Source organism: Schistocerca piceifrons, chromosome 6, assembly GCF_021461385.2.
Source record: "Schistocerca piceifrons isolate TAMUIC-IGC-003096 chromosome 6, iqSchPice1.1, whole genome shotgun sequence".
NCBI lineage: Eukaryota > Metazoa > Arthropoda > Insecta > Orthoptera > Acrididae > Schistocerca > Schistocerca piceifrons.
In genome coordinates this window covers 433,577,593-433,649,681 of record NC_060143.1, presented here as the reverse complement: position 1 = coordinate 433,649,681, position 72,089 = coordinate 433,577,593, and positions in this window count along the sequence as shown.

The window sequence follows — 72,089 nt, the reverse complement described above, 5'->3', positions numbered from 1 at the left end:
ACAACTAGACTATCATATATATAAAAACACGTAAGAGAAAATACCAGAAAATGAGAATAAACTCTCGAAACACTTCATGGTTATCAAGACAGGACAAGCAGATATTCATTTCTTTATGTGAAGAAGGTATTTTATACACCCACAAACTATTCCATAGCCACTGTATAGAGCGTAAAGTCAAGTAACGAGTTCTTTGAGGTGTAAAAACAGGCGCCTGCCTCACGTAAGGACGGATACATTTATTTTACAGCCGATGAGGGAAATAAGGATCACTAAAAATTAATTATTTACTATCTTGTTTTAGTTTGTATTTGCATGTGAACATTAGCACTAGAGAGTGGACGCTGCAGTAACCAAATAGGTGCAGGTAGGCGCAGGTGCTAGGTGTCTGTGGCGTAGTGTCTCAAAAAGTAAAAATGTTCCTACGTGCATTACGTATTCCCACCTCTGACCATATGAGGCTACGGCCAGCTTTGTCGAACATGACTGCATTGGTGATCCACGTGCTTCGGTGGGGAGAGGCATAATGTTGCATGATCGTACCAGATCTATAAACGGGTTGCACTCACTAGTCACCCTTATTACGACGCTGTACTCCTTCTCCGTCTTTTCAAAGACGCATTCGATCCTGGCCTCTTTTTCACTGTAGACAACGCGCGGCCGCATCGAACAGAACACATGGAGAAGCTCTGGAGCGAGAGAATATTTCGCAAATGGACTGTCCTGCCCGGTTCCTACGTGCATTACGTGTTTCAACCTCCGCCCGGTTCCCCCAAATTAAATCGTATCGAGTACATGTGGGAAGCGTTAGGGAGCACATCCACAACCACCAAAACCATTCAACAGTTATCGTTGTCCTCAATTTTTACTTTTTCTTATCTTCAAGGCGCATGATTGTGTAGATCATGTTTCTCTCATGGAAAAACTCAAATTTTGTGGAATTGATGGCTTTATCCGCAGCTGGTTTGAATAATACTTAACAAACAGAAGTTGTATTGAAGAATTTGAACAATATCAGAAGGATAGAAAATTTTAATGATTGGGGAGAAATCACAAAGGGAGTCCCACATGGTTCAATTGTCAGTCCACTTCTATTTCTTATATGTGTAAACCACCTTCCACTTAACATCTAATAAGCAGAATTTCTATTTTTTATACACGATGCTAGTGTTCTAATAATTCCATGAGAGAGAAAGCAACACAAGAGATAGTAAACAATATTTTCCAAAGAATTATTAAGTGGCTCTCAGACAGTGGACTCACCCTAAATTTTGAAAAAGCACGCTATATTCAGTGCTGTACAACAAATAGATTCATCCCAACAACTGAATCAGTAAACAATTAAGTCAGTAAATAGGGTAGAATGTTCCAAATTTTTGAGCGTACACAGTGATGAGAATTTGAACTGGAAAAAGCATATTACAGAGCTTTTCAAGCAATTAAGTTCAGCCACTTTTGCTAATCTTGCTAGCAAATGAATGAACCTCAACATATTTTGCATATTTCCACTTAACAAGATCTTGTGGAATAATTTTCTAGGGTAACTCATCGCTAAGAAAGAAAGTATTTATTGCACAAAAGTGAGCAGTAAGGCTGATAAGTGACATTCAACCACAGACGTCATGTAGGTAACTGTTCAAAGAGCTAGGCATTTTAACTGCGCCTACAAAATTTCATATACTGTATTCGCTACTAAAATACATAATAATCTATCACAGTATGAGGTGAACGGTGTTGTTCATACCTATAACACTAGAGGGGAAAATGACCTTTATTATCCATTATTAAAGATGCCAATGGTTCAGAAAGGAGTTCAAAATATTTGGCAACAAAAATCTTTTATCATTTGCCTTACAATATAAAATATCTGACCGTTGGCAAAGAAAATTTGTAAAAAACTTTTTTGTGTGTAGTTGCACGAGTAGGAATAAAAGAAATGGTTCAAATGGTTCTGATCAGTATGGGACTTAACATCTGATGTCATCAGTCCCCTAGATTTAGAACTACTTAAACCTAACTAACCTATGGACATCACCCACATCCATGCCCGATGCAGGACTCGAACCTGCGACAGTAGCAGCAGCGCGGTTCCGGACTGAAGCGCCTAGAACCGCTCGGCCACAGCGGCCAGCTGGGAATAAAAGAGAATGTTTTCTTTAATGTTAAGACTAATCATGTATACACATTCCGTATACTGACTCGTTCCACATCATTCCAATGAAACAATCGTTCAAATGATCTATGGAACCTATAACTAATGGACTAACTAACCCTACCTCAACAACTCATTACCAACCTCACGGCTAGCATGGAAGTATGTTGCAGAGCACGCATTGCTGTCGTGGTGTTCACACACTAAATTAAGAGCCATGTTCCGCCTTTTGTTATGTTCAGAGAACCATCATTAGTCGCGGTGACTTCAGGGTAATTATGATCTTCGAATGAAAGCATCATTTCCGTTCGTCTCATTGCGTATTTATTCAAGTTACCTTCTGTACTACAACGTAGCATTTCTTTGTGTCTGTGGGACAAGTTTCATCGAGCTATCTTACTTGGGAGTGAAAAATCTACATCGACACAGACACTCCGCAAGCCACCATACGTGCGTGTCGGAGGGTACTTTGTACCACTACTAGTCATTTCCTATCCTGTTCCACTCGGAAATAGAGCGAGGGAAAAACGACTATCTATATGCCTCCATATGAGCCCTAATATCTCTTACCTTATCTTCGTGGCCCTTAGGCGCAGTGTATATTGGCGACAGTAGAATCATTTGATTTTCATACTCATACATTTTTCCACATTTTGGACTAGCTGCCATTCATCACGCCAACTGTTAAATTTTGTCTAAGTCGTCTTGTATCTTGCTACAGTCACTCAATTTCGACACCTTACCGTACAACACATCATCACCAGCAAAAAACAGCAGATTTCTGCCCATCCCGGCCGACAAATCATGTATGTTTACAGAGAACAACAGTGGTCCTACCACACTTCAAAGCGGCATTCCTGACGGTACCCCTGTCTCTGACGAATACTCGCCGTCGAGGATAACGTACGGGTGCAATTGTTTAAGAAGTCTTCGAGCCACTCACATATCTGTGAATTTATTCCACATGCTAGTACCTTCGTACCGCGTCAAGTGCTTTTCGGAAATATAGGAATATGGAATCTGCCTGTTGGCTTTTATCCATAGTTCTCAGTATATCATGTGAGAAAAGGGCAAGCTGACTTTCGTAAGAACAGTGCTTTCTAAATCTATGCTGATTCGTGGACACAAGCTTCTCAATCTCAAGAAGATTAATTGTATTCGAACTCTGAATATGTTCAAGGATTGTGCAGGAAACAGGATTTAGGGATATCGGTCTGTAATGTTAAGGGTCCATTGTTTTAGCCTTCTTATATACTGGAGTCACCTGCACCTTCTTCCAGTCGCTTGAGACTTCTTGCTGGGCGCGAGATTCACGGTAAACACAAGCTATGTAACGGACCAATATCGTAGAGCACTCCTTGTAAAATCTGACTGAAATTCCATCCGGACCTGGTGATTTATTTACTTTAAATCCTTCAGTTGTTTCTCTACGCCAGGTATTCTGATTACTACACTCCTGGAAATTGAAATAAGAACACCGTGAATTCATTGTCCCAGGAAGGGGAAACTTTATTGACACATTCCTGGGGTCAGATACATCACATGATCACACTGACAGAACCACAGGCACATAGACACAGGCAACAGAGCATGCACAATGTCGGCACTAGTACAGTGTATATCCACCTTTCGCAGCAATGCAGGCTGCTATTCTCTCATGGAGACGATCGTAGAGATGCTGGATGTAGTCCTGTGGAACGGCTTGCCATGCCATTTCCACCTGGCGCCTCAGTTGGACCAGCGTTCGTGCTGGACGTGCAGACCGCGTGAGACGACGCTTCATCCAGTCCCAAACATGCTCAATGGGGGACAGATCCGGAGATCTTGCTGGCCAGGGTAGTTGACTTACACCTTCTAGAGCACGTTGGGTGGCACGGGATACATGCGGACGTGCATTGTCCTGTTGGAACAGCAAGTTCCCTTGCCGGTCTAGGAATGGTAGAACGATGGGTTCGATGACGGTTTGGATGTACCGTGCACTATTCAGTGTCCCCTCGACGATCACCAGTGGTGTACGGCCAGTGTAGGAGATCGCTCCCCACACCATGATGCCGGGTGTTGGCCCTGTGTGCCTCGGTCGTATGCAGTCCTGATTGTGGCGCTCACCTGCACGGCGCCAAACACGCATACGACCATCATTGGCACCAAGGCAGAAGCGACTCTCATCGCTGAAGACGACACGTCTCCATTCGTCCCTCCATTCACGCCTGTCGCAACACCACTGGAGGCGGGCTGCACGATGTTGGGGCGTGAGCGGAAGACGGCCTAACGGTGTGCGGGACCGTACCCCAGCTTCATGGAGACGGTTGCGAATGGTCCTCACCGACACCCCAGGAGCAACAGTGTCCCTAATTTGCTGGGAAGTGGCGGTGCGGTCCCCTACGGCACTGCGTAGGATCCTACGGTCTTGGCGTGCATCCGTGCGTCGCTGCGGTCCGGTCCCAGGTCGACGGGCACGTGCACCTTCCGCCGACCACTGGCGACAACATCGATGTACTGTGGAGACCTCACGCCACACGTGTTGAGCAATTCGGCGGTACGTCCACCCGGCCTCCCGCATGCCCACTATACGCCCTCTCTCAAAGTCCGTCAACTCCACATACGGTTCACGTCCACGCTGTCGCGGCATGCTACCAGTGTTAAAGACTGCGATGGAGCTCCGTACGCCACGGCAAACTGGCTGACACTGACGGCGGCGGTGCACAAATGGTGCGCAGCTAGCGCCATTCGACGGCCAACACCGCGGTTCCTGGTGTGTCCGCTGTGGCGTGCGTGTGATCATTGCTTGTACAGCCCTCTCGCAGTGTCCGGAGCAAGTATGGTGGGTCTGACACACCGGTGTCAATGTGTTCTTTTTTCCATTTCCAGGAGTGTATGTTGTCCATACGGGAATCTGTCCGATGGTCAAATGATTCTCCTGTGTGAACGATTCCCTGAACGTAAAATTTAAAACAAAGGCTTTTGTTTTGCTATCTTCAACTGCCTCAGCAGACTGGTCAACAAGGGACTGAATGGAAGCCTTAGACCCGCTTAGCGATATAACATAGGACCAGAATTTCCTCGGATTCTCTGCCAGATCTTTTGCTAAAGTGTGACGGTGGTAGTTGTTGTATGCTTCGTCCATAAATCTTTTCACAGACTCTGCTAACCTTCGCTTGTCCTCATTTGTGCGTTCCCTTTTGAACCGAGAGTGAAACAACCTCTGCTTCTTCAGCATCCTCCGATTTTCGTTATTAAACGACGGTGAGTCTTTTCCATCCTTTGTTCTCTTACTAGGCACCTAACTCTCCAGACAACGATTTACGCTCTGCTTAAACTTTGCCCATAATTCCTCTATATCCATCTTACTGGAACTAAGTGATGCTATTTCACTGTCTACGTGAGATACTAATAACTGCTTATCTGCTCTATCTAACAGAAACATTTTCCTACCATTCTTGTCTGATTTACTAGCTTTCACGCGGAAGTCTCTTTAGTTTTGCACACCAGTGTGTTATAGATTTTGCTTTAGCTCTTTCTTGCCGCATTTCTGTTATGAAACACATCGTTGGAAGTTTCAAAGAAGATTTGCACTGAACGAATACTGTAAATTAGGTAAACAGTGAACTTATCAGACTTTATCGACCAATAAAGTTATCAGAAGATCAAAACAAATTGCAAAACGATTTAGAAAAGATATCTGAATGGTGCGAAAATTGGAAGTTGACCCTAAATAACGAAAGGTGTAATGTCATCCACACGAGTGTTAACAGGAAGGCGTTAAACTTCGGTTACACGATAAATCAATCAAATCTAAAGACCGTAAATTCAAATAAATACCTACGAATTACAATTACGAACAACTTAAATTGGAAGGAAAACAAGGAAAATTTGTGGAAAAAAATTTGTGGTAAGGTCTTATGGGACCAAACTGCTGAGGACATCGGTCCCTAAGCTTACACACTACTTAACCTAACTTAAACTAACTTACGCTAAGGACGACACACACATCCATGCTCGAGGGAGGACTCGAACCTCCGACGGAAGAAGCCGCGCGAACCGTGACAAGACGCCCGAGACCGCTCGGCTACCCAGCGCGGCAAAATTTTGTGGGGGAGGCTAACCAATGACTGCGTTTTATTGGTAGGACACTTAGAAAATGTAACAGATCTACTAAAGAGACTGCCTACACTACGCTTGTCCGTCCTTTTTCGAATACTGCTGCGCGGTGTGGGTTCCTTACCAGATAGGAGTGACAGAGTACATCGAAAAAGTTCAAACAAGGGCAGTGCGTTTTGTATTATCGCGAAATATGGGAGAGAGTGTCACTGAAATGATACAGGATTTGGGCTGGACATCATTAAAACAGATGCGTTTTTCGTTGCGACAGAATCTTCCCACGAAATTCCAATCACCAACTTTCCCCTCCGAATACGAAAATATTTTTTTCACACCAACCTACATAGGGAGAAACGATCACCACGATAAAATAAGGGAAATCAGTGATCGCACGGAAAGATACAAGTGTTCGTTCCTTTCGAGCTGTACGAGATTGGAATAAAGAGAGTTGTGAAGGTGATTCGAGGAACTCTCTGCCAGGCACTTAAATATGATTTGCAGAGTATCTATGTAGATGTAGATGTCCTACAGAATACCTCTACTTGTAACAGAGGTATCCTTTTAGTAAGGGGCCACTCGCGCTCCTGGAGACAACCGATGAACTGTATTTAGCAGAAACTGCTCCATTTTCGATAACAACACATATCGGTGGCGAGAGCAGTGTAGTGGTCACATGCCCTCCTGTTCTGCTGTCCAATCAGGCTACTGGAACAATGTGGACGAGTGACTGGTGATCGGTGAATTCATCACTTAAACACACCACCACTGGCCACCGTTTTCCTCAGCTATTCTCCCCTCACGCCTACCGGGCTGTGTACGACAAAGTTCTGGTCAGAGTACATCACAGACCGGATCTCCCACTGTAATGTCACGCGTTTCTCTCTCAGCCAGCCCGTCACGCGTTGGTCGTGGGCCGTCCAGCTGCTATTACTATAATAAATAAAAAGCCCTTGTGGGACCTGAAAAAAGAATTTTTTATATCAGAAGGTATAAGGACAGCTTTCTGGTACAGCTTGCCACTTTTCATTCCCTCTGGTCTGTATACAGAGAGGTGCAAAGTATTGTCTGAAAAAAGCTGTACAAATGTTCAGTCAGATAAGGTTTCAAAATGGTGTAAAACTGGCTTTGAGCACTATGGGACTTAGCATCTGAGGTCATCAGTGCCCTAGAACCTAGAACTACTTAAATATAACTAACCGAAGAACATCACACACATCCATGCCCGAGGCAGGACTCGAACCTGCGACCGTAGCGGTCGAGCAGTTCCAGACTGAGGCGCCTAGAACCGCTCGGCCACACCGGCCGGCAAAATGGTGTAAAGATTGACAGCTTACTTTAAACGTTCAAAAATCTAAAATTGTGCATTCACATAACGGAAAAAAACTGTATCAAGAAGACATCGCTGTGCCCGTGTTATTCCGAATTACGATGCAAAACTGATCTGGATATGCGTGCAGGCACTTAGCACGAGCGGTTGCCTTTCCTTTTTCTTTGGGTTGACCTCATTTTGCTCGTTATTGTTCGTTGTATTTGTTCGAGGCGGACGTCACATGACGCTTGTTTAAGTTCATCCTCGATCCATTAACTTCACCGAACAGGTGAAGCTACTGTGCAAGAGTACCATTTGACTATCCTAGCACGACTCACGGCCACACACAGACTTCCATATGTCGTCAGCCATGTGTCTGCGTCCAGTGATCCTACATCCACTAATATATTCCCGTGTAAGTGGGACAGTTTACTTCAAAGTCGCTTGCCCAGTGTCGGCGGATAAATACGATATTGCAGTGCCTGTAAAAGAATATACATAATGGTTGCACGAGTAAAGGCTGTAGATACATAGATGACAATATATGGAATTTTTGGTGTGGCTGCGACTTAGGCACGGAGAGCCAAATATTAAGACGATGGCTCGCGATAAGGGGGAACCCCGGGTTCGAGTACCGGGCCGGCACACATATTCATTTCTACAGCTGATGGTTGTCCATGTTCGCAATATTTTTTGAGTCATTAGCCTTTTTACTGGTTTGACGATGCTCACCACGAATTCCTCTCCTGTGTCAACCTCGTCATCTCAGAGCAGCACTTGCAAACTACGTCCTCAATCATTTGCTGAATGTATTCCAATCTCTGTCTTGCTTTACAGTTTTTTCCCTCTACAGCTCCCTCTAGTACCATGGAAGTCATTACCTGATGTCTTAAAAATGTCTTGTCATCCTGTCCCTTCTTCTGGTCAGTGTTTTCCACATATTCCTTTTCTTTCCGATTCTGCGCAGTATTGGAATGCTTAGATTCTCTTCTGTTCCGTTTTCCCACAGTCCATGTTTCACCACCACAAATGCTGTGCTCTTTAAGTACATTCTCAGAAATTTCTTCCTCAATTAAGGCCTATTTTTGATACTAGAAGGCTCCTCTTGACCAGGAATTGCCTTTTTGCCAGTGCTAGTCTCCTTCTGATACAATAAATTTAATGTACTATATCAACAAATCAGAGAAGGAATCGGTCAACTCACGCCAGGGTTCCCGGGTTCGATTCCCGGCTGGGTCAGGGATTTTCTCTGCCTCGTGATGACTGGATGTTGTGTGATGTCCTTAGGTTAGCTAGGTTTAAGTAGTTCTAAGTTCTAGGGGACTGATGACCATAGATGTTAAGTCCCATAGTGCTCAGAGCCAGCCAATCGGTCAACTCATACTGGTAACGCGTAGAGATATGGAATGGAACGATCACATATGCTCAGTCGTAGGTGAAGCAGGTGGCAGCCTTCGGTTTATTGACAGAATACTAGAGAAACGCAATCAGTTTTCAAAGAACATTCCTTACAAATGACTCCTGCGATCCATTCAAGGATGTTACTCAAGTGTGTGGGACCCGTGTCAAATGGACTAATAAGGGATATTGAATTTACAGCCTATGTAGAAGGGCAACTCGAATCGTCACAGACTGGTTCGGTCGATTCGAGTGTGTCGCACAGATGCTGTGAAAGATAGATGAGATAGACGTGAACCATCCCGAGAAAGCGTATTTCCAAAGTTTGAAGAACCGGCTCCAAATGATGAGTTTCGTAATATACTACGATCCCTTCCATATCGCTCCCGCAGGAATCTTGAGGAAATGGTTAGGTTACTTACAGCACGCATAGGGGCATTTAAACAGTCGTTCTTTCATGCTCCATACTTGAATGGAACAGGAAGAAGCCGTAACAACTGGTGCAATGGAATGTATCCTGCACCATGTACTTCAAAATGGTTCACACATGTAGATGTACAGTTTGTGTTACACACAATCCTATTGTTGATAAACGCCGTTAAATAGCATAACGAAACATTCTGACTGCGAAAATGGTTCAAATGGCTCTGAGCACTATGGGACTTAACATCTGTGGTCATCAGTCCCCTAGAACTTAGAACTAATTAAACCTACCTAACCTAAGGACATCACGCACATCCATGCCCGAGGCAGGATTCGAACCTGCGACCGTAGCGGTCACGTGGTTCCAGACTGAAGCGCCTAGAACCGCACGGCCACACCGGCCTGCCGAAAATTGTAACTTGCGTTAAGTGACAGAGCTTACTTGTTAAGTACTGGAAAAGTTTTCGTTAAACCCGCCACACCTTATTTGTTTCGCATAACAGACGATGTTTTTCTCTTTTTTCAAGTTTAGTTTAAAACAACGTTTAAATAACGGCATTTGTAAATGTCATGCGTTTAATATTTTGCATTTCGATCTCTCTGTGACTGAAAGCTATGACAGAACGCTTTGTTAATTATCTTTCAGTTTTTATGATTGTGCATAATGAAACTTTCTGGGAGATTAAAACTGTGTACGGGACGTTTGCCTTGCAGCGAACGCACTTGCCCGCGTAAGGCAAAAGTCCCGAGTTTGAGTCGCGTTCCGGCACACAGTTTTAATCTGCCAGGAAGTTTCATATAAGCGTACACTCCACTGCAGAGTGAAAATTTCATTTTGGAAATGTGAGTGATGTTTACTTGCCCGCCCGGTTTGCCGTGCAGTGTAACGCACTGCTTTCCGGGCGGAAAGGCGTGTCGGTCCCCGGCACGAATCCGCCCGACGGACAAGTGTCGATGTCCGGTGTGCCGGCCAGTCTGTGGATGATTTATAAGGCGGTTTTCCATTTGCCTCGGCGAATGCGGGCTGGTTTCCCTTAATCCGCCTCAGTTACACTATGTCGGCGATTGCTGCGCAAACTCTTTCTCCAAGTATGCGTACACCATAATTACTCTACCACGCAAACATTGGGGTTACACTCGTCTGGTGTGAGATGTTCCCGGGGATCCACTGAGGGACGCACCGCACAATAACCTTGGGTTCGGTGTGGAGTGGCGGTGGGGTGAATGGGGTGCTCTAGCCTGTTGTGGGGTTGTGAACCACTGAGGGCTAGGGCGGGGATGAAGCCTCTCCGTCGTTTCTAGGTCCCCAGTTCCATACATTACAATACAATACAATACAAACTTTACTTAGAGAGATTCGACTGTATCGAATGAAAAACAGCCCACAGTTGCACTTAATTATGTTTATTTTAAACCTTGACCATGGTTTCAGCTATAATAATATAGCCATCTTCAGAAGTCCTAAAAATGATCAAAATAACATCTAGACCAGTGATACAATCTACACATAAACTACAAAATTACGTAAGTGATAACATATTACTTACATACACATTAATAAATGAAAAATGTCTTAGCCCAGCGGCTGCGTCAAGACCAATAAAATATCTTCAACATACATAAGCCTGTTCCGAACATAAGAAAAATTACATATGGCACCGTATATCCTCCGCCACTGCCTATGTTACACTGGGCGCACGGTCGTCAAGTGTGCTGCACCCCGCGCACCATAGGTGGCGCTCACCATGGTGAGCTACGTCACGTCGTTTATCAGGCAACTAGTCAATATGTACGACAATAAATTAATAACTAGCCTATATCTGCAAATGAAGGACCACATACTTATTAATACGAATGTCCAACAGATGAAACACTGTTGCATACGATCATTTCATATAACAAAGTTTGCCGTATCACTATTTCATGCAGGATTCAGAAACGAGACTATCATATGCAAATATAACTCCAGCTTACATTATACGTTCTAATAGCTTATAGGGATTATTGTACCAGACGACCGTAGTCGTTGTACATAGGCACACTACGAATGATTGACATTAGTTCTACGACTGGCGGTAACATGGTACAAGATAACAAAGGGCACATTAATATATCTGTCTCAACATAAACCACTGTTAACATAAAAGCAGCTCATGACTCTTTATGACAGATCCCTACTGTACCACTGTCGGAAAACATTAGTTATCTCAAAAGAAAATCATACAAGCATATGGCACAATCGAGTAATTACTAGTGCCTGTCTGCTACGCCCAATACGGGCTGAAAACCTTCAAGGAAGCTTGAACTTTTCAAGTAACACTGATCATTCAGCAAATTCCTACTGTCAAACTTTTTATGCTTGTATATCTGCACCTCTCCAATAAATCTAATTTCATACCCTTCGCTTCTTTACACAATAGTTCGGTGTCGTTAACAGATTGGGGCGTATGTCCTTCTTTGGTGATGTGTTCAGCAAACGTTGACTGATTCTTATTCATACCCATCCTCGACCGCATATATTCTTTATATCTTATGGCTATAGACCTACCTGTTTGCGCTATGTAATACACCGGGCAATCATTACATTTCGCCGGCAAGTGTAGCCGAGCGGTTCAAGGCGCTACAGTCTGGAACCGCGTGACCGTTACGGTCGCAGGTACGAATCCTGCCTCGGGCATGGATGTTTCTGATGTCAGGTTAGTTAGGTTTAAGTAGTTCTAAGTTCTAGGGGACTGATGACCTCAGGAGTTAAGTCCCATAGTGCTCCGAGCCATTTGAACCAATCATTACATTTCATTTTATAAACTCCTGATCGCAATAGCTTATTATAATTGCTATTGCTGAAACAAACAAAATACCATTTTAAGCTATTGTTGGTGGAAAATTCTACATTACGGTCGTGTTCATGGATACACGTGCGCGCAGCATAACAGAGGTAGTGGCGGAGAACATAGGTGCCATATGTAATTTTACTTATGTTCGAAACAGACTTATGTCTGTTGAAGATATTTTATTGGCCTTAATGCAGCCACCGGGCTGAGACATTTTTCATTTATTGTGTGTATGTAAGTACTATGTTATCACGTAATTTTGAAATTTATGGCCGGCCGCGGTGGTCTAGCGGTTCTGGCGCTGCAGTCCGGGACCGCGGGACTGCTACGATCGCAGGTTCGAATCCTGCCTCGGGCATGGGTGTGTGTGATGTCCTTAGGTTAGTTAGGTTTAAGTAGTTCTAAGTTCTAGGGGACTTATGACCTAAGATGTTGAGTCCCATAGTGCTCAGAGCCATTTGAACCATTTTTTGAAATTTATATGTAGATTGCATCACTGGTCTAGATGTTATTTTGATCATTATTTAGTACTTCTGAAGAAAGCTATATTATTATAGCTGAAACCATGGTCAAGGTTTAAAATAAACATAATTAAGTGCAACTGTGGGCTGTTTTTCATTCGAGACAGTTTCCCAACGGTTGCTGTTGCCGCTGCCATGATGAAAATAAAGAGATTCGATTGCCTGACTTTTCCACGTCATCTTGCAAAATAAATAATAATAATAAAGAGTTATTTCTTTCTAGCGCAGATTACCGACAAAAACAAAAATAGATAGTGTACAGGTTATGCAATAATATTTCAACATTTTTTCCTAGCATTGCTTTCTAGCTGAATTCAGAGTTTCTCCAAGCAGCCTGCTTGGCCTCTTCTGCCAATTCAAAAGGCGTCCGTCCTTCTTCAGTGGCACCTGAAAGCGTTTGCAATATTTCTCTTGGTATAACCATTATCTCTGAAAACGTGTCTCAGGGCTGAAATTCAGACCTTAGGTGGTCGTCTGAGCAATAACTTTTTTTCTATGTACGAAAGTGTTCAGGACCGCTTTCTTGTGCCCTGCCATATTATACGGCAACTAGTAGCGAGTTAGAACGTGTGCTGCAGAGACCTGTGTTCCAACACGCCCGCAAGATACGAGACATGCTGGGCCCTGTTAAAGACGACATAGCTCTTTGTGTTCCCGGTGTGTATAGTGTCCCTAGCAAATGCAGCAGCACTTACGTATGTCAGATAATTCTCACAATGGCAGACCATTGTGCCGAGCACAAGTGGCATATTAAACAAAGAGACACAAAATACAATTTCAAAACACGAGAATCTTGGCTGGTGTGTCAACATACTAAGCTTCCGTTACAAAATAGGCGACTGAGATTAGAATGAACAACAACAATTTTAACAGCAACCAGTGGTATACACTCCCACTGGTTAGGAGGGCGTGGGTGTGGACGTTGGATGTCGAAAGGAAGCAGCTGCGGATGCTTGACGATTCTAGGGAGGCGGGGGCGGCAGCTTGAAGCGTGTCACCGACGCCTTGCGCGCCAGCTGACGTCACTCGGTCCTGCGTGGGGCCAGCGAGATGTACGGGTCCTACAACGAATATTTGACGTCACACTAGTCGCCTTCTTTGCGAACGCTCGGTTCCGTAGAGAGCCCACGGAAAATCAATCTTTAATTGAAAAGGTACCCACTAAAGGTCTTAATTTTGTGGTGTACTATCGAGAACCTGCATGCATTTAAATACGTAGTGGAGAATTATTAAACTCATCTGAAATAATTACTCGCTCCCCGTCGGAGATGGGTGCTGGCACTTGTAAGACCTACAGTGTCACGGGCTGTGACGTACGCACCACTTCCTCTCTTGCGCCTCGGACCAGGCGGGCCGGAACTGCAATCAGCTGCCCAACCCACCTTCCACGCAGGCCCTCTCTGATTGGTCCGGAGGCCGCAATCGTGCCAGCGCCGGCAGTCAGTGGGTTTACTCCGGAAGACGATGGAAGAGACAGCCACCGAAAGCTCGAGAATTTTAATCGAATTGAGGCACCTTGAGAAGATTTTATTCTGACATGCCGCCACGAAATATTCCGAGGATAATTAACTTCCTTGTCATGTTAGTTTTCGAGTCATGGTATTTGTGAATTAGGGCGTTTCTACTCGCAGATTTTATGACCTTTTAAATACACATTGGTTGTCGAAGCATAACAATGATTCTAGGCGCTTTAGTCTGGAACCGCGCGACCGCTACGGTCGCAGGTTCGAATCCTGCCTCGGGCACGGATGTTTGTAATGTCCTTAGGCTAGCTAGGTTTAAGTAGTTCTACGTTCAATGGGACTGATGACCTCAGCCGTTGAGTCCCATAGTGTTCAGAGCTATTTGAACCATAACAATGGTTCTCTCCGGTACTTAATCTCCAAGATAACGTACCGTAATTGGATGGTCCTGTAGGAATTATTAACATCAGTGTTGTCCTCAGATTGATCTGAACGCCGCAATGCATTGCTAAGCATGGTACATTACAGATGGTATGGCCTCGGCTTGATCCAGCTTTTGAACTTACCTACCGATTCATTTATAATGAGAACTACAGTTTAACGTGGGCCCAAAATGACTTCTTCAACTTGGCATGTTTCAGGTTAAAAAAAGCACTTCAAGAGGTGAAAGTTGCAACAAGAAAAAAGAATTACGGGACTACTGAACGCCGATCCATAATCTGAAAGTTACCCATTTAGCCAGAAAAACACACTAGCTTACCTCAGATAGTAAACAGTTTGGTCAATGGTTAGCAACATCTATAAAATATTTCATTCAGGTAGAAAGACATGGCAGTCGAAGATACTGAGCACGAAGACTCGTCTCATAGCCCCGCCATTCGGGAGGACGGGAAGTCTCATACCTGCCTGGCATTCCAGATTGAGATTTTCCGTCGATTCTCTACTCAAATTCCGAGATAGTCTCCTTGAAAATAATGTGGTTGATTTCTTTATAATCCTTCCTCAGATTCTAAATAGTGTTCCACGTCTGACGACGTCGGCGTCATCGGGACGTTAAACCCTTGTCTTCCTTTCTTTCGTGTCGTAGTGAGTAGCGCAGTTGTTAATATCCTATTTTCCTATAAATTACGAACAACGGCGCCAGAGACATGAAAAAGAAAGTATCTTATTGGATTGTTGGTCGTGTGACGAGGGCCTCCCGTCGGGTAGACCACTCGCCGGCTGTAATTCCTTCGATTTGACGCCACTTCGGCGACTTGCGCGTCGATGGGGATGAAATGACGATGATTCGAACAAAACAACACCCACTCCCTGAGTGGAGAAAATCTCCGACCCAGCCCGGAACCGAACCCCGGCCCTTAGGATTGACATGCTTACGCGCTGACTACTCAGCTACCGGGGACGGCCGGAATTGCTGCTGGGAGGCCTGGAGGATATGTTCGGCCCTATAACCGGGAATGATTTACTTCCCCTTCTCCTCGCAGTGCGTCAGAGCTGTATGTTCAGTGTCCCTGCAAGAGATGTGTGTACAGTGTGGTGTCACGTTTCTGTTGTGTGATGACGATAGAAAGGAGAAGATGAAATTCGCTGCCGGCACATAGCCTGCCCCTCTCGAATAACAACAAGGGAATGAAGCAGTTACTTATATGTTATCATATGCATCGCATAATTCAGATATAGGTTAGTATTGAGAGCTTTAATGAACACTTGTATCGACTACTACAGGAATGGAAATTTCACAGTGTAGTTGGGTCAAGCTGAACAGTAACTCACAGGGGGAGGCCAGGACATTGGAATCACGGATTTACTTCAAACTTTGCACACCTTTAGTAGGCCATTAAAACAACGTAATGTGCAAGTACTAAGCTGCACTACTCTGGCAATTCCGAGAAAGCCGCAAGAGAAGTTTCACACGTCTATTATGTAACAGATAGATCTCTGCAGAGGTGCCAGTTTGTAAGAAGTCATCCTGGTCAACAGCCGCCACGGTACCTCAGCGCGTTCGGTCAGTGGGTTAGCTGCCCTCGGGGAAGAAAACATGAGCGAATGGATCAAGAATGAACTTGAATAAGCTTCATGTGACGTCCGCCCCCAACAAATAGAACGAACAAAACGAGACTAAAAAAAAGAGCGATTAACATTAGCGCATGGCGAGCGGGTCGTAGTCGAGGTGACAGTTCTAATCGCTCTATCGCTTCTTTTTTAATCTATACATATTTGTTTTTCATTGTTGTTCACATTATTTAATTTGTATCACATTTGAGAACTAATATAATAAAAGGACTACGTGCATTTTCATGATGCTGCTGTGAATTTGATATTTTATTTGACTGTTTACTATTTGTGACAGAATTCTCAAGGAGAAGGGACGGGGTTGCAAAGCCCAAGTCAAACTTCGATAAATAATGATATGAATAACGTTATTGACCTCAGAAGTTAAGTCCCATAGTGCTCAGAGCCACTAATTACGTTTGAGCGGTAGTCGGAGCGTCATCACACACACGTTTGACTTACGAAGCTCAAACAGTAATCACTTGACCACCATTAACTGGTTCAAATGGCTCTGAGCACTATGGGACTTAACAACTGAGGTCATCAGTCCCCTAGAACTTAAAACTACTTAAACTTAACTAACCTAAGCACATCAGAGACATCCATGTCCGAGGCAGGATTCGAACCTGCGACTGCAGCCGTCGCGCGGATCCAGACTGAAGCGCCTAGAACCGCTCGGCCACTCCGGCCGGCTTCCACCATGAACTATGACGTCCGGTACTTAGGCATAGGTACATAAGCCACGTAACACACGCGTGAAACTTCTGTTGCGATTTTCTCAGAATTGCCAGAGTAGTGCACCCTCCCGCTTGCACACTGTTGTCTTAATGACCTGCTGAAGGTGTACAGAGCTGGAAGTAAATCTGTGATCCCAACCTCGTGGCCTCCCCTCGTCAGATAGCGAGCATAGCGTTAGGAGAGATGCGGCAGGATGCATGCGGCGGATTCACCGCCGGTAGACAGCCCGCTCTTGTAATCGACCGGCCGTAGAACAGGTCCCTCCCGGGCTGGCACAGTGTCCGGCGCGCTGGCCGCAGCGTCACGTGCGTGTGCGTGTGCGTGTGCGTGAGCGTGTGTGCGGCAGGTGGCGTTGGCGGGCGGCACGTACGGCCGATACCATCAGCGGGCGAGCGCTTGAGCGGGCGCGGCCAGTCGCTGGCCGCCGCTCGCCGCTCGCCGGTAATGAGGCCCGCGGCTAAACACCGGCCTTGCCCCGGGCCGCCGCCGCAAAAAAAGCACCGGGGCCTTACCAGACCGGGTCGGTACCAGCCATTAATACCACGGAATCTCCGCTCCGCTCCCAGGCACGGGTCGTCCGCAGCTCCTGCCCGCTACCTCACCTGTCACCGCCTAATCACTGCAGCTCTCCCCACTTCACCCTTTCCACCGATTCCTGCGTCTAGCACTAAACTGTACATTTTTTTACCGTTCAACAAACTTATTGCAACATGAAACAACATGGTTCAAAAGACTTTTTAATGTCTCAAAATATATGCTGTATGTATCAAGTAACGAATGAAAAGCCCAGGATTCGAACCCGGGTCTCCTGCTCACTGGACACAAGCTCCAACCACTACATGACACTGGCACAGTGGCTTCGCACAACTGCACGCACTACTCCAGTATGCCTCACTCCTCAGTCCATATTCCCATTCACGCCTCAGAGGAACAGCACTGCAGAGGCTTTCCAACTACACTACTGGCCATTAAAATTGCTACTCCACGAAGATGACGTGCTACAAACGGGAAATTTTACCGCAAGAAGAAGATGCTGTGATATGCAAATGATTAGCTTTCCAGAGCATTCACACAAGGTAGGCGCCCGTGGCAACACCTACAACGTGCTGACATGAGGAAAGTTTTCAACCGATTTCTCATACACAAACAGCAGTTGACCGGCGTTGCCTGGTGAAACGTTGTTGTGATGCCTCGTGTAAGGAGGAGAAATTCGTACCATCACGTTTCCGACTTTGATAAAGGTCGGATTTAGATCTATCGCAATTGCGGTCACTATTTTTCATGTATTATTCAGTACACGATGCATTTCGGACCCTGTGAGTCCATCTTTACGTGTAATTCGTCTTAACAGATGCTTTATTTTTCTCTTGAATGAGATGAAATGCATATTGCCGTCACGGGAAGATTTGATGTTAAGTCACGAATTTCGTAAGTCAGACGCGGAAAATATGTACGAAATAGTGGAAAAGGTTAATAGTGCAACAACGTTTTAGTAACAGCATAAGGCCGGCCGAAGTGGCCGTGCGGTTCTAGGCGCTGCAGTCTGGAGCCGAGCGACCGCTATGGTCGCAGGTTCTACTCCTGCCTCGAGCATGGATGTGTGTGCAGTCCTTAGGTTAGTTAGGTTTAATTAGTTCTAAGTTCAAGGCGACTGATGACCTCAGAAGTTAAGTCGCATAGTGCTCAGAGCCATTTGAATCATTTTGAACAGCATAAGTTTTTCCCTCTATCATTTTCATGCATGTCGCTTCATTCAGGAGGCACATTCGCAAATATATGTTTGTAAACATTTCACAGATGTTTATGTACATGGTGTGGTCAAAGATGAATTTTTCATAGTGATAAAGATATAATTATTAAGCAATTGACATATGCAGGAAACAACTGACATATGCATGACATAACTTTAGAACAGATCTTTAAAATTACTGAAATAGCTGTGGCTTGTGAAATCTGTTTGCTCATTTACCATCTATTCTGATTTTTTTGATTTTTTGGAGGTATATCTCCAGTTGTTCTAACACATTTAGGGTCTTACCATTGACTTCATTATGTAATACTACCAAATTGTTTTCTAGATTGTTGATGACATATTTCGTTTCCAACATACGTTGTGCAATGACTGATTTGTCAAAGTGGTTGAGCCTGAAAGCATTTACATGTACTTGAAAACGGGTTTTGAAGTTTCTGCCTGTTTTCCCTACATAGTAGGCACGACAACTGGGGCATGATTCTTTTTTACACTCCACTGGTTTTACGTGTTATGGACGAGTACGTTTCCTAATTTTTTTATTAGTTGACAATGAAACTGTTACATTTGTTTTTTTGAAAACTTCAGCTATTTTTCGTGATATGGGGCTCAGGAATTGGATACTGGCGACTGTTTTCTCTTTTTTCTTAGTGTTGTCATTCGTTGTATTGCTTTTGTGTATTTGTCTGTCTAAATTGTCAATTGTTTTGGCTGTGTAGCCATTGCTTATGGGGCAATGCTCTTTATTGTATCTGTCTCGTTCTTGAGGGTGTTTCCTTTAGGATCAAGAGAGTGTACTCTGTGTTGCATTGACCTAAATGCAGCATGTTTCTCTGTGATGGGATGGCATGATAAGTTGTCCAGAGTCATTTCTGTGTATGCGTGTTTCCTGTGTACGCTAAACTTATGCTTTTGTTGATTGTTGGTGATTTTAAGATCCAGGAAATTTATGCTTTTGTTGTCCTCATGTTCTATTGTGAATTTTATGCTTTTGTGGGAAGAACTGAATGCTGCTAGTAGTTCTTCGGTCTCATCCTTTGTTCCAGCAAACAGAAGAAAGATATCATCAATACATCTCCAGTAATATATTATTTTACTTTTGAATCTATTGTTTTCATTAAAGAACTTACTTTCCAGATGATTGAGAACTATGTCTGCCAGAAAATGTGATATACTATCGCCCATGGCAAGACCCTCATTCTGTTGATAAACTATCCCATTGAATGTAAAGTAATTGTGAGACAATATTAGCTGCAACACGTCCTTGACTTCTGATATTTCTGCGATTGTCAATATTTTATGTTTTATCAAGTTTTCAAAAATTATGTCTATTGTTTCTTCAGTTGGTACATTTGTAAATAGATTAATTACATCAAACGAGGCACACCTGGCACCTGTAGGAATATTTATGTCTTTAATTTTAGTTGCTAATTCCTTTGTGTTCCTAACTGCTTTTAGCATTGTAGTTGATAATGGCGTGAAAGCCGAAATCTAGATTGTACACAAGAAGTATACAGAAATATACAGTCATATGGCGATGAACTTCTTCAAAAAATACTGTATGAGAGTGGCTCAGCACAATCGAAAACTTGAAGATGGTTGATGAACCCACGGTCAGTCAGTTAATTGTGAATTGCAGAGTAGTCTTGTAGATGCAGATGCAGATATTAGTTTTCACTATAAATTATGATGCGTAATTATCAAACTATTTTATAAACGACCCCTATTTCCATTTGTTGCATTGTAAGTAGGCTGTTTAGGTTTTTATGTTGGTAACACCACGTAGCGCTCTGTATGAAAATCGAAGACTGTGTGCTGTGTGCAGTCGGTGGCTGGTTTGCATTGTTGGAATATTTGCTATTGTAGTGTTGGGCAGTTGGATATGAACAGCGCGTGGCGTTGCGCAGTTGTAGGTGAGCCGCCAGCAGTGGTGGATGTGGGGAGAGAGATGACAGAGTTTTGGGAGCGGACGATCTGGACGTGTGTCCGTCAGGAAAAGGAAATTTGTAAGACTGGATGTCATGAACTGATATACAGGGTGTTACAAAAAGGTACGGCCAAACTTTCTGGAAACATTCCTCACACACAAATAAAGAAAAGATGTTATGTGGACATGTGTCCGGAAACGCTTAATTTCCATGTTAGAGCTCATATAAGTTTCGTCAGTATGTACTGTACTTCCTCGATTCACTGCCAGTTGGCCCAATTGAAGGAAGGTAATGTTGACTTCAGTGCTTGTGTTGACATGCGACTCATTGCTCTACAGTGCTAGCATCAAGCACATCAGTACGTAGCATCAACAGGTTAGTGTTCATCACGAATGTGGTTTTGCAGTCAGTGCAATCTTTACAAATGCGGAGTTGGCAGATGCCCATTTGATGTATGGATTAGCACGGGCCAATAGCCGTGGTGCGGTACGTTTGTATCGAGACAGATTTCCAGAACGAAGGTGTCCCGACATGAAGACGTTCGAAGCAATTGATCGGCGTCTTAGGAAGCACGGAACATTCCAGCCTATGACTCGCGACTGGGGAAGACAAGAACGACGAGGACACCTGTAATGGACGAGGAAATTCTTCGTGCAGTTGACGATAACCCTAATGTCAGCGTCAGAGAAGTTGCTGCTGTACAAGGTAACGTTAACCACGTCACTGTATGGAGAGTGCTACGGGAGAACCAGTTGTTTCCGTACCATGTACAACGTATGCAGGCACTAACAGCAGCTGATTGGCCTCCACGGGTACACTTCTGAGAATGGTTCATCCAACAATGTGTCAATCCTCATTTCAGTGCAAACGTTCTCTTTACGGATGAGGCTTCATTCCATCGTGATGAAATTGTAAATTTTCACAATCAACATGTGTGGGCTGACGAGAATCCGCACGCAATTGTGCAATCACGTCATCAACACAGATTTTCTGTGAACGTTTGGGCAGGCATTGTTGGTGATGTCTTGATTGGACCCCATGTTCTTCCACCTACGCTCAATGGAACACGTTATCATGATTTCATACGGGATACTCGACCTGTGCTGCTAGAACATGTGCCTTTACAAGTTCGACACAACATGTGGTTCATGCACGATGGAGCTCCTGCACATTTCAGTCGAAGTGTTCGTACGCTTCTCAACAACAGATTCGGTGACCGATGGATTGGTAGAGGCGGACCAATTCCATGGCCTCCACGCTCTCCTGACCTCAACCCTCTTGACTTTCATTTATGGGGGCATTTGAAAGCTCTTGTCTACGCAACCCCGGTACCAAATGTAGAGACTCTTCGTGCTCGTATTGTGGACGGCTGTGATACAATTCGCCATTCTCCAGGGCTGCATCAGCGCATCAGGGATTCCATGCGACGGAAGGTGGATGAATGTATCCTCGCTAACGGTGGACTTTTGAACATTTTCTGTAACAAAGTGTTTGAAGTCACGCTGGTACGTTCTGTTGCTGTGTGTTTCCATTCCATGATTAATGTGATTTGAAGAGAAGTAATAAAATGAGCTCTAACATGGAAAGCAAACGTTTCCGGACACAAGTCCACATATTATATTTTCTTTCTTTGTGTGTGAGGAATGTTTCCTGAAAGTTTGGCGGTACCTTTTTGTAACACCCTGTATATTATGACTGATATATATTATGACTTTTGAACACTATTAAGGTAAATACATTGTTTGTTCTCTATCAAAATCTTTCATTTGCTAGCTATGCTTATCAGTAGTTAGTGCCTTCAGTAGTTAGAATCTTTTATTTAGCTGGCAGTATTGACGCTCGCTGTATCGCAGTAGTTCGAGTATCGGAGATTTTTGTAAGTTATTCATGAATGGTATAGGTTATTGTTAGTCAGGGCCATTATTTTGTGGGGATTATTGAAAGTCAGATTGCGTTGCGTTAAAAATATTGTGTGTCAGTTTAGTTATGATCAGAATAAGTAAAGAGAGAAATGCCTGAGTACGTTCAGTTTTGCTCAGCTGTTGGAAAACAAATAACGTAAGAGATTTTCCAGCACTGTCATTCATAAATTTTCTAAGGGGATGTTTCAGCATTACACTGATGTAGTTCCTGTGAGAAGTAGTAGTAGGGCTCGAGCACCTTGTCCGTCCAGTAAACGAGTAGAGCTGGTGCAAGACTCCACTGGTGTAAAAAAAAAAAAATGGTTCAAATGGCTCTGAGCACTATGGGACTTAACATCTATGGTCATCAGTCCCCTAGAACTTAGAACTACTTAAACCTAACTAACCTAAGGACAGCACACAACACCCAGCCATCACGAGGCAGAGAAAATCCCCGACCCCGCCGGGAATCGAACCCGGGAACCCGGGCGTGGGAAGCGAGAACGCTACCGCACGACCACGAGATGCGGGCCACTGGTGTAAGGCTGCACTCCGTCTGCTTTGCCACTGACAAGAACTGAGTACCTCCTCTAGAGATGCAAATCCTCCTCTACGGTCCAAGTGTGTGCGCACGGAAATGGAAGGAAAAAGTTGATCCTAACATCTGGATTATAGTTGTGCACCCACATTAAACGTTAGTGATGGGGAGTACAAGCTACTGTAATGAAATAAGGGATACTGTTTTGACGTCAGTAATTGCCCAGAACTAACGAAGATTAAATACTCAACGACGGAGAATGAGTGCATATACAGATATCAGCTTTTGATAACTGTGGTTCTTCAGAGGGAAACGACTGCAAAAGTTCTCATAAAACAGACCGAACGAGAAAGAAGTAGTGGTAATTGAGTGCTAATTGAAGTGTTGGTGATGAAAGATTAGTGAGTAAAGAGTAAAAGGACCCCGAAGAGTAAAACTATGGCCGGAAGGACACCACACAGTGACTGTCGACTGATCAGACGCAGCATGCCTATCGGCCTGCACGAAATTCGTACGCTGTTGCTGCGACACTTACACCATTTGCGCGAGACGAGGAGCAGTGAGGTTGCAGGCTGTTCAGATACTAGCATAGCGTGACCCGTCTGTTTGTAAATTGCCTTCTCCTGCCACGGTGAACGCGAGAGTTCTCTGCGCCTCTCGACGAACTAGTCGGGCTACTATGGGCCCTAGCGAAGAAACGTTTCCTGTGGTTAAGTGTGGGGAAGTGTCTTCTGTAGATTCCAGCGAGAACGTGTCACATACTTTTCTCATCTGCTTCTTTTTGGTGTGAGGTCGGCAGAGCAGCTATTTTGGCCAATCTGAGACAGCGTACTTCATTACAGCAATCCGAAATGCCCTAACAGTTTTGTTCTGAAAGGTACAACGTCGACTTTTTGGAAGACTGCGAATGTGACCTATCCGAACTCTTCTTACCAGCAACTTGGCGAGTGCCGCCCTATGGCACGTGACCGTTTCCAAGCCTTCTGAGTTCCGACCTATCAAATGGTGTCCCGCCAAAAACTTTCAATGGCTTCGTCTTCTCCATGTTTACTCTCAAGACAAAGACTCACCTGTCGAGGGGCCTCGAGTGCCATTTGAGTGAATGATCTGTCGTTCCGAGAAACCTGTGCATTCATATTCGCCATCTAACGAGGACAGGGCGACTACAACTCAGGACGTAGCTGTGTTCTTTCCCGAGCATGGCTAACTTTTCAAAAGAGGCACGCCTCCGTCTTCTGCGGTGAATGCCTGCACTGGACTCCGGTGGCCGACGCCAACCCCAGCGAGCGTCCAGTCGCTGCCTCAATCACTACAGGCAAGGCAAAGCGAGTGGCAACTGCAAGGCCCAGTTTTCGTTCCCCGCCGTCCGGTGTGGCCGTGCGGTTAAAAGCGCTTCAGTCTGGAACCGCGTGACCGCTACGGTCGCAGGTTCGAATCCTGCCTCGGGCATGGATGTGTGTGATGTCCTTATGTTAGTTAGGTTTAATTAGTTCTAAGTTCTAGGCGACTGATGACCTCAGAAGTTAAGTCGCATAGTGCTCAGAGCCATTTGAACCATTTTCGTTCCCCAGTAGCTATCAGGATGAATTCTGCCGGCACTTGAGAATTAAGAGCAGCTAAAGAAAATCCTGTTCAACAATCTCTTACTCCCACGGACAATACCGCTCCTTCGCATGTTGTTGTTGTGGTCTTCAGTCCTGAGACTGGTTTGATGCAGCTCTCCATGCTACTGTACCCCGTGCAAGCTTCTTCATCTCCCAGTACCTACTGCAGCCTACATCCTTCTGAATCTGTTTAGTGTATTCATCTCTTGGTCTCCCTCTACGATTTTTACCCTCCACACTGCCCTCCAATACTAAATTGGTGATCCCCCGATGTCTCAGAACATGTCTTACCAACCGATCCCTTCTTGTAGTCAAGTTGTCCACAAGCTCCTCTTCTCCCCAATTCTATTCAATACCTCCTCATTAGTTACGTGATCTACCCATCTAATCTTCAGCATTCTTCTGTAGCATCAGATTTCGAAAGCTTCTATTCTCTTCTTGTCTAAGCCATTTATCGTCCACGTTTCACTTCCATACATGGCTACACTCCATACAAATACTTTCAGAAACGACTTCCTGACATTTAAATCTATACTCGATGTTAAGAAATTTTTCTTCTTCGAAACACTTTCCTTGCTAAGGCCAGTCTACATTTTATATCCTCTCTACTTCGACCATCATCAGTTATTTTGCTCTCCAAATAGCAAAACTCCTTTACTACTTTAAGTGTCTCATTTCCTAATCTAATTCCCTCAGCATCACCCGACTTAATTCGACTACATTATCCTCGTTTTGCTTTTGTTGATGTTCATCTTATACCCTCCTCTCAAGACACTGTCCATTCCGTTCAACTGCTCTTCCAAGTCCTTTGCTGTCTCTGACAGAATTACAATGTCATCGGCGAACCTCAAAGATTTTATTTCTTCTCCATGGATTTTAATACTTACTTCGAACTTTTCTTTTGTTTCATTTATTGCTTGCTCAATATACAGATTGAATAACATCGGGGATAGGCTACAACCCTGTCTCACTCCCTTCCCAACCACTGCTTCCCTTTCATACCCCTCGACTCTTATAACTGCCATCTGGTTTCTGTACAAATTGTAAATAGCCTTTCGCTCTCTGTATTTTATCCCTGCCACCTTCAGAATTTGAAAGAGAGTATTCCAGTCAACATTGTCAAAAGCTTTCTCTAAGTCTACAAATGCTAGAAATGTAATTTATTGATTAGAGTGCTGAGTGAAAAGGAGAATGAAACAGGAGGCTGGCTACAGAGGTTGGCGCGTTTCACGGGGCAGGTGTGGCGCGCCTGCTCACGCTGGCAGCGCGGCCGGACACGCACGGCGCCGAGCGGCAGGCAAATAAGTCGGCTGACCCCTGACCCGGCAGATGCCATCGCCGCCTTCCTCTTCCACTTCCAGAGGAGCGGCCGCGGTATTTATAATAACGCGGCGGCAGCCTATCAGATGGCGGCCAGAACCATCCCCGCGTAGCGGCGGAATAGCCGGGGTCCAGATTTCACACACAGATGCCATTAGGCGCGTTAATGCCGTTCGTTCTGGCAGATGGCCGCGCCAGATACCTACCGAGGCGCTGCGCCGCCGGAGCTTCTCTCGCAGGCCGGCGCCTGCGCATTATGCACTCGCTACGATTATTCCAGTTTTATCACCGGACCAGAGCTCTAGGCTAATTTACGGAAGTGCAACTGGATCACTATTACTCTCTTGGCCAAATTTTCTACTGGCAGCTACCCGAAACGTATCAGTCGTGGGAGCACTCCAATCGTGTCATAGTCTCATTCATAATTCCATTCAGATACGAGTTATAAAACTTTGAAGTTCACTATTACAGTTCTAAGGATAATGGTTTTGGCACAATTCATCCGAGATTGTCTGTACGTTAGGTAGTTACGAGGGGCGTTGAATAAGTAATGTAACACATTTTTTGTTTGGGCCAATTATGGTTGAAAAAAAAAACGCGGAAATTGTTGTGTGTCATCGTGAAATACGAGTATTCCCACTTCAGCCCTGTAGGCGAGGGTCACTCCAAAAGAATTGCACACTATTTTTTTTAATCCGTCTTTTATTCTGCATGTTCGATAGTTTTACAGTGTGTAGATACATCCTTTAAGAACAATATTTTCATTTCTCCACATAATTTCCATCCCTCTCAACCACCTTACGCCATCTTGGAACCAGCGCCTGTATACCCGCACGGTAAAATTCTGGACCAACCTGTTGGAGCCACTGTTTGGCAGCTTGCACAAGGGAGTCATCATCTTCAAACCTTGTTCCACGAAGAGAGTCTTTCAGTTTCCCAAAGAGATGATAGTCACATGGAGTCAGGTCAGGACAGTAAGGCGGGTGCTTCAGTGTTGCCCATCCGAGTTTTGTGATCGCTTCCATGGTTTTTTGACTGACATGTGGCCGTGCATAGTCGTGCAACAGCACAACATCCTGCTTTTGCCGATGTGGTTGTACACGACCCAGTCGAGCTTGAAGTTTCTTCAGCGTCGTCACATATGCATCAGAATTTATGATGGTTCCACTGGGCATGATGTCCACAAGCAAGAGTCTTTCGGAATCGAAAAACACCGTAGCCATAACTTTTCCAGCAAGAGGTACGGTTTTCAATTTTTTTCCTTGGGTGAATTTGCATGATGCAACTCCATTGATTGCCTTTTCGTCTCTGGTGAAAACTGATGGAGCCATGTTTCATCACCTGTCACAATTCTTCCAAGAAATTCATCTCCACCATTCTCGTACTGTTCCAAAAGTTCGCTGCATACCGTTTTCTTGGTTCTTTGTGAGCCACTGTCAACATTCTGGGAACCCACCTGGCACAAAGCTTTTTTAACGCCAACACCTTCAGTATTCTGCAAACATTTCCTTCCCTTATACCATCATTCACTGTGATGCGTCTGTCAGCAGTCACCAGTTCGTTAACTCTCTGCACAGTATCTGGAGTGTGTACAGTATGAGGCCTGCCGCTACGAGGACAATCCTCAATATTGCCGTACCCGCTTTCATCACGTAACCTGCTTGCCCACCGACTAACTGTACTGCGATCGACAGCATCATCTCCGTACACCTTCTTGAACCTCTTGAGGATGTTTCCCACTGCCTCGTTTTCACAGCACAGGAATTCTATGACAGTTCGTTGCTTCTGACGAACGTCAATTGTAGCAGCGATATTGAAGACATCCTTTGACGGCGCCACTCACTGGAACGGTTTGAACTAAGTTTGAAAGCAAGCGGGAAGGATGTATCTACACACTGTAAAACTTTCACACATGCAGAATGAAGACTGTCTTTTTTACAAAAATAGTGTGCATTTCTTTTGGAGTAACCCTCGTAATTTCGTGGATTTTCGATAGCTGTCGGCGCTATACGCAGCCTTCAAAATGGCGTCTCTAACGAAGGTTCGTCCAAGCAGAGAGATTTCATACAGTTTCTTTTGCGGAAAACCAGAGCATCACAGATGTTCGTGGGCGCTTACAGAATGCCTACAGAGACTTGGCAGCTAACAAAACCACAGCGAGCCGTTGGGCGAGGCGTCTATCGTCCCAAGAGGGTCCCGCAAACCCGTCCGAGCTCCGGGGTACCGGCCAGCCGCTCACGGCTGTTACTCCTGCTACGGTGGAACGTGCGGACTCTCTCCCTCGATCTCTGTCGATCCATCATGGACAGGGTACATCAGCTGGTCAAGTAATTATCAACGAAATTCACCAACAGCCGTGTAATTCAGATGTTATTTTGACTACCAGTTTCGGCATTTCACTACACCATCTTCAGGCCACATATGCATCTCTGAGAAATAAACGATATTGTCATACAGTGCCATATACTCTGTATGTCGTGAATTCAAAACCGTATCCCAAGTTGATTGCAATCAATGCAAATGGCTTTGTGTGACAATACCGTTTATTTTTGAGAGATGCATATGGGGCCTGAACATGGCATAGTGTAATGCCAAAACTGGTAGTCCAAATGAAATAAAGTAACATAGCTACAGCTACATCTACATGGCTACTCTACAATTCACACTTAGGTGCCCGGCAGAGGGTTCATCGAACCATTTTCATACTACTTCTCTACCATTCCACACTCGGATGGCGCATGGGAAAAAGGAACACCTAAATCTTTCCGTTCGAGCTCTGATTTCTGTTATTTTATTATGATGATCATTTCTCCATACGTATGTGGGTGCCAACAAGATGTTTATGCATTCGGAAGACAAACTTGGTGACTGAAATTTCGTAAACAGATCTCGTGGCAAAGGAAACCGCCTTTGTTTCAGTGACTGCCACCCGAACTCGCGTATCGTATCAGTGACACTCTCACCCCTATTGCGCAATAACACGAAACGAGCTGCCCTTCTTTGCACCGAATCCAGTCACACAACTGAGACGATATTCCATATGCACGCAATTTGATTAATAGTCGCTTGTGAGGAACGGTATCAAAAGCCTTCTGGAAATCTAGGAATATGGAATCGATCTGAAATCCCTTGTCGACAGCACTCATTACTTCATGGGAATAAAGAGCTAGCTGTGTTGCACAAGAACGATATTCTCTGAATCCATGTTGGTTATGTATCAACAAGTCATTTTCTTCAAGGTGATTCATAATATTCGAGCACAGTATATGCTCCAAAATCCTACTGCAAATTGAGGTCTGTGATACGGGTCTGTAATTCAATGAAAACTCCTATTTCCTTTCTTGAATATTGGCGTGACCTGTGCTACTTTCCAGTCTTTAGGAACAGACCTTTCGTCAAGTGAGCGGTTGTATATGATTGCTAAGAAAGGCGCTATTATGTCTGCGTACTCTGAGAGGAACCTGATTGGTATACCATCTGGACCGAAAGACTTGCCTTTCTTAAGTGATTTGAGTTGTTTCGCAACACCTAAGATATCTACTTTTATGTCACTCATGCTAACAGCTGTTCTGGTTTCGAATTCTGGAAAATTTACTTCGTCTTCTTTTGTGAATAAATTACGGAAAACTGTATTTAGTAACTCCGCTTTAGTGGCACTCTCATTGGTAACATTTCCATCACTATAGCGCAGTGACGGTATTGACAGTTTTTGCCACTGATGTACGTTACATACTACCAGACTCTCGTTGGGTTTTATGCCATATTTTGAGTCAATATTTCATTATGGAAACCATTAAAAGCGTCTGGCATTAATGTCCGCACTAAATTTCGTGCTTCCGTGAAACTTAGACAGTCTTGGGGATTTTGCGTTCTTCTGAATTTGGCATGCTTTTTTCGTTGCTTCTGCAACAGTGTTCTGACGTGTTTTGTGTACCATGGTGGATCAGTCCCGTCTCTTATTAACATATGCGATATGAATCTCTCTATTACTGTCGATACTGTATCTTTGAATTTGAGCCATATCTGGTCTACACCTACATAATTAGTTTGGAAGTTACACGGCTGTTGGCGAATTTCATTGATAATTACTCTCATTCACGGTGATCGACAGATCACAATGAAACACCCCGCTGCACAAGTGGACGTCTCTGTTGGTAGTGCTGGCACACCCGTTCACTATCTGAGGTACTCAGACGTGTGTGCCAGCTGTTTCACACCGCCTACCAGCGGACCATATAGAGCAACTATCGACCGTCTGTGCGGAGTTGCTTGCGCGTTACAAGGCTGATCGCGACAATTTTACGTCGAACGTTGTCACAGGCGATGAAGCACAGGTTTATCACTTCGAACGAGAAACAAATACGCAGTCCGTGGAGCGGCGCCACACCGTCCGAAGAAAAAGTTCAATGCCGCTCCCTCAGCCGGTAACGTCATGACGACGTCCTTCTTGACGTCCTGCCTCGTGATGCAACGATCAACTCGGCAGTGTATTGTGCTACCCTCAGAAAATTAAATATTTTGTGGCGGTGTTCGTAGCGACAAACAATTCGCTGAAGAAAAGGCCTACGAAGTCACCGCCACACTTTTAATAGCGGGCCGACCGGTCCGCTGGAACAGTGAACAGAAAGATGAAAACCCAAACACTCTGATTAAATAAAAGTCGGTACTTATCTTTATTGATGAAGATACAGAAACACAATAGTGAACTCCGTGTCTACAGAGATCTGTCTAGTTCGAGTCGGAGCGGCTAGGTCAGCGTCGGCTGACGACAAACAACAACTCTGCTGCGATGAACACACAACTGACTAGCAAGTACACAATTCGGTGGCGAGTATACAACTGAGCGGCGAATACAGAACTGTCCTAGCGCTCGCGACTCCAGCGCTTAAGAACCCAGAAGCCAGCGGTGGCGCGCGCAGACTTGCGGCGATTTGCTGTCTCGCTGGCGCTGCTTATGCGGACGGCGTCCGGACTTTGATGCTGCCAACCTTTTGGCAGCGGGCTCGGGTGGCATTACTGGCTAGGACATAACACTCCTCCCCCCCAAATCGCCGCACCGTCGTTGAATAATGACGTGGCGAGCGTCGACGGCGGGGGAGGGGTCTGGCCGCAGGCGTAGCAGAAGAGACCGGGGCGGAGACTGTTGTCGGTGGCAGTCCCCGGTCCGCACCCCAGCATTGGCTGCGCGGGGCCTCGGGAAACACCGACTGAAAACCGAGGTCAGGGTGCACGCCTGTGACCACGGGCGCAGCTTCTGGTACTGGACACGACGGGGCGTCAGGACCCACGAAGAGAGGCAGCGGCTCCTGACGCTGCGTCGACGGCTGCCGAGTGGGCGCCGGACAAGGCGCTGCGGTGTCAGACTCCTTGGGGGTGCCCAAGGAAAGCGGCTGCAGGACAGGCTGCACAGCCACCGCTTGGGAAGGCGGCCCGGCTGAGGGGTCGACATCCATCAGCTCCGAAGGCGGTGGCGACTGAAGAGGGACCGCAGGCGCCGGAGCGACCACCTGGGGCGCTCCCGGAGGAAGCTGCGCGGGAGGCATCAACGGGACGGGCTGTCGGCGTGGTAGCGGCGACGGCTGCTGCTGCTGCCCCGGGGACGGCAGCGAAGTCGGAAGGCGCGGCTGGAACCCGCCGCGGACCAAATCTGTGGACAAAGAACGAGCGGCAGAATCCGGGCGGCCAGCGCGGCGCAACTGGTTCTGATGCCTACTGTGCACCCCAGTAGCACCTTGAACAGTATAAAAACCGCGACCCTGGACACTTATCATGGTACCACGTTCCCAACGACGGCGACCGTGATAAACCCTGAAAAAAACGGCGTCGTTGCGCTGAAAACGCGTGCGATGCTCAGAAGCGGCGGGTCGATCCGGGGGGTGCAACAACCGTAGTAGGGTGCGATGACGACGGCCGTGGAGAAGCTCCGCAGGCGAAGGGCCGTCGCGTGGCGTGGTCCGGTACGACGACAGGAACGTGATTAGGGCCTGCTGACGAGAGTGCGTAGCACGATGGCGGTCCATATGATCCTTGAATGTGCGTACAAAACGTTCCGCTGCACCATTCGATTGAGGGTGGAACGGCGGAGTAAGAACATGGCGAATGCCATTGGCAGAACAAAAACTTTCAAATTCAGCAGAGGTAAATTGTGGACCATTGTCAGACACTAAAACTTCTGGAAGACCCTCAATACAAAAAATTGAAGTCAACGCCTGTATAGTTTGTGCAGACGTTGTAGACTGCATGGGCACAACAAACGGAAAATTACTAAATGCATCTATCACGATGAGCCAACGAGAATTCCAATATGGACCAGCGAAATCAATATGTACTCGCTGCCAGGGACCGGCAGGGCGTGCCCACTCAAAATAGCGTTGAGGCGGAGCAGCTTGGTGTTCGGCACACGTCGAACAATCTGTAGACATCTGCGTAATCTGCTTATCAATGCCGATCCATGTACAATGACGTCGGGCAAGCTGCTTGGTGCGGACCACTCCCCAATGACCTTGATGCAACAAGTCGAGGACCTTGGATTGGAGCACTTGGGGAACCACTACACGAAGCTGGTCATTCTCGGTGCGTAACAGCAAAACTCCGTGCGAAACAGACAACAGATGACGTTGCGGATAATAGCGACGAACCACAGGATCCGATATGTCCTTTGCCTTGGACGGCCAACCACGTTGAACAAAACGTAATAGGAAACTCAGATGAGGATCCGTAGCTGTCTCACGTGCCACCTGACGATAATCAATCGGAAAATTCCGGAGGGATTGATGCTCATCGGCGTCAATCTGATGGCAAGAGTGTTCAGAGGAATCGAAGAGATCATCCGCAGCAATCGGCAATCTAGAAAGCGCGTCAGCGTTTGCATGCTGAGCTGTAGGGCGATACAGTATCTCATACTGGTATTGTGATAACAAAAGAGCCCAACGTTGTAGTCTCTGAGCTGTCCGCTGAGGAACTGGTTTAGACGGATGAAACAGTGACGTCAGGGGCTTGTGATCTGTTACTAAATAGAATGGTCTACCATAGAGGTAGTGATGGAATTTTGTGACACCGAACACAATAGCCAACGCTTCCTTGTCCAATTGGCTATAATTACACTGAGCTTTGTTTAGCAATTTAGATGAGAACGCAATAGGACGTTCGGTGTTACCGACTCGGTGAGACAACACAGCACCGAGGCCGAAAGAAGAGGCATCACAAGCTAACACCAGAGGCTTGTTAGGGTCGTAATGGACCAGACAACGATCATTCAATAAAGCCTCTTTAAGCTGCTGAAAGGCTGATTGGCAATCAGCTGACCACACAAACGGAACATTCTTACGGCGGAGACGATGCAACGGTGCAGCAATCTGTGATGCATTAGGTATAAACCTAATATAATATGTCAATTTGCCAAGAACTGCTTGCAATTCATGCAGATTGCGAGGGGCGGGCAAATCACGAATAGCTGCTAAATGTGACTGGGAGGGATGAATGCCTTGAGCATTAATAACATGTCCCAGATACTCCAGCTCCGTAAGGAAAAATGAACATTTATCGATGTTGCAACGTAGGCCTGCCTGAGACAACACTTTAAACAAACACTCCAAATTACGGAAATGTTCAGCAGGCGTCCGACCGGACACAACAATATCGTCTAAATAGTTGCAACACGATGGCACATTAGCCAGAAGTTGTGACAAAAAACGCTGAAAAACAGCTGGAGCTGACGCACAACCAAAAGGCAAACGCAGAAAACGGAACAACCCCAACGACGTGTTTATGACAAAATACTGTTGTGATTGCTCGTCGAGGGGAAATTGCAAATATGCTTCACGGAGATCAATTTTGGAAAAGAAACGAGCTTCCCCTAACTTGTCCATCAGCTCGTCCGGTCTAGGCAAAGGAAAAGAATCAATGACAGTCTGAGGATTAACTGTCGACTTAAAATCAGCACACAAACGTAACTTGCCAGACGGTTTCTTTATAATAACTAAGGGAGAAGCCCACTGGCTCGCTGAAACGGGTTGAATAACACCGTTGTTTTGCCAACGACGAAGTTCATCTTCTACAGGTGCCCGGAGGGCGTGAGGCACTGGACGAGCACGAAAAAATCGAGGCTGAGCATTATCTTTTAACGTAATATGAGCGGCAAAGTTCGCAGCACAACCTAGTTCGTCTTTAAATATGTCACTGTATTGTTTACACAAATCGGTTATGCTGTCTTGAGGAACAACAACAGAATTAATTTGCAACACATTGTCTTGGATAGACAGGCCAAACAAGTCAAAACAGTCTAATCCGAAAATGTTTACACTGTCTGTAGCGCGGAGCACTGTGAATGAAACTGTTTTTGTATTGCCACGGAATGTGGCTGGCACGCTACATACACCTAACACAGGAATTTGTTCTCCACTATAAGTAGCCAAAGAATGTTTTGCCGCTGAAAGTTTAGGGCGGCCGATAGCCGCATACGTAGCACTATTTATGAGAGTCACAGACGCACCAGTGTCTAATTGAAAATTGAAGGTCTTATCCTGGATGCGTAGCTTCACAAATAGTTTATTACACTGTCTCTGGATCGGTGCAGTGGAGGCGGAAGACACAAAATCAGCGCGTTTAGCGCGTGTTCGCTGCTTACGACAACTCGTGGGTTGGGCGGGTGGAACAACAACTCCCGCTGCACTTGCAGTCTGTACATTACTTTTTACAGCGTTTGAATTACGCCTGGGTCGCATGGCAGAGGGCTGGGTGGGTGGCTTATTGCGAACAAGTTTATTACCCACACGAACCGTGGAAGAGTCTTTAAACGCGACCTTCTGGGCGGGCTGGCTTTGAAGAACATGAATATCCATGGGCTGGGCAGCCCTAGAATTGTTCTTGCGTTTACGCAAACAAACAGTCTGGATGTGTCATTTCCTTTGACAAAAGTGACAAACCGCGTTTCTTAACGGGCAACGTTCACGAGGATGAGCAAGAACACACTTAGGGCAAGACTTAACTATCATTTTGCACACGCGGCTGACGAATGTGTTTAACATGACGCGGCCGGCTAGTGTGTACAATCTGACTCTGCCGGTGGGGCCGCGGGCGTGACGTAACTTGCTTAGCACAGGCAATTTGAGAAATACATGGCTGATCTAACTCACACTCAGCATAGTCAAAAGTATCTTGGGCTTCAATGATGTTCATCACAGTCTCTAATGACGGGTCAGGCAACTTTAAGATAGCAGCACGAATACGAGAATCTGCAATGTTTTGAGTAATAGCGTCTCGTAGCATGACATCACTGTAGGAAGCTCCACACGCACAATTAAAACGGCACTGACGGGTGAGGCCCCGTAAATCTGTTAACCACTGTTTATTAGATTGATGTGGCAGTTCCTTTAATCTGAAGAACTTGAATCTGGCTGCTGCCACATGAACTCGCGACTCGAAATACTCAGCAAGCTTGTTAACAACAACGTCATAGTCTAAAGCTTCTGGCTTGGATTCCGGGAACAATTTACAAAGTAGTCGATAGACTTCCACGCCTGCAGTGGAAATTAAATAAAGCTGCCGCTCAGTACCTGTGATTTTGTAGACTGTCATGTGCGCCTGCAACTGCGCGAAATATTCTCGCCATTCTTCTCTTGATGCATCAAAAGCACGGAAAGGTGGTGCTGCTGCCTGTGCTTGTTCCTTTTGTGTTGGTGGATTAGCCGCTTGTTTGGCGATTGCTTCCACCAGACTTTGTATTTGCTGACTCTGTAACAAGATCAACTGTTGTAAGTCGGCAGACATAGTGAACACAAAGTAAACCAGCCCCCAAAATTTTATCTCTATAACTAGTATAACCAGAAACAAGTTGAACCAGCCCTGCACACGAGTTCGGAAGCTCTCGTCGCCATTTTTGTGGCGGTGTTCGTAGCGACAAACAATTCGCTGAAGAAAAGGCTTACGAAGTCACCGCCACACTTTTAATAGCGGGCCGACCGGTCCGCTGGAACAGTGAACAGAAAGATGAAAACCCAAACACTCTGATTAAATAAAAGTCGGTACTTATCTTTATTGATGAAGATACAGAAACACAATAGTGAACTCCGTGTCTACAGAGATCTGTCTAGTTCGAGTCGGAGCGGCTAGGTCAGCGTCGGCTGACGACAAACAACAACTCTGCTGCGATGAACACACAACTGACTAGCAAGTACACAATTCGGTGGCGAGTATACAACTGAGCGGCGAATACAGAACTGTCCTAGCGCTTGCGACTCCAGCGCTTAAGAACCCAGAAGCCAGCGGTGGCGCGCGCAGACTTGCGGCGATTTGCTGTCTCGCTGGCGCTGCTTATGCGGACGGCGTCCGGACTTTGATGCTGCCAACCTTTTGGCAGCGGGCTCGGGTGGCATTACTGGCTAGGGCATAACAAAATAAATGACTGCATCGTGTTTTGCCACAAAGTTGGAAAATAACTTCTCCTTCTACACGAAAAAGCAAGATTAGAATAACAGTTGTTCCATAGATCATGAATATGAAACTTCGTATTGGTGTGAAACGTATCAATTTAACAAAAGGTTTCTTTACTTGCCGTAGTTCAAGTTTTGAATTTTTTTCTTGGTTGTAAGAATAGTAATTTTTTATTAAGCGACCAAAGATTTTTCTGGCAGCATAATTTACCCCTTTCTGTGCCATAGCTACATTTAACGCAAAGTCGTGAAGGGCAGCCTTTCTCTCCCAGTGTTGAAGTTATGCACATTGCTATTTCTTTTGAACTGGTATGGGTTATTAATAACAAATTTCGTCAGTAAAACATTATATGTATACTGCGATGCTACTGTGAAACTAGTGGGGAGTTCCTTAAATAAATGTCTTTAAGGTTATCTTGGTGGGCTGTGCCTATTATTCTGATTACACACTTTTGTGCAATGAATAATGTTTTCCTTAATGATGAATTTCCCAAAAATATCAGGCTGTAGGAAAGCAGTAAATGAAAATAGATACAGTGAGTTAATTTACTTATACGTTTATCGCTAAAATTTGCAATAGCCCTAGTAGCATGAGTAGCTGTACTCAAACGTTTCAGCTCTTCGTCAATGTGCTTCTCCCAATTCAGTCTCTCATCAACGCACATATCCAAAAATATGAAACATTCTGCCTTAGCTACAGAATTCTCTGCAAACTCCATATTAAGGCCTCATAGACGTCTTCACACCCAAGAGCAGCTCACAAAACTTCAATGGACTATCCTCCCTCATCCACCCTACTGCCCAACTATCGCACCTTTCGTTTCCCTGTGTTTGGCCCTCTGCGGGAAGCAGTACATGGATGATGGGGAAGTTAGAAGGTTACTGATGTAGCAAAACGTTGGCATCGACATCAACCAGTAGAATTATACCACGTGGACATGCAGACCTTCCCAGTAATGAGGAATAAGGCTGAAATCCCTGGACTAGCAGGACAGAGCGGGTGAGGTTGTATTTGTGGAAAGGGACCAAAAGAAGTTGCTGTCAGTTGCACTCAACATATAAACTTTATTTGTTATAACACACAATAACATAAGCAAGAATTAAAAACTCTCAAGGTTTTAACGAAACTGCTCCTTTGATTTAATTTAAATCGGCTGAAGGCCACATAAGAAAATCGAAGGCCGAAGGCCTAAGCAAGGAATTGAGGTACAGGAGTTCGTCTAGAAGTTTCACTTCTTTAAAAAAAAAAAAATTGACTTCAATAAAAATAGGCTGAAGGCCACACATTTAGCAAGGATAATGTTACGGCTTAAGGCCAAAACAAAGATTTTCGATGTTAATTCTAAATAGCTTAAAACCCGGCAGATGGCCGCATATCAACCAAACCATTTAACGGCTTAAAGCCTAGGAAAAAGGGCTTTCAATTTAATAGGCTGAGGGCCTTAGCTTAAAACATTTCATGCAAACTCGGCTGAACGCCTCAGACTAAAGAATAACAATTTTATGACTTAAGGCAAGACCAAGAGTTTAAATTTTTAGTTTAACAGAGATTAAAACTCGGCTGAAGGCCACATACTAAAGAATAACAAACTTATGAATTAAGGGCAAGACAAAATTTTTAATTTTTAATTTAAAAGAGATTAAACTCGGATGAAGGGCACACACATCATGCAGAAAACAATTTTACGGCTTAAGGCCTAAAAGAACAGCCATGCAATTTAAATAAGCTAAAACTCGGCTGAAGGCCACACACAGTACTTAAAAATAAAAGGAAATGACTATGTAAAACAGAAGGAGCGGCGCTCAGAAGGTTCCAAGGGTCGGCCTAGGAAGTAACACTAACGCACGTTTAGGTGAGACAGGCAGCCCGACAGACAAGCTCTTAATCGAAGGCAACACAGCCAAGGGACGGTTCACGACTAACCGACAATCTGACCGATTTCCATCGGTCAGATCCAACTGCACAGATAATGGAAAATATCAGCCGATGAAGAATAAACCGAGATACCAATAACTTCAACTGGGCCTCACCAAGATCAAGGCATCAAATATCACCCAAGACGAGTTTAAAAGAATCCAAAAACACAAGTCACAACTGTCAAGTCACTACCGGCGGCTGCAGATTCTGTGCAAGAAAACACACGACTTGTCATTACAGACGTCATGGGCTGAGAAAACAACAATCCACAAATAATGAAGAAATCTTAACAGTCGAGTTTTAAGAGCAGGTAACTAATTACTCAACTTGCGGATCCTGCTTCGGAAGAAAGCGAAAAGTCACTCGCACAGCTATCGCCTCCAGATGGAACAGCGCGTGCCGGCCGCCAAAAGCCATGGCCTCGCTTCCCGCTGTGGAGACTGTGTAGCTGCTCAGTTCCAACGAACCAACAAGGTCCAACCACATTCCAACTCGGAAAATTCGTCCTGAGGATCCAAGACGTCGTCGACTGAGACAACTGGCCAAGCAAACGACCAACGGCGCCCACCTTCGCCGACAGCGGTCCCGGCGAATACTAACACCATACGGACCCGGCTGTTGCTGGTTGCCAACTCTTCCCCGACTGGTACTGGCGTCAGTGCTCAGCAGACCACATTTCGCCATGCGACGACCAGCCAATTGACCGACCAACGGCCTTCCGTCTGCGTCGACCATGGTCTCGGCGCGTCCTTGCACTGTGTGCCTTCCGACTGACTCTGCCGACTCAGTGCTCCGTGTCCGACCACCCTCCTGGTCCGTCTCCAATTGAATTGACTTCCTGCGGATGGACGACGTCCCGGGGACACTGGCTCGGACCCAACCACGCAGAGGGAACACAGCCGACGTCTCTGCACAGGAAGGAACCGACCCAAATACACGTCGTCGATGAGGCGACTGACCGATCGACCAACGAACGGTTGTTCACGCTGGTACTGGCTGTACGGACTCACTGGGGCTCCGTCCCCGACTGCACTGCTGCTGCATCCGGACCACACTCCTGGAGCGTATCCAACCGAACTGACTTCCTTCGGATGGACGACGTCCTGGGGACACTGGCTCGGACCCAACCATGCAGAGGGAACACAGCCGACGTCTCTGCACAGGAAGAAACCGACCCAAATACACTTCGTCGATGAGGCGAATGACCGAACGACCAACGAACGGTCGTTCACGCTGGTACTGGCTGTACGGACTCACTGGGGCTCCGTCCCCGGCTGCACTGCTGCTGCATCCGGACCACACTCCTGGAGCGTCTCCAACCGAACTGACTTCCTTCGGATGGACGACGTCCCAGGGACACTGGCTCGGACCCAACCATGCAGAGGGAACACAGCCGACGTCTCTGCACAGGAAGGAACCGACCCAAATACACGTCGTCGATGAGGCGACTGACCGAACGACCAACGAACGGTCGTTCACGCTGGTACTGGCTGTACGGATCTCACTGGGGCTCCGTCCCCGACTGCACTGCTGCCGCATCCGGACCACACTCCTGGAGCATATCCAACCGAACTGACTTCCTTCGGATGGACGACGTCCCAGGGACACTGGCTCGGACCCAACCATGCAGAGGGAACACAGCCGACGTCTCTGCACAGGAAGGAACCGACCCAAATACACTTCGTCGATGAGGCGACTGACCGAACGACCAACGAACTGTCGTTCACGATGGTACTGGCTGTACGGATCTCACTGGGGCTCCGTCCCCGACTGCACTGCTGCCGCATCCGGACCACAATCCTGGAGTGTCTCCAACCGAACTGACTTCCTTTGGATGGACGACGTCCCAGGGACACTGGCTCAGACCCAACCATGCAGAGGGAACACAGCCGATGTCTCTGCACAGGAAGGAACCGACCCAAATACACGTCGTCGATGAGGCGACTGACTGAACGACCAACGAACGGTCGTTCACGCTGGTACTGGCTGTACGTACTCACTGGGGCTCCGTCCCCGGCTGCACTGCTGCTGCATCCGGACCACACTCCTGGAGCGTCTCCAACCGAACTGACTTCCTTCGGATAGACGACGTCCGGGGGACACTGGCTCGGACCCAACCATGCAGAGGGAACACAGCCGACGTCTCTGCACAGGAAGGAACCGACCCAAATACACGTCGTCGATGAGGCGACTGACCGAACGACCAACGAACGGTCGTTCACGCTGGTACTGGCTGTACGGATCTCACTGGGGCTCCGTCCCCGACTGCACTGCTGCCGCATCCGGACCACACTCCTGGAGCATATCCAACCGAACTGACTTCCTTCGGATGGACGACGTCCCAGGGACACTGGCTCGGACCCAACCATGCAGAGGGAACACAGCCGACGTCTCTGCACAGGAAGGAACCGACCCAAATACACTTCGTCGATGAGGCGACTGACCGAACGACCAACGAACTGTCGTTCACGATGGTACTGGCTGTACGGATCTCACTGGGGCTCCGTCCCCGACTGCACTGCTGCCGCATCCGGACCACAATCCTGGAGTGTCTCCAACCGAACTGACTTCCTTTGGATGGACGACGTCCCAGGGACACTGGCTCGGACCCAACCATGCAGAGGGAACACAGCCGATGTCTCTGCACAGGAAGGAACCGACCCAAATACACGTCGTCGATGAGGCGACTGACTGAACGACCAACGAACGGTCGTTCACGCTGGTACTGGCTGTACGTACTCACTGGGGCTCCGTCCCCGGCTGCACTGCTGCTGCATCCGGACCACACTCCTGGAGCGTCTCCAACCGAACTGACTTCCTTCGGATAGACGACGTCCGGGGGACACTGGCTCGGACCCAACCATGCAGAGGGAACACAGCCGACGTCTCTGCACAGGAAGGAACCGACCCAAATACACGTCGTCGATGAGGCGACTGACCGAACGACCAACGAACGGTCGTTCACGCTGGTACTGGCTGTACGGATCTCACTGGGGCTCCGTCCCCGACTGCACTGCTGCCGCATCCGGACCACACTCCTGGAGCATCTCCAACCGAACTGACTTCCTTCGGATGGACGACGTCCCAGGGACACTGGCTCGGACCCAACCATGCAGAGGGAACACAGCCGACGTCTCTGCACAGGAAGGAACCGACCCAAATACACTTCGTCGATGAGGCGACTGACCGAACGACCAACGAACTGTCGTTCACGATGGTACTGGCTGTACGGATCTCACTGGGGCTCCGTCCTCGACTGCACTGCTGCCGCATCCGGACTACACTCCTGGAGCGTCTCCAACTGAACTGACTTCCTTCGGATGGACGACGTCCGGGGGACACTGGCTCGGACCCAACCATGCAGAGGGAACACAACCGATATCTCTGCACAGGACGGAACCGACCCAAACATACGTCGTCGATGAGACAACCGGCCTAACGACCAACCAGCGGTCGTCCCTGCTGAAATCTCCTTCCGCTGGACAGTGCATGTGTGTCGCCAGTGCTCGGGCGAGTACTGGCTGTGCAGACCTCACCGGAGCTCCATCCCCAACTGAACTCTCGACAGACAACGACCTGGAAAACGGCCTTGCTGTGCTGGTACTGCGAGTGGCTGAAAGCAAGGAGAAACTACAGCCGTAATTTTTCCTGAGGGCACGCAGCTTTACTGTGTGGTTAAATGATGATGATGTCCTCTTGGGCAGAATATTCCAGAGGTAAAATATTCCCCCATTCGGATCTCCAGGCGGGGCTAATCAGGAGGACGTCGTTATCAGGAGAAACAAAACGCGTTCCACGGATCGGAGTATGGAATGAAAAATCCCTTAATGGAGCAGGTAAGTTAGAAAATTTAAAAAGGGAAATGAATAGGTTAAAGTTGTAGTGGGAATTAGTGAATCCCGGTGGCAGGAGGAACAAGACTTCTGGTCAGGTGAATACAGGCTTATAAATACAAAGTCAAATAACGGTAATGCAGAAGTAAGTTTATTAATGAATAGAAAAAATAGGAACGCGGATAACCTACTATGAACAGCATAGTTCGTAGCCCACGCCTACCACAGCAGTACAAGTTTATGTGACGAATGATAAAGAGATTGAAGAAATGTATGATGCGGTAAAAGACATTATTCAGATATTTAAGGGAGACGAAAATTTAATAGTCATGGGGGACTGGAATTCGATAGTAGGAAAAGGAAGAGAAGGAAAAGTAGTAGGTGAATATGGACTGGGGTAACGAATGAAAGAAGAACGTGTGTGGTACAATTTTGCACGGAGCACAACTTAATGATAACTAACACTCGGTTTGCGTAGTGGAAGGGGCCTGGAGACACTGGAAGGTTTCAGATAGATTATATAATGATAAGACAGAGATTTAGGAACCAGATGTAACACTTAGATTGATTAGAAGTAGGTTTATATTATGAAACTTTGTGTCTGTAATTATGAAGTGTTTTTCTTTGATAGTTAAGGTCACTGATTTGTGACAGAAAATTTAAAGTTTGTAATGTATGTATAGAAAAAGCTAAATGATATTTAAAATAATGACATTTTATAATATGTGTATATTTAAAAGAAAAACAATGTTATTGGAAACTGATTCATGCTTAGGGCACTTGTATTGTGAAATGTAAAAGATGTAGGGAATGCCCTCCGCAACGGAAGTGGCTTGGCGCTATGTAAAAGGTGGTTTTGGCGGTCGAACTGAGTGGCTACTTGGTGGGAACAATACGCAGTCAGTGGCTAGCCGTTGAACGGTACACATCGACGGTGCCATGGGAGGCAATTGGAGGCCACTTTGTAAGGAATTTTGCCTCTGATGTAGATTTGGCTGTTGCATGGTACTCTCGGCAATAAGGAATGGCGCTAACACATTAAAAATCCGTCGCCAAGAAGAAATTGTAAAGAGCATTCAAACACCAAGAGCCGTGAGTACAGTTAGCCGCCATGTCGCTTGCCACCACTACTTCGCCACTGCTCCACCAACTTCATGCATACCGATATGTATCAGAGCATGGACCAGTTAATTTGTGTGAGCGATTTCAATAATAATCCAAGTGCTATAAACCTGTGTTTAGAGCCCTAACTTTTATCCTGATCATGAACCTATGCAGGATCCCCTCCTACGTGTTTAGAAAACCGAGTATTCTGTTTCAGATGAAGTAGTGATTTAGTTGTGTTTGTTAATTGTGCAATGATCAGAAAGAGTTGAAGTTAGTTAGAATGTCGCTAAAGTGGTCTCAGTGTATTGCGAAGTATCATTTTGCAAAAATTCAGTGCTAGACTGTGTAAATGTTACTGTCTAAAGCACCTGCGTCACAGGTGATGAAAAAAGGCAAATAAGTTATACTCATTTGAATCTTAATTTAGCTTTCATTACTATCATGAACGAATTTTTGAAGTTAATGGAGCATCATTGTTGAATAATTTGCCTTGAAAAGAGTAAAACCATAAACTACTGCAAGTGAGGCTAAGAATTAAATTTAGTTGAATTGAATTTTGCTACTGAAATAATCTTAGAGTTTGACTAGTGATACAATATCAGTTTATAGGCCCCCGCCGTATTCTTCTCATATTAGAAAAATAAATGGACTGTTATTACACCTAAGGAAACGTGATATATTTCTATAAATGGGAGTATAAACAGTGTAATTGTAGTATTATTTATTTTTATTTGTGGTATTTATATGTCAGCTAAGTTAGAAGCCCCTCCATGTTCAACTTCAGTTCGGTGCTTTCTGCAGTAACATCTCAGTACTGAGTCATGTAATGATCGTGATTGTAGCTGATATTATCATGAGTTGGTTACAATTTTGCTTTCTATGATCACTATTTTTTGCATTATTGATAACTGCTGCTACCCACAGCTCAGAGTGCCCTGTATCCGTTTATATCCTGTGTGCTATGTAAAAGAGAAATATTGATGTAATTAATTCCAATAACTAAAATTTAATTTTATTAAGCATAATTCCAAATTAATGTGCGTAATTGGGCTGGCGAAAGTTTATTGTTTCATTCGTATGAACTTTTCTTCTTTCATGAAACCCCAAAGTTAAAACCTGTTTAGTTCTTTTGTGTTAATTGCAATAAATTAAAAATTACAGTCCGATTCCCATATCCGTTAGACAAACAAGTGGTCAAAATTCCAAAATCCTCTCAGAGGGTAACATTAGCTTATGTCACGGTAGTCTAGTGTTATACGTGGTTTTTCCCGTGACAGGACTTAGGTTGTTACGGAAGAGTGACGTGAAACTAAGCTAGTGTTATACAGGTCTTACATTGTAAGACATTTCTAGGGTCAGATGTGGACTCTGACGACAATCTATTGGTTATGAACTGTAGAACTGTAGATTAAAACTGAAGAAACTGCAAATAGGTGGGACTTTTAGGAGATGGGACCTGGATAAACTGACTAAACCAGAGGTTGTACAGAGTATCAGGAAGAGCAAAAGGAAATGGTTGGCAAGAAACGGGGCAGGAAATACAGTAGAAGAAGAATGGGTAGCTTTGAGAGATAAAATAGTGACGGCAACAGAGGATCAACTAGGTTAAAAGACGAGGGCTAGTAGAAATCCTTGGGCAGCGGAAGAGATATTGAATGTAACTAATGAGAGGAGAAAATATAAATGTGGTGTCACCGCCAGACACCACACTTGCTAGGTGGTAGCCTTTAAATCGGCCGCGGTCCGGTAGTATACGTCGGACCCGCGTGTCGCCACTGTCAGTGATCGGAGACCGAGCGCCACCACACGGCAGGTCTAGAGAGACGTCCTGGCACTCGCCCCAGTTGTACAGCCGACTTTGCAAGGAACGGTTCACTGACAAATACGCTCTCATTTACCGAGACGATAGTTAGCATAGCCTTAAGCTACAATAGCTACGACCCGTATTCAATTGATATTGAGATTCTATTAATGTATCATCAAGAGCGATGTTCTACAAATGTGGATTAAAGTTAAGTATTCCAGCAGCTACGTACTTTTCTTTATAGCATTCATTACGTATCCTGTTTCAGACCTCACGCCAGCCTGCGTGAGTTTAAGCGCGTGCCTTTCGGCTTCCTCTCATTGTGTCTAGGCTGTCTTGTCTAGAGACGACAATAAAAACCTAGTAAATGAAAGGAATACAAACGTCTCAAAAAATTGATCGACAGGAAGTGCAAAATGGCTAAGCACAGATGGCTAGAGGACAGATTTAAGGATGAAGAAGCATATATCACTAGAGGTAAAACAGGTACCGGCTACAGAAAAACTAACGAGACCTTTGGAGAAAAGAGAACCATTTCTATAAATATCAAGAGCTCAGATGGAAAATCAGTCCTAAGCAAAAAAAGGGAAAGCAGAAAGGTGGGAGGAATATAGAGAGGGTCTATACAAGGGCAACGTACTTGAGGGCAATATTATGGAAATAGAACAGAATGTAGGTGAAGATGAAATGGGAGATATGATACTGCGTGAAGAATTTGACAGAGCACTGAAAGACCTAAGTCGAAACAAGGCCCGGGGAGTAGACAACATTCCATTGGAACTACTGATAGCTTGGGAGAGCCAGCCTTGACAAAACTCTTCCATCTGGTGAGCAAGATGTATGAGACAAGCGAAATACCTTCAGACTTCAAGAAGAATATAATAATTCCAATCCCATAGAAAGCAGGTGTTGACAGGTGCAAAAATTACCTATCACTTTAATAATTCATGGCTGCAAAATAAAAATAAGAATTCTTTACAAAAGAATGGGAAAACTGGTAGAAGTTGACCACGGCGAAGATCAGTTTGGATTCCGTAGAATATGGCGATACCGACCCTACGACTTATCTTAGAAGATAGGTTAAGGAAAGGTAAATCTACGTTTCTAGCATTTGTAAACATAGAAAAAGCTTTTGACAATGTTGACTGGAATACTCTCTTTCAAATTCTGAAGGTGGCAGGTGTAAAATACAGGGAGCGAAAGGCTATTTACAATTTTTACGGAAACCACGTGCCTGTGATAAGTCGAGAAGCAGGAAAGGGCAGCAATGGTTGAGAAGAGAGTGAGATAGGGTTGTAGCCTATACCCGATGTTATTCAATCTGTATATTGAGCAAGCCGTATAGGAAACAAAAGAAAAATTTGGAGTAGCTATTGAAATCCAGGGAGGAGAAATAAAAACTTTGAGAGTTGTCATGTAATTCTGCCAGGGACAGCAATGGACCTGGAAGAGCAGCTGAACGGAATGGATAGTGTCTTGAAAGGAGGACATAAGATGAACATAATCAAAAACAAAACGAGGATAATAGGATGTAGTCGAAATAAATCAGTGATGCTGGGGGAATTAGATTAGGAAATGAGACACTTAAAGTAGTAAATGAGTTTTGTTATTTAGGGAGCAAAATAACTGATGATGGTCGCAGTAGAGAGGACATAAAATATAGTCTGGCATTGGCAAGGAAAGCCTTTCTGAAGAAGAGAAATTCGTTAACATAGAGTATGGATTTAAGTTTTAGGAAGTTTTTTCTGAAAGTATTTGTATGGAATGTAGCCATGTATGGAAGTGAAACATGGACAATAAACAGTGTAAATAAGAAGAGAATAGAAGCATTCGAAATGTGGTGCTACGGAAAAATGCTGAAGATTAGAAGGGTAGATCACGTAACTAATGAGGAGGTACTCAATAGACCTGGGGAGAAGAAGAATTCGTGCCACAACTTGACGAGAAGAAGGGATCGGTTGGTAGGACACGTTCTGAGGTATCAAGGGATAACCAAGCGTTGAGGGTAAAAATCGTAGACGGAGACCAAGAGATGAGTACACTAAGCAGGTTCAGGAGGGTGTAGGTTGCAGTAGTTATTCGGAGATGAAGAGGCTTGCATGGTGAGCTGCATCAAACCAGGCTCTGCACTGAAGACCACGACGACGATAGTTGTTAGAATTGCAATTTATGACGCATTTCTTCTTTTTAGTAATGGGATTTATAGGGAGGATGAGGGTTTTAGAGAGAATGAGTTTTCCGATACGAAATTTCACTCAAGACATCTTGAGAAAATTAAATTTATAGCGACTAACTGCCGCTGAAAAGTCAGTTGAAGACCAGGGAAAGGAAAGAAGGCAGAAAGCAGGCAGAAACCAACAAACCAGAAAAGAAGCCTTGAAGGGAAAGAGGACCCTGAGTGAAAATATGAGGCCTTCTGAAGAGGTGACATAACAAAAAACTTTGGGTGGAACTCTGTTTGCATTTCCTCAAAATTATGTCTGTCTGAATTTTATGTACATTCTTGTCAGAATCTAGGAAGAGTAGAATTATGAAATATTGAACACTCGTTTCTGTAGACCCAATAAATTTTGTCTCAAGCGTAAATTTTGAAATTCTGAATATAAGCTGAGATATGGGGCAAAGTGCTTGGAATTTTGCATGAATGTTATACTTACAAAATTACAATTAATTTTTTTTTTAATTCTTCTGTTCGGTATATTCAGAAAACCTCTTGAGAGAAGCTTAGTATTTGCAGATTTTGTAGAAATCGCTTGAACAGTATCTGAGAAGTGTACATATTTTATTTTTTGGAAATAAAATTTTTGAATTCTTTTAAATAGTTATTTATATATAAACGGTTATGTAACAGAACACAGAGAATGCTTCACTGAACAATCTGAGATAGGGAACCTGAGGTGGGAGAAGCCTACTAAAAGAAATGTGGAAGTCAACTTGTCTACCGCTTTGTCTAGCATTACTGTTTTCCAGCCTATTTACAACTAACATGGGTAGAAGTTTATACTTACTGTGCTGGTTGTTTACAGGTACATTCTTTATTTCTTTCAAGGAAGGACGAGCCCGATTACTAAGAAGTCATTATGCAGGTTTTATGTACTTTCCCTGTGCATAAGGTGGCTCTTTTGTGTCGTATTTACAATGACCCATATAGAACGAGCTGTGAATCAGCGACAGAACCATTCATTACTTAGTGCTCTTCAGAGATGTACAGTACAATATAATGGAGCAGTACCGGTAATGTTTCTCAGAAAACACTGACACGCACCTTGTGTATGGGGAAATACGTTGCAATGCTCTCGCTGCTGAATGGCTACACAGAGAACGATTTCCTAAGAGGTCACGACAAGAGTTTATTTCTCTCAATCGACGAATGCAGGAGGCTGGTTCATTGGAAAAAAGAAACGATAGACCTGGCAACATGAGGAAAATTGGCACAACCGATTTTGAAGAGGAGGTCCTGGAACGTGTTGCAGAGGACCTCACTACACATACTCACCGTAGTGCAAGTGAAGTGCGCGCTGCTCATGCTAGTGTGAACAACAGTTACACCCGTATCACCCACAACGAGTCCCTGCAATGATTGTGACTGATTTTGCTCCAAAAGTCGCATTACGCAAGTAGTTGCTCCAACAATGGATTGATCGACCAGATTTCCTTCAAATCGTGCTGTTTACTCGAGGCCTTATTTAGTCGTGATGGAATTTCGAACAGCAGGAATAGCCGTGTGCGGAAAGAGGAAACCAGTTTCGCTGTAGTAGAGTCACACCATCAACTACGTTTTTCTGTGAATATCTGGGCCGACATTGCAGGCGCATATCTCACTGGGCGATATCTTATACCTGGCCGTCTGAATGTCCACCCGTATATGAGGCTTGTGCAAAGTTGACGGAGAACTTACCCTTGGATGTTCGTGAGAGGTTGTGGATACAACATGACGACGCATCACCTCGCTTCAGAGTCGATCTCCTCAACCATTTTATTACTGTTTTTCCTGGTCGCTAGATGGGAAGGGCAGTTTCTATTCCATAGGCTACTAGGTAACCTGACCTTGTTTATTTCCTGTGGGGATATCTAAAGTCACTTGTGTATGAGACTACAGTGGATACTGAGATGGAATTAGTTGCCAAAATTACAACTTCCAGTGATGAGACTATAAACGCGCCAGGGATATTTATCAGGTTGCGTCAGAATCTTGTTCGCTGATGTCATTCTTGCATTTAGGTTGTTGGCCGTCAGTTTCCGCAAATTTTGTTAGACACAGTGCAGATGGCACATTCATTGTGTCAACGATGGTATTCTAAGTTAACTGTAACCAAGTAAATAAAAAAGTGAGTGATAATGCGATTGTATTCCTGCTATCCCCTTAAGTTGACTACTCCGACACCAGGTTCTTTACATCAAATTGTTCAGTGGGGCGTCCTCTATGACCTGTAAAATTTTTGCACGTTCTTACGGAAACCCCCTGTATAATCCAAGGAACTTAACGGTTAATGTTTTAATTTCATGCAAAGCAGTGTACAAAATGTCATTGCCGTATCTTAAAGATCGTGGATTTGGTGCATCTTCAAAACAGTGTGGTTTTTATTAACGCCCCCCCCCCCATTTAAGCGCCTTTATATCACGTCAGATAGCGGTGTCCTGTAGCGGCTGCCTGCAGCCAGTGATTTTCGCTATAATGTCGCAGCTTTGACCTTAAGCGTAAGATGCCAACTAATTTAAGTGACCGACTGTAGTGAATCATTATTTCTTCACTTACCATGCAATCTGACAGTGATCTCGGGCGTCCAGCGGGCTTCGTACAGTCCAGTAATCTCTGTCGCCGCTCATCTACGCCGGGAACTCTACGAGGAGGATGCAGAGGTACGTGCAGATATTGTTTTATACTGCAGCTGGTCCGGGGCTATCCTCTACGAGATCCCGCAGCACGTGGTCTGTTGATTTTCTCCGCTCGCAGGTGTAAATCGCGCGCTGCCGCCCACAGATTTCACACGTACGGGCTATTACCCGCGCCGCTGCGGTTTCCCCTGAGAGATGCGCACGCACGATACCGCCACACGGTTTCGCAGAGCCCGCTAATCCGACGTGATTCGCGGGTATAAACTGCGGACCGCTTCTCTCACTGTGAGCGCCATCGTTCAGAGGCAGTACTCCATTCCACAGCTATCGTTTTATCAGGACGGCGATTAAATTCTGAGCCTGCGCACACAATGAAAGCCAGAGAACGGATATATAAAATCTTCTGGCCTTTAGGTCTTTCGCCAAAACTGCTCTAAGACAGGTACTGAGCTTAAGAAATGAAGTATTAAGTTACTGGTCAAACTGCTGTGTTTGCATTATTGTAGTTCAGGTCATCAAATATTGTGAATTTTACTTTATATGTAAGTTGTAGGGGATCATCCCTGTCATTTGCAGCGGGACATTATGAGAAATCAGCAGCGACGACAGAAAGTGTGTACTAGGCTGGAATTCGAACCTGGAATCTCCTGCTTACTGTGTAGTGGCTAACGCTACGGCCAAGTAAGGAGGAGATCTCGGGTTCGTACACATTTTCATTCGTCGCCGCTGATTCCGCGTAATATCCTTCTGCAGCTGACAGCAGTAATCCCCCTCAATTTACACATAATGTTTCACAGCTGCGGATTCTGCGTGGTGTCTGTTCAGACATCACGCTTTCATGTAATTAATTTAACAATTTGAAGCTATTAAGTGAGATGCACTTACTGCAGCAATTAGTGCAAGGCCGAAGTGGCAAAAATTTTATAATCTCTATCCTAAAGCGCATCGATTGCTTCAGAATTGACGAATGCAGTAAGTCAGTAATAGCTGGAACATCTGCGACATAGGACACAATGTTACACAGACAATGATCTTCAGACACTACAAAAATCGAGAAACGTCGTTCTGAATGTTAATTTCAAGAATACTGAGCAGTGCTCCGGCTCGCCTTGGTGCCATTGACAGGTTGGCGTCGTGTATTGGGATTGTCACCTCTCGTTTTCTTAGTGCGTTCACTGGCGTCACTACGTTTACTCCCTTTGTCTGTCCATGAGTGGCAGCAGCAGCGTTTATCGATAGCGAGTACTGTGGTACTATCTTTGGAGCGACCTGGAGTATTTCCGGGTCGTCGTGTGTCGAAGTTCAGTGGGGACGGAGCGGCTTTGACGTCCGACAGCGCCAGTACTCGCCGAGGGAGCTGGCGATTTATGCACTACCCAACGGAGGATGTGGTATGAGAGTGCACGACCACGTTGAGGTCCGGATTCAGTGAGTTTAAGTTGAATGGATCGTTATATTCGAGTAGTGCAACTTTCACTTATATGTGTGTGTGTGTGTGTGTGTGTGTCCGTCCGTCGAAATGACCTAATGCCATCAAGCTGTCAGTTGGCGGTTTTACATTCCGACGTTTCCCTTGCCTTACTTGATTTACTTGATTAGCAACGACCCATGGTTGGTCGTTCGGTCGGTCGTCTCAGTGACGACGTTTATCAGGTCTTTCGACCGTTTCTGTGTTCTTAGCGTTCATGTCTACGCGCAATTCGTCTTGTTGCTGTATAGTGACTGTTTTAGCACTGTTTGAGTGTTTGTGGAATTTTATTTTGCGGTTCCATGTGCATCTAGTCAGATTTTGAATAGGTCTTAACCCTGTCTGCTTACTAGGATTTGGTGGAGACCGGCCGGGTGGCCGAGCGGTTCTAGGCGCGTCAGTCTGGAACCGCGCGACAGCTACGGTCGCAGGTTCGAATCCTGCCTCGGGCATGGATGTGTGTGATGTCCTTAGGTTAGTTAGGTTTAAGTGGTTCTAAGTTCTAGGGGACTGATGACCTCAGATGTTAAGTCCCATAGTGCTCAGAGCCATTTGGTGGAGTCAACTTGCGTAATTAAATGCTTGTGATTTGACGATGTTAACTGTTAGTCTATCGTGGTATTGGTTATCGCATCTTAGGTGTATTTTGCGAGTGTGCTGGTCGGCGTGTAAGCTGTCCCTAGTTTGAGTTGCCATCCTGTTAGGTGAGCATAACTGTTGGCGGCCTGTCTCACCGCTTACGCAGCTGTAGGGACCTTTCTCAGGTCGATCCTTGAAGCACTGTCTGTGGATCACCCCCTTCTTTATTTGCTCTGATTGTATCAATTGTTTAACATTTTGTTTAAATTATTCCTATTGCTTGTGGCCTTCAGCCAGAATTAATTTTGAATTCCTTCCTAATAAGGCCTTCAGCCGTCAGTGTAGCTTGTGTTACAATCAAAATTTTTGAAGTGATTGTATTTAAAAAATTATTTCATTAAATAAAGTGTACGTGTTTACTGTGCAATGGTAACTGATTAGGCCCCGTAAACACCTTTTCCTACTTTCCCTAACTCCTATGTTTCAAATACAACGTTTTTCACTAGTTTAAAATTTTTATTGGTTAATTAGAAAATGCTTAATTATTAATGGTATAAATAAGTCAGTATTTTCATTAGCTATATCTATGTAGTTTCTTAGAATTATTATTTGTTATCACTAGTAGCATCAAATAGTTTGTACTCTCTCTTACTATAAAATATTTCGTCTATTAACGCCATGATGTTTCTCCCAAGTGTGCAGAATACTTTAGAAAGTGATATAATTCCACAATCGATACATTAACAGAAAATTAGAATCAAGCTGTATTTTAACATCCTTCTTCTTTCTGCTGTTCAGTGGTGCTCATTGTAACAAAGTATTCTAAGTGTTACTCACAAGTTTGCAAACAGTCAACAAAAAAATCTAGACAAAAATGTATTTGCTACAAGAGGACGTCCATTTCTGATGAAGACGGTGAGTGATTATTTAAGCAACAGATCAGCAAATAAAGTGAGCTTTCGCTCATTCGTGTTATACCTCCCTTTATTCGTAGACATGGAACATCACATGCCAAATACTGTACTACTTTATATCCATGTGTATTTAAGTTAAATAACTTTGCATTGTTATTTTTATCAAATGACAACGTTATATTTAAAAATATGTTGCAATATTAAATAATTTGAGGAAGTTTACAAAGAACTGTGACTGATAGCAGTCTCTAATAAACATGTTTACACATTGTTAATTTAGATTGTGGGCCAGGTTTCTACATGACTCTGGTCGCTGTTAAGTCAATATAGGGCACCGTAAGTCCCTACATGGTTCCGTATCAATACAGATAACCTTTAAAACGTATTGACTCAACTAGGTCAATAGTAAAGAAATGCTAAAATCATAAAAAAGTATTAGGGAGCAGATGTTTCTGAGCCGTTCCGCTGGTGTCAAATTTTTGTTTTCGTGTTTTGAATCCAACAGGGCATTATTACAGAGCAGCTTCGTACGTAGCATGTTACACATATCATAATCTTACAATGAAGGCTTTCACGACCGGATGTTTACACATTGTTAATTTAGATTGTGGGCCAGTTTTCTACATGACTCCGGGCACTGTTAAGTCACTATAAGGTACCGTGAGTCCCTACATGGTTCCGTATCAATACAGATAACCTTTAAAATGTATTGACTCAACCAGGTTAATAGTATAGAAATGCTAAAATCATAAAAAATTATTAGGGAGCAGCTGTTTCTGAGCCGTTCCGTTGGTGTCAAATTTTTGTTTTCGTGTATTGAATCCAACGGGACATTATTACAGAGCAGCTTCGTACGTAGCATGTTACACATATCATACTCTTACAATGAAGGCTTTCACGACCGGATGTTTCAGCTGCCGATAATGCTTCGAAGTTGTATGGCCGTGGTCCATGGAACTCTTCTATCCCTGATGTTTCGTCTAAAGCTACGTTGGACATCTTCAGAAGTGCTCCTGGTTGTGCTGATGCTTGCCGACTGAAGAGTCGGACGTCGAAGAGCGGCCTAAATACTGTGGAAAGTAGGCGTGGTCTGGATTTCACTTGATAGCAGAGATAAACCTTGTCAAAAATAAAATATAACTATCGATCGTAGTACGTCAAAGATAAAAACTTCTCATCGATTCTGTAGCGCCACTGTCCATATATCGCTGAGTTTCATGGCGTCTTCTCTTCTATTAAAATTATCCCCATGATTATATAATTCGATGGCTTCTCTGTATAGCCATGGATAATAGTTCATTTCCCGAAAATTTCACTACATGATCACAGGTCTGAAGAGCATGTTCCACCACGGCTGACTTGTCTGTTTTCTCTAGTCGGCAGAGACTTTCATGTTCCTTCAACCGTGTATTCTCACTTCTCTTTGTATTTCCAATGTAGACCCTACCACATGTACACGGGATCTTGTATACACCACTTGCAGACAGAGAGGGACGTTTATTCTTAACGGAACGAAGTGCTTGCTTATTTTCTTAGTTGGTCTGAAAATCGGTCGAAGGTTATGTTCCCTTAAAATCTTGCCGATTTGATCCGTTACTTTTTTGATGAAGGGTAGAGAAACCGTGTTCTTCCATCACTGTGTCCTAGCGTTGTCGTTAAGCCTCCAGTTATTCGGTCGCAAAACTCTATTTATTTCCTTACTAGAGTACCCATTCTTCTCCAAAGCCTGCTTTAGACGTTTTAACTCGGCGTCCAGGTATTACGGCGCACAAATCCTTTTAGCTCTGTCCACTAGACTTTTAATTACACCTCTTTTCTGTAGTGGATGTTGATTGGAATCCTTATGCAAGTATCTGTCGGTATGTGTAACCTTCCGAAAGACTTTGTGTTTCCAGCTGCCATCAGTCTGTCTCATAACGAAGACATCTAAGAAGGATATTGCATTATCTTTCTCCATTTCCATGGTAAACTGGATTTTAGGATTTATACTATTTAAATAACAAAAGAATTCCTCTAAAGCTTTTTTGCCATGTGGCCAAACCACAAGTGTATCATCCACGTATCGATACCATCGACATGGTTTCTTAGTCAGTTTTCTCCAGAGCTAATTGTTCGAATGTTTCCATGTAAAAATTGGCGATCGTAGAACTCAATGGGCTACCCATGGCCACCCCATCAACCTGCTCATAAAACTCATCTTCCCACTGGAACTGACTAGAGGTAAGACAGTGTCTGAAAAGAGCAGTCAAATCTGCTGTGAAAACATCCGCTTTCTAAAACATAAATGCGTTAAGCGGAATCATAGTAAATAAAGACACTATGTCAAAACTGACAAGAATATCCTCAGGAGCCAAAGTTACTCTCTCCATTTTCTCAATGAAATGACATGAGTCTTTTACATGAGAATCAGTTCTGCCAATATGTGGAGCACCTTCGAAGATGTCCAACGTATCTTTGGACGAAACGTCAGGGACAGAATAGTTCCATGGACCATGGCCATACAAGCCGGAAAAATGCTCGACAAATCATACTCTATCTGAAGGTTTGCCCTCTTGCGCATGGCACGAGAGTGAATTAATAAATTATTTTACTTTTTCTCTCGTCCGTCCTGCAATAAAACTGATGTAATGAGACGTTAGCTAGGTGAAAGTGGAGGTTGATTCTTACAGGACAGAAAAACAGCACTACAATCATATGATATCCAGAGGTCATAGGTCCTGCAGACCACGTGCTGCTTCCGCAAACTGCAGCCATTCCTGTTTTGTGTTTGGTTCCTCCAGGAGTCTTCAGTCTCCAGGGCTGCCAGGTCCATCGCCTGGTCGTCCACCCAGCGATGCCCCGGTCATCCTATCTGGTGTCTGGTGTTTGGTTTCCTCTCAAATGCTTTTTTCGCTTGTCTTTCTTCCGGCATACGGGCGACATGGGCTGCCCACCAGATTCTTTTGCTCTTCAGCTTCTGTAGTATTGTCGAAGGTTGCATCAAGAGATAGATTTCCTCATTCCTCCACCTTCTCCATTCTCCTTTGTCTAATATTGATCCCCATATCTTCCTCATTACTCTTATTTTAAATATTAATAGTTTTTCCTTTTCGCATTTGTAATGCTCTAGGTTTCTGAACCGTACATGACTGCAGGGGATATCAGTGGACTGTATTCATCTTAGTATTCGCTGATACTGATTTTGAGCTGTGCGTCTCCCTGAGGGAATACATGCATTTCATTCTCACTGCTATTCTTTCCTTGATGTCCATTTTTATGCTATCGTTGCAGGTAAACCAAGATCCCACATATCTGAACTGTTGAATTTTTTTTAACCTCATGCCATCTTTATCAAGAAATTCTTGCTGCACTTGTCTCCTTCCTAATTGTATGAATGCCGTTTTGTCTTGATTCACCTTTAGCCCAAACTTCTATGAGTAGTTTTAGATCGTCTGGTACATTTCTTTCAACTCATGGATTGATTCACTTAGCAGTGCTACATCGTCTGCACATGCGAAACAACTGAAATTACCATCCATCTGTTGTCCTGCCCATTCCTGTTGCCTACTTTCTCGTATTAGTTTCTCTAAGATGACTTGAACACAACACATGAGAGAACATCCCCTCTACTGAGACCTAATTCAATCTCGAACTCTCCTGATGTGACTCCTCGGTAGCGCACGGATTCCCTTGATCCATCCATACAAGTTTGCACCATTCTCACGAGCTACTCAGGGGTTTATAGTCACGCATTGCACTGTAGAGGCTTTTCCTGTGGATGCTGTCGTATGCACGTTGAAAATCGACGAACAAATTACAGATATTAACCAACCTTTTTTAACTATTCGATTTATTAATGCGAACAATTTTGCAGTTGTCAAAATCCGACAACTTTCTGAAGGTGGAACTCTGGATTAGAAGCTAAGAACAGAGCTATTTTTTACAAACATAATAATTAGCAGTGGCTGGTAACTGTTTTCTGTAAGAAACCACCTGTATAGCCATTACTTACACAGGTCAGCACAGATACGCGTTTGTTACATAATATGTAAGCTAAACCATGTGCTAAAAAGTCTCCAGATGCGGCAACAAACGCTCTGACATTGCATACGTGGATACTAGAGCGTAGTCAGATGCATCAACGTCATAAACGGGAAAGAGCCCGCCTAGAGAATAAAGTGCCCTTAAACGGAACATAACTGCAGGTATTAGTAGAAGCTCAGGCATTGAGTCAGGTAGATTTGACAGAGCTAGAAAATGCTCAGATGCCGTGCCAGCGATTCAGTCGTCAGGGAAGTGAACCGAACCGTCGCTCTAAGAGGCTTGATAAGTTAATTTGCACGGTACTAAACAAAAACTGTAACGCACAAACTGTCGTTTCATGCAGACGATTTCTCTTACAGATCATGTACAGAACGATCAGTTTTTGTTTATTTTCGTAGCCATTGTTCAAAAATGGTTCGATTGGCTCTGAGCACTATGGGACTTAACTTCTGCGGTCATCAGTCCCCTAGAACTTAGAACTACTTAAACCTAACTAACCTAAGGACAACACACACATCCATTCCCGAGGCAGGATTCGAACCTGCGACCGTAGCGGTCGCGCGCTTCCAGACTGTAGCGTCTAGAACCGCTCGGCCACACCAGCCGGCCGTAGTCACTGTATTGAATTATTACTATACGAACGACTGTGCAAATCTGCTTAAAATGATACAAACGATTCATTGATGTATCGTGGAGCGCTGGAAGCAAATTTTATGACTCGATTGGTCACGGCACAAAGTGAAACACTGGGGTGGGCGTGTGTGGGTTGGTGGATGCCTGGTGAATGCCGTTTACATGAGTGTTCTGGGACGACAGTAAAATTCGTTGCACTTGATGTGGGGTGTTCTCTTCCTAGTATTCTGGGCGCACATTATTAGTTTCAGTTTTAGACAACAGCTTACCTTCCGTTTCTTAATATTTGTACGAAACTGACGCCTTCAGTGTCAAAAAGATAGAACCATCTCTTTTTATTAGTTTCTTTCCTCTTATGCGGCCCACCACAAATTCCTCTCTTGACCCAATCTCGGAGCAGCACTCTATATCCTGAATTATCTGCTGTCTGTATTCCCATTTCTGTCTTTCCCTAAAATTTTTCTCTGTATCGCTTTCCCTGGTACCATGGAGGTAGTTCTCTGAAGCCTTAATACTTGTCCTACCAACCTGAACCTTCTTCTTGTCAGGGTTTTTCATGCTGTCTTGTTATCGTTGATTCTGTGAAGAACCCCCCCTTCCTTATTTTCTCAATCCACCTTCTGCGGCACATCATCTCAACCGCTTCCGTTCTCTTCTTTCACAGTGTTCCCACTGTCCATGATTCACTAACATACAAAGCTGTGTCCCAAAAATACATTCTTCGAAATATCGTCCTCAAATTAAGGTCTATGTTTGATGGTAGCAGATTTCTCTTGGCCAGGAATGCCCTCTTTGCCTTCTGGTCTGCTTTTTACGTCTTCCTTGCTGTGTACATCATGAGGTTTTTGGTTTCCATGGCTGCAGAACAACTAAACTTCGTTGTCACCAGATTTGATGTTCAGTTTATTGCTAATTTCATTTCTGATATTCTTCATGACTGTGTCAATCTTCAGTTTACCCTCAATCCACGTTTTTAACCATTAGACTTTCATTCAGATTCAACTGGTTTTGCAATCATTCATCCCTTTTACTGAAGATAGCAATGTCATCAGGAGATCTCAACTTTTGAGGGCCCCTGAACCTTTCCTTAATTTCGCCATTGTTTCTTAGATGTATAGATTAAACAGTAGCGGCGAAAGGCTGAATCCTTGTCCTACACATTTTTTTAATCCGAACACTTCCTTCTTGGTCTTCCATTCTTATTGTTCTCTCTTGGTTCTTGTGCGTGTTGTACATTGCCCGTCTTTTCCCTACAGCTTGAAAGTTCCATGTAAAACAACATATTCATTTCACTCGCAGTTTTGTTTCCTTTAAATTGTGAAATCATGTTTGTATACATTTCGCTATCGACAGATCACGCGATCTCTTTGAGCTCTGTCTTTGTGAAACACCGTCGTAGGTAACACTTTTCATCTCTGCTGAGAACTTCATGGTTGGGGCAATCAGGTGCAAGAGCCGTTAAGTGGGCACATATAAATAAAAACGGATTATTTACATACATAATGCCGTTTTTATTTTGAATATTTCTATTTGTAAGCCCTTAGATTCATACCTGTTATAGTAACTGCCACGATTGTTCTTAGTAGGTATGGTATGTTGTAATAGAACAGATCACGAAATTTCACGTAGCTATCGCAGTACATTTTGATATATAGGCACATAAAGTAAAGAAGTCATTTCGAGACAACGCCTTTACAGCTTAAAACGATAAAAACTTTGTTTTAAAATTAAGGCTCAAAAGCATTCAGCATCATCCTCATCGCCAACCTCCTTCTCTAAAGGGTTCTCCCTTCTGGGTGACCCTGCTTCGTTTTGGTGGCGAATTTGGCTTCAAGGTGTGCCTCGGCAAGTCTGGACTTGGCTAATAATTTCAACCCACTTTATAATATGACAGCCTGGGATGATGTTTAGAGGGGCTAGAGCTCTTATTCTCCTCACTTTTCATCGTTAAATGCATCTTCACTCTCTTTTATTTTTATTTGAAAAGTAATTTTTCACATTTTACTCCACACGTGGAGCAAAATTAGGAATAAAATTTGACACCGAAAAATTTACAACAAATTAAAATCTAACAGCATATACGTAAATATGGCCCATTTAAATGTTTCAGCGCAAATATCTCTGGTACAACAATAGATACTGAAAAACGATTTCGACGGGTATGACTGTGAGGCAGGGGCTCATAAAAGCAAATATTGTGAGACATTCTAAAATGTTAGAAAATATAAGTTTCAATACGAACTTACGTTTTTTTATCGACACGGCGTATCATTCATTATGCAGTCAATAACATGAAAAATTTCAAAAAGAATGGCATTAGTTGCATCGCAGCACGTCAATTACATCCCGAGGAATTGCAAAGCGAAGTTGACGCTTGAAATAAACGAAACGCGTCGCTATTGCACATGCCGAGATGCGTGTTCTCCACTTATCAGTGTTCGTAGGAGGAAACCTTGTTAATACTTCTGGGCCTCGTGCAAGTAAGATTATGTACGTCAATTACATCGCGATTATGAGTGACGTAGAGTTCATGCTTGCATCTCGAGATGTCAATAGTGGCGCGTCTTGTTTCATTCAAGCGTCAACTTCGCTTTGTAATTTCTCGGGATGTAATGGACTTATTGCGATGCGATCAGCGCCATTCTTTTTGTGATTTTTCATTTTATTGTTGGGGTGTCCATTTAAAAGAACATAAGTCTGCGTTGAAACTAATAATTACTTCCGTTTTAGAATGTCTCATAGAATTTATTTTCCTCGACCCCTGTATATCGTTCATACCAGTAAAAGTCTTTTATCAATATCCATTTTTCTTCCAGAGATATCTGCGCTGAATCGTTTAAATCTGCCGCATAAAGCAGGTACACGATGTATAGCCCCGTCTTCACTATCAACTCCCACCCACGAATTGTGAGCTCACTTGAAACATGCGCTACATCTGATCCAACACTCTCCACACTAGCCGGCCGAAGTGGCCGTGCGGTTAAAGGCGCTGCAGTCTGGAACCGCAAGACCGCTACGGTCGCAGGTTCGAATCCTGCCTCGGGCATGGATGTTTGTGATGTCCTTAGGTTAGTTAGGTTTAACTAGTTCTAAGTTCTAGGGGACTAATGACCTCAGAAGTTGAGTCCCATAGTGCTCAGAGCCATTTGCACCATTTTTCTCCACACTAGTCAAAATAGTGAAGGCATTCGACGGCTACTTCTAATTTACGACTATCATGGTCAAAGCCGACTGCTTTAGTTTTGAGGATGCTTTGCAGCTTGGAATACCGTTCTTAATTTTTTTTATCTAGTGGTAGCTTTATATCTTTTTGCTTAATTCAGACTTTTCCTGGACTTCCTTGACAAACTCAAAGAGCTCTGTCTTGCCGGCCGCTGTGGCCGAGCGGTTCTAGGCGTTTCAGTCCGGAACCGCACTGCTGCTACGGTCGATGGTTCGAATCCTGCCTCGGGCACAGAGGTGTGTGATGTCCTTAGGTTAGTTAGGTTTAAGTAGTTCTAAGTCTAGGGGACTGATGACTTCAGATGCCAAGTCCCATAGCGCTTAGAGCCATTTGAACATTTAGCTCTGTCTTATTAGGAGACGAGGTCAAAATAGCTGTTTTGTCTCTACTTTTGACACCCTCCATTGATTTGTGCTACTTTTTGTTTCATCAATATGCCCTCTGTACTGGTAACTTGGAAGCTACATTCTAGAAATATCACTATTCCACAAGAAGACATGTTCGATGAGTGTGGGTAGCTCAAATTCAGTGGTTTCTGATGCAGGAAATCTTCAGTCGTAATGATATCCATGTTAACAGGCCAAATTGCACCTTTCCCAAAGCCATTAGCAGCTTGTAACTTTGTTGAGAACTGCAAACATGCATTGTCAAACAAGCTCGGAGCATGAAACAGTGTGATCGTTTTTCCAGGATTTGATGTCAGTTATTTACCTTTTTCAGCCTCTTAACACTTGCTAAGGCGGCTCATGTAGGGCATACCCAATGGCTGGAGCCTTTGAGAGGTTTTGGTGCCAAACACAAAACTGTATAACCCCGCAATCGCTTCGCAGATAGATTATTACCAAACTTTTTGTGTAAGTCTAATGTCCGTCTACAATGAGAAGTACTCGAATTTGTTTATTCACTCCAGTAAACGATATGAAGTTGTGGAACTATTTCAAAAAGAGCTGTTCTGCGATCCTCTGATATTGCCCCAGCTGGGAGACAAGTCAAATTCCTGTCTCATCCATTTTCTTGGAGCGTACATACCAGGTGCAGAAAAGCAGATCTCCATCGTCGAAGTGTTACCTCTTTCTGCTAAGGTAAGAGACCCCACTTGTGAGCACGTATTCTTGAGTGGCGTTTGAGGCTTACTGATATTCCAATGTCGTCACTATCAAATACTCTATCTTCGGTAAGCTTGTATTTATCGACAGCAGTGTCCAGGCAGTCAATGAATTTGTCAGCTGTTGGATTATTAACGGCCATAGCTCGAGTCACTGTAGCTTTTGGCTTCCACAAACTGTGTTTGATATTCTCTGTAAAATCCTCTTACCCACTCTTATCCTGCTTTTCTATGGTTGCCAATTGGATGGGGCAAATTATTACGACTAGCTAGTTTATAGGCTAATTCTCAAAGTTCGTTAATTACTAGTCGTCAATGTTTGGCGTTCATTTAAGTCAGACATCTGACTAGTTCAGGCTCTTGTTGTGGACTATAGACGCTATTGAACAACCCATTGCTTTTCAACACTACAATATTTTTTTCATATTTTTCTCCATTTGGCGGCACTCTAAACCGGTTTGAAGGACGCTGCATTGATATGTCGCTTTCTTGTAGCCTATTTTTCCAGTTATTACTTCTTCTACATACTAGTTGCCTGTTAGTTTTTCTTTTGTAGATTCAAACCATTCTGTACAGAAAACAAAACATCCGGTAAGTATGAAAGCTAAAAAAAAGCGAAAATAATTACATGGAGCGGAAAGGGGTATTAATGGAACAAAACGGGGCACGTTACATGCTACTCCACTCTGCCACAAGATCACGCTCCCAGATTACGTCACATTCAGTGATCACCATGAAACGTAATTAATACATAAACTACATAAAAATGAAGCTGAATGTAGAATCAAGAGAATGGTAAAGATTTAATTTAAATGTAATTATGATATGTTTACTTACTTGTGATATATTAAAACCTAAATATTGCAGAAACGGGTAGGAAAAACACGTCGATGTTAAGCAGCAAAAATACAGCACGTAAAGCCGTCGATGTGTTGTTATACACTTTTCCCGGGCTTCACGACATAATTCCACCAATATACCAACGATAGCAGCACTTACAAGGCAAGAACAACTTTACCCTATTCTGCCTAAATACTACGTTCTGTCACAGTTTCCCCGTATAATTTCCAGATTCTGGAAGATTAGTGTTGCCGATTATGCTGAGACGGAGCTCTGTTGTGGCACATTTTTATGCCGTAATTTGAGGAGATTTTGGTAGTAAGACGTTCAGCTTTTGCAATAGTATGTGTACATTTTCTTCTTGGACGAAGTCGTTATTCTATCAATTTAGTGAAGTATTTTCTACACTAAATCATTTTGACGCTACAGTATTGTAATTGCACTCAAGGGAAATACCCCATAGCACCGTGTTTACCTACGACTTAACCTCGTCACACACTGTAATTTTCAGCGGTTTTTAAGACTTCAGTTGTACAAGTTTCTGTTCAATTGCACATGTTACCCATAACGATTTTCCGTTGCGCAGAAACTCTGTAAATGTGTACTACTGTGTGGTTAATTCGCAGTGAGGTAGCATTTCAGAGTTGATTAATGAGTCATGAATATTCATATAACAAAGCATATCTTCAATCGATCAGGGAATAATCTAAATATTCATGAAGTACACGAATTACAACAAAGTACTCAACTCACCAGCTTACTCCTATTTTTCTTATAATTTCGAACATCTTGCATCATTTTGTTCTGTTGAACGCTCTTGTCTGAGTCACTAAATTCTGTGAACATGCGTTAATTTTTCTTTACTCTTGCTTCCATTATCAAGCAATAGAACTGCCTCTCCGCAGCCTTTATCTTTTTTAAAGCCAAACTGATTGCTGAGGCCCTCAGTTTTGTTTTGCATTCTTCTGCGCGTTGTTCTTAGGTTAGATGCATGAACGGATTGCTGCCGTAATAATTGTTACACTTATCTGCCATTACTATCTTCGGTTCGTGTGGATGATGCTTTTGGGAAAGTCTGATGGTATGTCTCCGGTCTCATATATACTACACTCTCACGTGAATAGTCGTTTAGTTGCAGTTCCCAGGCACGCACTCACTCGCACACACACACACACACACACACACACACACAATGGTTTCAGATAGCAGTATTATCCATCCCGTCTGCTTTCTTTGGAAACAAGATCCCAAAGCTCTGCTAAGCTCTGACGCTAATACTGGACCATGTCTTCCATATCTCTTCCTGTTTCTTCTTCCGCCGCGTCAGCAGCCAAGTTCTCCCTGTTGTAGAGGCCTTCAGTGTATAAGATGCATTCGAAAGAAAACGAGACAGGTGGAGAAAAAAAAACAGTAAGCAAACCGCTTATTATTTCAAAATTAACCACCGTAACAGTTAATACGTTTATCCCATCGAGTCAACACGGTCAGAGCCTTCATGGAAAAATGGTTGCGGTTGCATATGGAAAAATGATTTACCTAGGCGTCACGTCTTCACGCGAAGCAAATCGACGGCCACGAGTGTTTCTCTTCAGGGCTTCGAAAATACGGAAATCGCAAGGGGTGATGTAGGGACTGTGGGGAGGATGTATGATGGCTTGCCAGCGAAACTTCTGCGGCGTAGTCGAAACAACCTTGACGACAAATGGGTGGGCCCATTGGTCCACCCCACCCGAGAGTGCATGCAGGAGGTACCAGGTTTCTGCGGTGTGTGACTACGGAGAACCTGAGCAAAATGCAGACCATATATTGCACGACTGCGCAGCAAACAAGATTCAAGTACCTGTAAGAATCCGATCTAAGAAATCGAATCTGCCTTTGCCTGATTGGCGGCACTGGGCTTGAAAATCCAATTTAAAATGCTATACCTTATAGTAAAATTTGTATGATTTTGTATTAGGCTGGTGCATAAGTTTGAATAGTTTTTCCATCTACATCTACATCTACAAGATTACTCTGCAATTCACATTTAAGTGCTTGGCAGAGGGTTCATCGAACCACAATCATACTATCTCCTTACCATTCCACTCCCGAACAGCGCGCGGGAAAAACGAACACCTAAACCTTTCTGTTCGAGCTCTGATTTCTCTTATTTTATTTGATGATCATTCCTACCTATGTAGGTTGGGCTCAACAAAATACACTCCTGGAAATGGAAAAAAGAACACATTGACACTGGTGTGTCAGACCCACCATACTTGCTCCGGACACTGCGAGAGGGCTGTACAAGCAATGATCACACGCACGGCACAGCGGACACACCAGGAACCGCGGTGTTGGCCGTCGAATGGCGCTAGCTGCGCAGCATTTGTGCACCGCCGCCGTCAGTGTCAGCCAGTTTGCTGTGGCATACGGAGCTCCATCGCAGTCTTTAACACTGGTAGCATGCCGCGACAGCGTGGACGTGAACCATATGTGCAGTTGACGGACTTTGAGCGAGGGCGTATAGTGGGCATGCGGGAGGCCGGGTGGACGTACCGCCGAATTGCTCAACACGTGGGGCGTGAGGTCTCCACAGTACATCGATGTTGTCGCCAGTGGTCGGCGGAAGGTGCACGTGCCCGTCGACCTGGGACCGGACCACAGCGACGCACGGATGCACGCCAAGACCGTAGGACCCTACGCAGTGCCGTAGGGGACCACACCGACACTTCCCAGCAAATTAGGGACACTGTTGCTCCTGGGGTATCGGCGAGGACCATTCGCAACCGTCTCCATGAAGCTGGGCTACGGTCCCGCACACCGTTAGGCCGTCTTCCGCTCACGCCCCAACATCGTGCAGCCCGCCTCCAGTGGTGTCGCGACAGGCGTGAATGGAGGGACGAATGGAGACGTGTCGTCTTCAGCGATGAGAGTCGCTTCTGCCTTGGTGCCAATGATGGTCGTATGCGTGTTTGGCGCCGTGCAGGTGAGCGCCACAATCAGGACTGCATACGACTGAGGCACACAGGGCCAACACCCGGCATCATGGTGTGGGGAGCGATCTCCTACACTGGCCGTACACCACTGGTGATCGTCGAGGGGACACTGAATAGTGCACGGTACATCCAAACCGTCATCGAACCCATCGTTCTACCATTCCTAGACCGGCAAGGGAACTTGCTGTTCCAACAGGACAATGCACGTCCGCATGTATCCCGTGCCACTCAACGTGCTCTAGAAGGTGTAAGTCAACTACCCTGGCCAGCAAGATCTCCGGATCTGTCCCCAATGAGCATGTTTGGGACTGGATGAAGCGTCGTCTCACGCGGTCTGCACGTCCAGCACGAACGCTGGTCCAACTGAGGCGCCAGGTGGAAATGGCATGGCAAGCCGTTCCACAGGACTACATCCAGCATCTCTACGATCGTCTCCATGGGAGAATAGCAGCCTGCATTGCTGCGAAAGGTGGATATACACTGTACTAGTGCCGACATTGTGCATGCTCTGTTGCCTGTGTCTATGTGCCTGTGGTTCTGTCAGTGTGATCATGTGATGTATCTGACCCCAGGAATGTGTCAATAAAGTTTCCCCTTCCTGGGACAATGAATTCACGGTGTTCTTATTTCAATTTCCAGGAGTGTATTTTCGCATTCGGAAGAGAAAGTTGGTGACTGAAATTTCGTAAATAGATCTCGCCGCGACGAAAAACGTCTTTGCTTTAATGACATCCATCCCAACTCGCGTATCATATCTGACACACTCTCTCCCCTATTACGTGATAATACTAAACGAGCTGCCCTTTTTTGCACCCTTTCGATGTCCTCCGTCAATCCCACCTAGTAAGGATCCCACACCGCGCAGCAATATTCCAACAGAGGACGAACGAGTGTAGTGTAAGCTGTCTCTTTAGTGTACTTGTTGCATCTGCTAAGTGTCCTGCCAATGAAACGCAACCTTTGGCTCGCCTTCCCCACAATATTATCTATGTGGTCTTTCCAACTGAAGTTGTTCGTAATTTTTACACCCAGGTACTTAGTTGAATTGACAGCATTGAGAATTCTACTATTTATCGAGTAATCGAATTCCAACGGATTTCTTTTGGAACTCATGTGGATCACCTCACACTTTTCGTTATTTAGCGTCAACTGCCACCTGCCACACCACACAGTAATCTTTTCTAAATCGCTTTGCAACTGATACTGGTCTTCGGATGACCTTACAAGACGGTAAATTACAGCATCATCTGCGAACAACCTAAGAGAACTGATCAGATTGTCACCCAGGTCATTTATATAGATCAGGAACAGCAGAGGTCCCAGGACGCTTCCCTGGGGAACACCCGATATCACTTCAGTTTTACTCGATGATTTGCCGTCTATTACTACGAACTGCGACCTGCCTGACAGGAAATCACGAATCCAGTCGCACAACTGAGACGATACCCCATAGGCCCGCAGCTTGACTACGAGTCGCTTGTGAGGAACGGTGTCAAAAGCTTTCCGGAAATCTAGAAATACGGAATAAACTTGAGACTCCCTGTCGATAGCGGCCATAAGTTTAACAAACAGCACAGATACACTTAATATCAATCTCCTTCACTATTTACAAGAGTCTGCCAACGCTGGGGTAACTTTTCGATTCTGCGACTGCAGAGGCGAAGACCTCATCGAGCCATGTTCGGAGCGCATTTTCATCCGGAGAGGAAGTCCTTGAAGGTCATTCAGTAAGGAGCTGAAAAGGTGGAAATCTGAGGCCGCAAAATCGGGCGAATGAGATGAGTGCGGAATGACTTCCCAACCCAACTCCTGTACAATATTGTCAGTCTAGCAGAACGCGGGTGGGCGTTACCGCGGAGTAGTATCACCTCACACAGTCTTATTGGTCGTTGTTCTTGGACTGCGGCTACAAGACGTCTCAGTTGTTGACAGTAAATCTCAGCAGTGATGGTTACATCTGGGGGGAAGCAATTCGTAGAGCACCATACCGTCGCTGTTCCACCAGATGCATAGCATTACCTTTTGTGGACCCGTGCAGGTCTTTGTACAAGGATTGTTTGGGCCCAGTCATTCCTTTCTTTGCCTTGTTAACATAAAGACGCCATTTCTCGTCACCAGTAACGATACAGAGTAGGAACGGTCGACGTTGTTCACGAGTCAGTTGATGACGCACAAGCAGAGATGCACATATGGCATAATGCATAAACAAAGTTAACAGCTTATAACGGCTCTTCTTCTTGATGATTTGGTTTGATTTGTACTTGGCCTCGGCTAAAACTCGGCGACAGTCGGTAGAATGTTGAGAACGTTATCAAGTTACGAAAACGACGTTACACAAAATAACAGTGCTGAGCCGAAATGTTGACTTGCGTGAGATATTTACTTCATCAAGAATCGTAATTAATCGTTCGTAATCGATGTTTAACTGATTAATGATGAAATATTAATGATAAAACCAATACAGTCACATCCACAACAAATTCCCTACAAGCTGGTCGTAATTTAAAGTATCTAAGAAAGCGTTACAGTGGACTTGTTATTTGAGTCAAAGGTTCTACACAAGCGCCGAACGCTACAGTCAAATATTATCGCTGCGCGTAATTATTACTCGGGAGTTTCATGTCAATAATTTGAAGAATTTTAAATCACAAATGCACGACTTGGCACGAGAGGGTGTTTTATTGCACAATATCAGTCACTTCCTAACCGAGCCTTGAGAAGAAAACTTTCCCAGGTGTTGGGGGGATTTAAATTATATGCTTCGGACCTATCACTGAAATTCCTTAAACCACTGGCTATTATGAATGAAAATTGTCTATCAGTGTTCGTTGCCTAAATCACTGTCTAAGTAATGTTTAGTTCAATTATCTAGTTAAAAGTGCACTTTATTCTAGTAGGTAAAAGTCCTCCGTTCGAATTCTAATGCTGTGATATTTGATGTCAGAAGATCGTATTACTGCGTCATAATAGATCGCAATTATTCAATCTCAAAAACAATCTAAGCGCGCCTACATGTACGAACACTCAAATATACGACCTGCTTCGGCTACCTCTCGTAACGTAGTGACAATGCATTGATTTATACTTTGTCATCACTCACGATTCCCAAAGAGTACTCACACGGAGTATTCTTTGGGATCGTTGGTTCTACTTTGTGAATGTTAATTTATGCTAATTTTGCGATTTATTATGATTTTCATTTTAATTTTACTGAAATTTAATCTTTCTTTCGTAGACTGCTACATTTTCAAGTCTTAGACTCCTGATTTAATTACTTGTTATTGTCCTAACAATAGTGATAAATGGAACTTCATTCGCTTATTCACTTTTCTGGGAATTAGGGACTTGGGGGGAAATCTTTTGGGGTATTGGGAGCTAATTTTTGATTTTTATTTCTCGTCCGAGGAAGCGGCATTACAAGCTTTTAGTGACTTTTTTATGTTACCTTTGGTGTGGTGTGTGTGTGTGTGTGTGTGTGTGTGTGTGTGTGTGTGTAGACGAGTTATAACAGATATGAGCAGATGACTTCATTAGTAGCTGAGTGGGGAAAACTGGGCCAGCTGAGAAAACAGGTTTTGTAGATAGAGAACAGCGGCCGTGGGACCCCCAAATAACTTTGCGCTGCTCTCATCGCTCGCAGTGAGACTGACGAAGGACCGAGCGCTCGGCTGCTCTGTGGAGCGTCAGTGGGACGAGCCGCGTAAATCATGGCTAGCTGCGGGCGACGCCCCCCAGCTAATAAAAGAGCGCAGATAGCATCGAGGTGTGCCGAGGCTGCCAGGAGAGCAGGGGGCAGCAGGTTTCGCATACCTCGCCCGGGCGTAAAGAGATACATCTCTCGAGAGCATTTCAGAGTCCATTTACTGGCGCTGCGGAGATGGTCAACATTGTGATTGTACTTCCAGTATTGTTGATTGCGTAGAATCGGCCAGTCCAGCGTTTAATAAAAAAGGTTCGATTTTTACAGGATTCGTATCGGGCGTTACCTGAACATAATTCCCAGTGGTCTAGGAGATTCAGAAACACTTTTTTATATCTAATTTCAGTCAAGATAGGTATAGGGAACATATAGACCTGGTTGAATTATGGAAGAGTACAATACGTCCACCACACAACTATTCAGTTTAAACCGTTTCCTCAGCACATTCATAAGGGTCGCAAGTATTCAGTGAAGTGGAACATTTTAAATTCATAAGTTTGAGGGTAGATGTGAGGCATTGTTGGAAGTATTACGTTAAGGTCTTGTGCAGAAACTGAATGCTGCTATCTTCACTACCAGTAAACGCCATTCCCGATTCCTTCAATAATCGAACTCTTACGAATAAAACGTCATATCTCCGGAACAATGTATCGTAGAATGATATAATTTTTCAGATACATTCGGCGGTATTTGTGGATACAGTCTGCAAAACTTGTTGCGAATAGAGTTAGCAGTAAAGAAATAATAAATTAAAACGTCATGCCTGATCTTGCAGTTTTATTGCATGAACAGCGAAAATGTAGTAAACGATACCGTGTGTGTGTGTGTGTGTGTGTGTGTGTGTGTGTGTGTGTGTGTGTGTGTGTGTGTGCGGGTTAGTGGGCGATGGGACGAGATGTCAGAGAGAAAAAGTTTTGAAAAAGGTTTGAAATTATGTGTAAAGTGTGTTGGGATTTACTAACCGCTGTCATTCTCAAACACTGGAGGAATATAATGTGAGTAATTTGCGCGCCTGAGTGACGCTGGCTCAAAACAAATATAGTACACAGTTTCTAACTGTAATACTTCTACATCTACATACATACTCCGCAATCCACCATACGGTGCGTGGCGGAGGGTATCTCGTACCACAACTAGCAACTAGGGATTCCAAACGCTCGAGCAGTGCTCAACAATAGGTCGTATTGGTGTTTTATAAGCGGTCTCCTTTACAGATGAACCACATCTTCGCAAAATTCTACCAATGAACCGAAGACGACTATCCGCCTTCCCCATAACTGCCATTACATGCTTGTCCCACTTCATATCGCTCTGCAGTGTTACGCCCAAATATTTCATCGACGTGACTGTGTCAAGCGCTACACTACTAATGGAGTATTCAAACAATACGGGATTCTTTTTCCTATTCATCTGCATTAATTTACATTCATCTATATTTAGAGTTAGCTGCCATTCTTTACACCAATCACAAATCCTGTCCAAGTCATCTTGTATCCTCCTACAGTCACTCAACGACGACACCTTTCCGTACACCACAGCATCATCAACAAACAGCTGCACATTCCTATCCACCCTATCAAAAAGATCATTTATGTAGATAGTAAACAACAGCGGACCTACCACACTTCCCTGGGGCACTCCAGATGATACCCTCACCTCCGATGAACACTCACCATCGAGGACAACGTACTGGGTTCTGTTACTTAAGAAGTCTTCGAGCCACTCACATATTTGGGAACCAATCCCATATGCTCGTACCTTAGTTAGGAGTCTGCCGTGGGGTACCGAGCCAAACGCTTTCCGGAAATCAAGAAATATAGCATCCGTATGATACCCTTCATCCATGGTTCGCAAGATATCATGTGAAGAAGGGCGAGTTTCGTTTCGCAGGAGCGATGCTTTCTAAAGCCGTGCTGATGCACGGACAGCAACTTCTCTGTCTCAAGGAAATTCATCATATTCGATTGACTTGTTGTATTAAACCTTTAACATAAGGTTATAGCTCTTAATGAGCAGATTATTACAGCATTTCAACGTCTAAACTCTGTCAATAACAGTATGAAACAGAGTAAATTTATTTTTGTTGCTCCTGTAAACCGTTAGATTCGCAACCTGCAACTGGAACTATGCCACTGTTAGCCATTTGTTAATGTAGAAAAGAATGAGTCCCACTGTTTCTGACATTGAAACACGAAGACTTGTTCACTTTGCTTACTTTCATTCCATTACCACGCATCGTGTTACACGTTGGATCAACTCGGGCACTCACCGAGAGTATTCTCAGCCCAGAAACGTGAGGTCAGACTGGTGTGCAGTGTTACTCTACGAACTTCCTGTAGGTTCTGTTCAGCTCTATCGGTGTTATAACTAGCCCACTCCTGCACATGTATTCCATCATGGGATTTGCTGTTGAGAGCAGTGAATCATTCAGAAGAAACATCCGTCCAAAGAACACTAGACAGACTACACGGATAAACAATATATGTCTGGATAACACTTCGTTTACTGTTAAGGATGTTTTATTTTCAGTAGGATTCCAGCAGGACTGAAAGATAAGAGTGGTAAACCCATGTATTCAGATACAAATGGGAAGGCACTCTTCTGTACAGGAGTTCTTAGCGCTAGTTAAAACCCACTCTCTGTAATATGTTATTAATTCATTTACTGTTTTATCG